This window comes from Girardinichthys multiradiatus, chromosome 22, assembly GCF_021462225.1.
Source record: "Girardinichthys multiradiatus isolate DD_20200921_A chromosome 22, DD_fGirMul_XY1, whole genome shotgun sequence".
NCBI classification, from domain to species: Eukaryota; Metazoa; Chordata; class Actinopteri; order Cyprinodontiformes; family Goodeidae; genus Girardinichthys; species Girardinichthys multiradiatus.
In genome coordinates, this window is record NC_061814.1 from 14,237,987 (window position 1) to 14,310,075 (window position 72,089).

General features: G+C 37.5%; 1 protein-coding gene across 1 annotated transcript; it reads left to right on the top strand.

The window, feature by feature from the left end:
* The first annotated feature begins 10,893 nt into the window (after window positions 1-10,893).
* On the top strand, window positions 10,894-51,692 carry LOC124859569 (bcl-2-like protein 11). The gene is made up of 4 exons (XM_047352451.1): window positions 10,894-11,206; window positions 13,293-13,702; window positions 23,250-23,365; window positions 47,576-51,692. Exons 1-4 carry the CDS (start codon window positions 11,193-11,195, stop codon window positions 47,738-47,740), a joined length of 705 nt encoding a protein of 234 aa, XP_047208407.1. The 5' UTR covers window positions 10,894-11,192; the 3' UTR covers window positions 47,741-51,692.
* Window positions 51,693-72,089: the final 20,397 nt, after the last annotated feature.

Consider the following 72,089-nt stretch of genomic DNA (forward strand, 5'->3'; position numbering starts at 1 on the left):
ACAAGGTAATGTGGCTTGAGCTGTACCACTAAGGGACAACACTCTGGCAGTGAGTTGCTGGCAGCCTCCTCCTAATATACTCCTTAGCAGGTAATCAAGGGAATGATGAACACCTGTCACCTCTCCTCCAGGTTCCACGCCATCTAAGGGCTAAGCACAGAAAAAACACCAAACAAACAGACAAGGCAAAGATCCTGACAGATATTAAGCAACAAAGAACTGGTAAGAGTCATCCTCTAGATTTGAAAGCTGGTGGAGAAACACATAAGAACATTTTCAGCTGTAATTCTAGTTAAATGTAGTTAAAAAAAAAAAAACACATGTTGAAAAACACGTGATTTTACTTACTACCAAGTTCATGCATGGTATGGAGTACTACTCACATCCAAAAACAGATTTATGTCTCTATCATGTTACATAAGAGCTATCTATAAAGCAAAAAATATATAATATTCATCTGAAAAATGTGAAACTGCCTTAACATTCACATCTGTCTGTCAAAGGTTGGTTAAGATTGAAATCACACCTAAAGTTATAATGTTAAATGTTCTATGGTCTTGAGAAATTCTCAAGTCTGTGCAGGAAGGTTATATTTTAATTTGTGATGAAGTGAAACCACAAACTGTCAAATAGTTTGTAAATCTGTGTAAAACTTTGAATAGTTGCACAAAAATGTTTGGATTGTTATAAAATAAAAAAAGATTTATTACGCTCTTTATGGGTTTTCACTTTTGATCATTATTAGACCATAAAAAGGTTATTTCATCTGTTGCAGGCATGTGATGCACATGCAGCTCAGAATTTACCAAGAAAACATGAGGCAGCATTTTTGGTGGTCTGTGTCAGTCTTAGTTGTTTGTTTTGTGTGCGAGAACCTGAAGGATAAACAACGTGCTGAATGGATTCAAACCCAACATAACAGAGCTTTAACAAAACCTTCAGTCGCCGAAACGAAAGATGTGTGTTCATGCTTGTGCACAGGTTTGTGCCTGTTGCTGCTGTTTGATCACAGTAAAGTGAGAACAACTGTAGTACCAGTCTGCTGAAGATGATGATCAACAAGCAAAGGACACACACACAAACAGAAGAACACAGTGCTGTTTCTGTCCGTTTCAGTCAAAGTTGTTCCAAACAGAGGTGAATAAGAACAGTTTATGGCAGAGTTCAAAGGGCCATCTTAAGATGAGAGAAAGTGAAAGGCAAAAATGAATATTATTCTGCCATTAAAGCTAGAGTGATTTACAATAAGCATAAACCATTAATCTAAATAAGACCTGCTGTGTCTGTTCAGTTCGCTTGCAAAAGTCTAAACAAAGCAGTGCAGTGTTAGAGGTTCGTTTCTGGTTTGTCTGACTTTCAGTCAGCAGTAGCTCTATTACTGCTTTTTAAGCTAGCAGTTTCAGTTTCTTAACATGGAATTTCAGCAGTTCATTTACATTGACAAGATTTGAAACACCTTAGCCCTTACATCCTACCAAAGCGCTACTTCCTTACTTGCAAGATCTCATTTTAAGCATTCTTTTCAATTAATCCTGAGCCACATGTGAACTTTAGTACCCTCCAAACATGTTCCTAACCTAAACGTCTTTACATTTTGTCATGTTACAACCATTTACTTCAACTTATTTATTAGGATTTTATGTGATAGACTAACACAAATCAGTGTATAATTGTGCAGTGGTAGGAAATGAGAAATGCTTCTCAAACGTTTTAACAAATACGTCTGAAAAGTATTATGTGCATTTACATTCAGGTCCTTTTATTTTGACACCCCTAAACGAAATGCAGTGCAGCCAATTGCATTTAGAAGTCACTTGATTTGTAAATAGAGTCCACAAGTGTGTCATTTCATCTCAGGTTAATACATTTGTTCTGTGAAGGCCTCAGAGGTTTGTGAAAAACAGCATCATGAAGACCCAGGAAACCCAGTCAGGGATAAAATTGTGGAGGAGTTTAAAGTTTTTAAGAAAACTAAAACCCAACGCTTAAACATCTCATGGAGCACTGGGAAAATTAGAAACCGAAAGAGAATGGCACATTGCACACCTACTAAGAAATGACCAACCCAAGCTAGGTTTGTAAGTGGAGTATTAAATAAAGAAGCGGCCAAGATCCCCATGGTAACTCTGGAGAAGCTCCAATATTTTGCACCTCAGGTGGGAGAATCTGTTGCTAGGTCAACTATTAGTCTGTCCCAACAAGATAGATTTAGTTTAATACACGACAATCCTGGAAGAAAATACACTTGAGGATGCAACAATTTTTAAGGCGGGGAGGAAGTTCGTTTTCCAACAAGACAAAAATTGTGAAATATATGTCCATAAGATATTTATTTTAAATAGAACAGGCAAAAATGTTTGCTTCTAGATGTGCAAATGTAGTGAAAACATACACAGACACCATACTTTTCAGACTTTATTTGCATGCATAATTTGGCTTCCACTTCACAGGTAAGCACTATTTTTTATTGGTTGATCACATGAAATCCTAATAAAAGTGATTTAGGTTTGTGAATGAAACAACAAAAAATGTTTAAGGGTTATGAATACTAGTGCAAGATACTGTTTGTGGATGAGACACCATTAAAACAATGAACAACAAGCCATTAGCCTCACAGTGTGGGTACAACATAAAATTCAAGTAAACTAATCAAATTCCAATGAAGAATGTGCTGTAATGACATTCTCAATTAGAACTAACTGATTTAAAACTGGGGTTGGGAGCAGTGGCATGAAGAACAAAAAGGTTGCCCTAACATTACTGTGGGTGTGGAGCCTTTTTGTCACTTAGCTGTGACCTTTCTCAGCATGGTGTTACGTCCTCAGAGTCACAGTGCTATTGTGTCCTGACCTCTCACATTACAGCCAGCCTACATTGTGGGCACATTCACACACAAATATACACAGTATTGGTGTGGACCAGGTGGTCAGTATTGTCTTACTAGGGGTGAGGGTGTCATGCTTCAATGCAAAAGAAATGCATAGTGCTTTCCATTAGTACCAAATGGCTAGCAGTCAATATCTGCTAGAAGCACACACACATACACACACAAACAAATACATATTTCTCTTTGCATCCCCATGAGGACTCTCTTTTGAGATGATGCATTCCTTAGACATTACCCTAACCTTTGTCGACCACCATTTAAAGCCACTGTTATACAGTTAAAGTAAAACTTTTGACATAGAAATCACTTTAAAAAAAGTGAAGATCACAACAGTTTTCTTGCATTTTCATTAAGCCCTCATTGGGTGGTATTCTTTAAAGTTTTTGTACCTAATTATGGCATTAAAAACAAAAACACACAAATCAGTATGTTGCATATTGTCCTTATGAAGAGCAAACAATATCCTGTCAAAACGCAACCAATGTTACCCCAAGACACATTCTAAACGGATCCAGCCTATAACGAAATATATAATCCACTATAGGGCCAATTTAATAGACCAACCTGCAATATTAATCGTTAGGGATTGTTAACAGCTGTGTTTAGAGGAAAATGCCTTTTGATGTCAGAAGAGATTGGGCAAACTAGTTAAGAATGATAGAAAGGCAGAAGTAGTAATAATCACTTGTAACAGTCAAGGTATGCAGAATACCATCTGTGAATGCAAAGCATATTAACCCTGAAGTAGAAGGGCAACAGCAACAGAAGACCACACTGGGTGCCACTCCTTTCAGCTAACAACAGAAAACTGAGGTTACATTTACACTGTTGAAAGACTCTGCCTGGTCCAATGAGTCTCTATTTCAGCTGCGACATTCAGATGGAAGGGTCAGAATTCGGTGTAAACAACATGAACGCATGCATCCATCCTGTCTGGAATCAACAGTTCAGGCTCCTGGTAATCCAACGACACAAACAGCACATTTCCGCTAGGGCTGCTTTTTCAACAGGCTTCATTGCCGTTTTTCTTTTACTAATGATCTGGATCTGACCTGTTTTCTTTATCTGTGGTGTGTTCTGTGCCACTCTTTAAAAATTATTTTTTTTGGTGTGGACAGTTTGCACAGGCAGCAAAGTCTGGGCTGCATGCCTAGGTCTGCAGAAAGTCCTAGTAGCCCACAGCAAGCAGGAAGTTTAGATGATGAAATTGATGTCTTGCAGGCTTGAGTGGAGAATAGAGTGGACTCTGAGGTATAGATTATGTCTTCGGCATCTAGACGTGGTGAAGACAACTTGCTGAAGTTCAAAATGAGCTTCAGAATTGGGCAGAAGATTTAAGTTCTTTGGAAAGGCTACAGGTGCCGATGTAATGTGAGGATTTTGGCACATTTGGGGCTCCTTGGTAACAATTCCGTATTATCTAAATGCAACAGCCTTTCTAAATATTGTTGCTGACCTTGTCCATGGCTTTATGACCACAGTGTACCCATCTTCTGGTTGCTAGGATAATGCACCATATCACAAAGCTCAAATAATTTCAGTAACTTTAAGATTTTTAAGTAAATTTGCATATTTAATGTATAAAATGTTCATTTTGATCAATGTACACACCAGTTGGAAAAAGGGCTACATAAATACAGACTGAGAGACTGATAAGTGAGACTGACAAGTTAACACGATACATGTCGTGATAATGCTCAGGCATAGTGTACGTTTGAAGGACAATCAGCCACATTCAAATTCCAGATAAAGTCCACAGAAAGGTACTTTTATTGTTTCTTATGGGGAAATTTATAGAGCACTTGTGATTCTTGCATGACTGGTATCCTGGGTGTCCCAGTCCTGCTGCCCCACACAGGACCAAAAAGATTTCCCCTCAGCTCATGAAACCCACTCTGAAAAAAAAGCTTTCAAAAATCTCAAACTGTGCTATAAAGTTTCTATCATTCAGTCCAGGTTAGACTAGTTGGTGTATTAGGTTTTTCATTCCCACACATCAATGTCAAGCACTGGAACTGCTTGAATAAAGGTTTCACAAATCTCAGACTGTGTTTTAAAGACTACTGTATATATTCAGCTCAGATTGATCAGTCACAACATTAAAATTCTGACCTATGAATAAATGCACAGAAACATGAAGTGTAAATAAAATACCAACTTCAGCATTGTTAGCCACCCATGTTGTACAGTGGTATTTTCCTAAAGTGCTAATACTGAGCTTCCTACAGGGGGAGCCCAATACTATTATTTGGACATGCTAATAGCCAATAGAAAATGCATTGTCTTCTTGCGACAAAGACATTGTCTTCTTGCAAATTACAAAAACAATGCATGGTTTCTTTTATTTTGTTTTTGTCTTGTGGTACACCCAATGGCAATGAGCTATATTGTCCATACTAAAATCTGCCAATGTCTGAGAGTGGAGGTTGTCCTTCCTGTTCTAAGTGTACGAAAAGGCTTCCATGGATGTGACTGAGGTTTGATAATATTGTTTTATACCCTGATATGTTTCAGAAGCTGTGGTGTTGTTTTGCAGATTGACAGTAACCTGACTTATCTGTTTTTAATATACAACTGACCTTTTCTACGCATTTATCTCTGGTTATTTTTCACTTGTTTTGCTTGCTTTCCAAAAAATGACCAGAAAGATCATGTACTTAATTAAAAATGTAATTCATTTACACTTGGGTCAAAAAGCTGGAATCCAGCCACTCCTGACGCCTTACATTTAGAGCTTTGAGGGTAATCGCAACACTAAAAACCTTTAATGTGTTTATTACCCACTACTGGGTGTGGCTGTTAACATGTATCTAAAAAGAGATCTAATATTTAGGTGTAACACCACAGTGTGTGTAAAAATGTTTACTGATCTGGGGAATATGTGTCACCTTTTGTCTGATTTATTGAAGCACAGCTGAACTTTGGCCATCAGTATCATCCAGCAGCAAACAAATCCTTATCTTGGCACAACAGTGAAATTTACAACTCTTTATGCTCTACTGTTTATAATGGCGTCTACTGTAGTGAGTAATCTGTAATTACCCTTAAACTCCCCCAGGAGTAGCTAAATCATGCCATAAAACTCTGCAGGGTATAGATTTTCAAGTGGCTCCAATAGTTGTTTGGCTGTTGAAGTAAATATGCTTAAGGGAGATTGGGCTACCACAGACATCAATATTATTAAATGATAAATGGATTGAACTTATATAGCACTTTTCCAGTCATGCAGACCACTCAAAGCACTTTACACTAAAGCCACATTCACCCAATCGCACTCACTAATGCTCAAACATTCATACACCGATACGCAGATCGGTAGGCAACTTGAGGTTAAGTGCATATGGCAGGAGGAAACTGGAATCAAACCCACAACCTTCTGATTGCAAGACAACTACTCTTTCTTATTTCCAATAAGGCTTCTGTAAAATGTATTTTGTTCTCAAACTACTAAATGCCTGTGTATTTGTGCTGGGAAATGTCTCATGAATGCAAAAAAAAAAAACAGCTTGTCATAAAAACATTGAAAAGAACAGTTTTAGCTCGTTTCCAGAGTGCTGCAACGCTCTGAAAAAAATCCTGATATTATGAGCAACAAAGTAATTCAAAAGGCCTGTTTACAAGACATAGGCACACAGGACAAATAACCACACACACACACACACTCATTCCAATAGGTAATTTTGATAGACCAATTAACTTAACAGTCATGGTTTTGGACTGTGGGAGAAAGCTGGAGTACCTGGGGAGAACCCATGCAGAAAGACCCCAGCCCAGAATTTCATCCCAGAACCTTCTTGTTGCAAGGCAGAAGTGCGAACAATTGCATCACCGTGCTTATTTATTTAGATTTTTTTTTTTTTACTTCTGCCAGTTACGAGTTTTTAGCAGAAGTATTAAATATATATTGTTTCACTAAGCATTTAACATTTTAACTGGACAGCAATGACAACTGGACAGTGCATGATTAGTTTTAGAGAAACTAGATTACTAAAACTAATCATGCACTGAAATAAACAGTGAAGACAGAAGCAGTATCTACTTTCAGAAACATTTTCTCACACTCTAAGACACTGACTGGTATTGATTGAATGCAAATGTTATTGATCACCTCACTCTCGTCCATCTGTATTGATCTGTATGTGTATGTGTGTGACTCCTGTCTTTGTCCTTAAACCTTCCAGCTATTGGAGTTCTGTGGATCTGATCCTCTTGTTGCTTTTAGAGAGATGATGAAAAGAAGCTCTGCATCAGCATTACTGAATCATTCCGTGCTGTGAAATGCAAAAAACGACACGCAGTAAGTAACAGCAACATTTCTTTCTACCCCTTTACTGATGTACTACATTGCATTGCCAAACCATTGCTGAGACTTCAAAAAAAAAAAAAAAATGTGTAAAGGTTAACTACTGACTTAGACTCTTTGATTCTTGAGAATTGCACACTTAGCTTTATACTACCTAATAGCACATACCTTTAGCTTTTTTATGGCATGACAAATTGGTTAAAATAAATATAAATGTCAGTCAGTCATTTTCTACCGCTTCTTCCATAGTGCGTCACGGGGGAGCTGGTGCCTATCTCCAGCAGTCTATGGGCAGGAGGCAAGGTACACCCTGGACAGGTCGCCAGTCCATCCCAGGGCAACACAGACACACACAGGACAAACAACAATGCTCACACTCATTCATACCTACGGGCAATGTTGAGAGACCAATTAACCTAACATTCAGGTTTTTGGACTGTAGGAGGAACTAGGAGGTACATGGAGAACACCTACACATGCACGGGGAGAACATGCAAACTCAATGCAGAAAGACCCCTGGCTTGGAGTCTTTGTTTAGTTTGATGTTTCTTTTTTAACCTCTTGAACTAATGTTAGTGGGTTATTTTAAGTTTTAATTAAGCACCTGTTTAGTGTGACCCTAATCTTGTTTAGAGTATACAGTTACGGCCAAAATTAGGCATACGCCAACCAGATTTAGATTTGAAATTATTTTCATTCAGTCAAGAAGTTTGTTTCTGATAGGAGCTGAGAGATTGTTCTGTTTTTATGTACATCTGAATAAAAAAAATGTTAGGTCAAACATTATTCATACCCATCTCAATAATGCATTATGGCATCAGCCAATTATGACCTGCATACTCATTGTAACTTTGGAAATAAAATTATTTGCAGAGTGTGAAACTGACAGGGTTGTGTTGTAGTGTACTCTAACATACTATTCTTTCATAAAAATCCTGGGATAAGCACAAACCTGGACCGTAATTTATTCATTCTGGATTTTTCAAGCTATTTGCAAAAAGGATTCATAAAAGTATCTGAAAAGTTTTGTGCATGTGAAAGAAATTAACATACCAGCGCATAACTATTTGGACAAAAGCTGGAGCCAGCACAGAGTAGACCTATAATAGAAACCAGAAGAAGAGGCCAGCCTATGTTGGTCAGTCCAGCTAACTCCCATCACCTTCAGTCAACTGGTGGACATGTAAGTAGGACAAAAGGCACTGTGGCATCTTGTAAGAGCTCATGCCCCAATCAAGGCTCCCATTCCAGAAAAAGCCCTTACCTAAGTCCCAGCCTCAGTTAGGGCCCTAGCACTAGGAAGACAGAGCATCAGCCCCAATCAGTAACCCATAGTTCCAGCCCCAGTCAAGACAAGTCACAGATTTTTTGGTCTCTGAAGCACCATTTACTTTGCCTGCTTCCTAGAAACACCTTCCTGTGACATCCAGAATCCTTAATGCAGAAAAAAACATCCCACCAGAAGAAGCACAGCCTGACTAGAAAAAAACGTTTCTGAAATGCTCTTTCTTCTAAACAAAAGTGGGCCGATGTCTGTCTTCATAAATGTGATTGTAGTTTCATCACTGCTCTTGAAATGATTCATTACTGTGAAAATATTGGATTTGTCTACTTTCATTTCAGCAGTGGTGCTTAAATGGTCAGTTTTTCTAAAAGACTTTACATCTCAATATCAATATTCAGCAGTCTTTGTGGTAAAGAAGTTACAAATGATTTTGATATTTCAGTTAGTAAACAATTAGTTAGTTTTGTGCCTGGTATTTTTGCTATGCCTATTCATAATGTAATTTTAAGGCATGGAGTGAGCTCTAAGATTAGGAATACCTTACAAAAGCCCTGTTGATCTAAATCTCTATATAGAAACTTATTTTTAAAGACAAGTAATCATTTTATTTTTTTATTTCAATAGTGATTTGGAAATCCATGGACTTTAAGTGCTGTAACTGATTCTACCACGGGATCTCCATCTCCACTGCACACCAGCAGGTTTGATGTAAAGACTGTAAAGTTTGACAAGTGCCTGAACGTGAGACTAAATGAAAAGCTTGGATTGGTGCACAAGCTGAGTGACTGTAACAAAAAGAGCTTTAGTCTGCTTTACTCACCAAGGAGGCTCCTTCATCTATTTGAACATTTTGCAGGTCTTTTATCAATTGGTGGTGGCAAGTATTGTGCTGGGGTGATGTCTGGTTGATGCTATGTGAGACACTTGTGCAGGCAACAACTTCGGACAACAAAGGAAGGTTTAAACGGTTATTTATAGAAATATATGTTGTTTTTTTTGTTGTTGTTTTATTGGGTGGGGTCTGGGACAGCACTGAGAAAGAGAAGAAAGTAATTATTGAAAGAAGTAATGTTTTAGAATCAATGAGATGGTGGTTTTTATGGTTTTTCAGAGATGGTGGAGTTCCAGGAATGAGGTGAATGTGCTCACAGTGGCTGAGGTTGGCAGGGTGACGTGAGAGATGTAAGTATGGTCCTTCGTTCTTTCTTCCATGGGAAGATGGGAATGACGGCGGAGCACTGGGTGGTGGACAGGCAGGCGAGTGGTGATGGAGGAATTCTGGAGGAGTCCAGACAGTCAATCCAGGACAGCAGACAGAGGAGCGGTGAGAAGATTAGTGGAGGAAATCTTGGAATGAGTTCTCCAAAGAGTTCTCCAGACTGGAGCATTGTTTGACAAAACTGTTCAATATCACTGAAAATGACTCCCAACTCTCCAAGAAATTGTGGATAAATCAAAAAGCAAATTGAGCAGCACGTTGTAAAGATCTCTAAAGCGGGATTGGATGACAAAAAATATCCCAAGCTCTGAACATCTCACAGAGCACTGTTAAAACTATCTTTCAAAAATGAAAATATATGACACAACTGCAAACCTCCCAAGACATAGATGTCCACCAAAACTGACAATAACATTGTGCACTCCATCCAATCTGACTGAGATTGAGCTATTTTAAAAAGAACGATGGGCAAAAATATATTTCACTCTCTAGATGTGCAAAGATGGTGGACACATACCACAAAATCCTAGTAGCTGTTACTGAAGCAACAGATGGTTCTGCAAAGAGCTGGCTCATGGAGGCTAACACTTCTCTGATCTTTATTTGTATACAAAACATGTACCGCTACCCTTCCACGTCACAAAGCACTACTTTCATGTTCATTAGGTGTATTAGACAAAATTCAGAAAAAAACATTGAGGTTTGGATTGTAAAAAAAGTGAAAATACTGTATTCCATAATCCCTGGCAGTTTTAGGATCTCCGTTCTCACAGAAGTAAATCGAAACAGATCTTTGCATATTCTTATCATACTGTTTGATTATGTGGCTGTTAGTTTTCATAGACTTTTACCATTTAATTTTAATACGTGGAGATTCTTTTTTCTTACTCATTTTAATTTTACTTTTTGCTTTGTGCTCTATTAAATGTTTGTGTGCGATCTGCTGATACATTTTTAGTTCCCTCGATTCTATTCTATTCTATTCTATTCTATTCTATTCTATTCTATTCTATTCTATTCTATTCTATTCTATTCTATTCTATTCTATTCTATGCACAGATGGTTCGTCTGATCGCCAGGTGGCGATGGTGTACAGCCTATGAGCCAGATTTAAACCTAGTGCGTCACTCAATGGGGCGGAGTATACTCAGATTAATACAGAGAACAGTGCAGTTACTTTCTTATAGCTACAAGGACAGCGGAAAGGAAACATCACAGCAACAAAGGGCAGGCTGAAGTTTGTTTACCTCCTCCGGTAGAGTTTCCACTCGGACTATTGAACCACTTTGGAGTAATTTTTCCTTACTAACTCTGGAATTTACTCGTTTTATTCACTTATTTCTCCTCCACGTATTTAGTTCTTTTTTTTTGGAATTTATTGTTGTCACTTTGGATTGGTGGACCATATTGGAAGTCCTACCTAATTTTCTTTTCTTTTTGGAGTTGGAGCCAAGTTGTCACCGCATTAACTGAAAGATTGCTGTGATGTGTCATTGACATGCACTCTTCAAGGTAGGTTTAGCAACATGAGCGAGCAGTGAGTGGTTGTTTGTCATGCTGTTTAATTGGAATAATGAGCCGCCGCGCTTCACACCGGCTTTTTGGTAAATGCGCTGCAATCTCGCGCACTTATCCGGGTCTACGGTTCGTCATTGTTTTATTTGATGCAGAAAATCAGTAATACATATATGCATTTATAGTTTAATATTTGCCTTACTGTGAGATGACACTGCAGTTTCGCCAAGTAGTTTAACATGCCAAATAACCCTATAATCCGTAGTGTATTACACATTAGTTACTAAAATATTTGAGTGAATAGTTAAAGAAAAGGGTTCCTTATTTAACATGACAGATGGGATGTATAACAGTGATCCTCTACGCCGACTGTTTCTGAACGATGCGCTTCAGCTCCACTTATTTATTGACCCCTCAGGCGCAGATCGGGTTGCATCCGGGGTAAAGGATTTTGTTTATAGGTCTAAATGATACCAATATTGGCCCCTATGAGTGTAAACTGTGCTTTATTTGCTGAACAGAGCAAGCGCTGTCTTCCTTTTTAGAGAAGTATTAGTCTGCGGTATGACGTAAAGGACTTTTGCGCAACAACTGCATGTTTTCCCTTCTGGAATAATAGACATTTCTACAGATTATTCCTAAATAAGCATTTCTTTGTGCCTTCGGTTTGCAGTGCTGTGACCGAGGTCAACGACTTCAGGCAATCTAGGAAGTGCCCAGGGATTAAAATAAAAAGATGTGCACTAGTCCTTGTTTGTGCAATTAGGTCTGGTGATAACGGGCAATCAGCGATCGTTTACAATTGCATTTGCGCATCAATCGCAATACCTGCACGTTCATACTTGCTCACTTGTCCTGTGGGAGGCGCACACACACTGAAGCAAAATCCAGAAGCTTTGCAACTTCCGTATGATCGCCCGGCTTCAGTATATTTCTCTTAATGTCGCAAGCTGTTTATGGTGCTATCTGAAATGTCGTTTTTTTACCCAGCTGATACAAAAATATGTATCAAACTCAATTTTACGGATACGGTGATGGCGTTATAGAGCAATCTCGACGGATTTCCTTCTACATTTCATCACACGTTCGCTTGGTTTGCTTCCCTTTCCTCTGTTTTTCCTCTCCCGATGGCTCTCTCTCTCTCTCTCTCTCTCTCTCTCTGTTGGCAACGGCTGCCCGAGCGATTGAGTTGCTATTTCACTTTCCAGTTCCGCCTCGTGTTCGGATTCACGCAAAACACCCCGTGGGATTTGTACATTTCTTATAATTTTTCCACCAGAAGAACAAGTGTCGCGTCCAGGCCAAATGCGGTAGCCGTTTCTGCATGCGTAAAAAGCAACAGTTTTTAAACTCGTATCTGCGCGGAATATGAGGAGTTGGTGCTAAAAAAAAAACCCACAATTGCTTTATATGTTAGAGATAATCTGAACCAGAGAAGGATCTATAAAGCTTTTAAATCATTTTTTAATTCGATTTTTCTGAGCGCAGTTGCATTTTGCTACACTTTTTGGTTTTTAATCAATTCATTCTGAGGTTACTGTCGCAGGATCCCATAAAAAGTTTCCAGAGTTGTCTCTTGAGGTAGGTTTGTCTCAGGCTGTGCAGGCAGTGACGCAGTTTAAGTCACCCCAGCCGCTTCCTACATGTCGGATTTGGGTTTACTCCCCAGCAAAAATTAAACAAAGACTTGCCATAATCAGCAATTTATGATAAACAATAGGCACCCGCTGGACGTCAGTTTGGACAGGAAACTGGGCTTTACCGCCTGTGCAGGAAAAATATTCTGTGGGAAACGGGTGCTGTGGACATTGACTAAAATAAGCCATACAGACCCACAGGTGGAACACTGACTTCTCCTATTAAGACACTAGAAATGTCAGTGTACTATTAAATAAATATGGTGTAAATTTGCTGTAATTCCGCATTTCTAAAAATAAGGAATCGCAGAACAAAGTCCAGTTGTGACACAGCAGTTGCGCTGCGCAGCTGCAGCTCCAGACGCAGCACAGACGCAGAGAGGCTGTTTTAGCGGAGCAGAGGGATGAAAGCCCACGCTCACGGTGACGCTCTGTTCATCCAACAGACCGCCAAATCTGCGCGATGGCTCGACCGAAGTAACGCCAGCGGAGGGGACCGGAGGAGATCCAGCATTCTCAGCGCGAACACCACGTTCCTCGAAGCACAGACAGCGGAGCGGAGCGCAGCAGCCGGGCGTCACGGCCGGAGGAGGAGAGGAGCCGGATTCGGATTCGCACCCCTGCTCCATAAATCCGGCCAGTTTAGAGGTATTTCGGAGAAGGTCGATTTTCCGCCCTCCCCGCCGCTCATCCAGCGGATACTTCTCCTTTGACTGCGACTCGCTGCCGAGCTCCCCGCTCTCCCCGCACCCTGTGACGGCTGACAAAGCCACGCAGACTGCCAGCCCCACCGGCCAGGTGATGAACCACGCCCTGCAGCGAATGGCTGTGGAGCACGGTGGACTCAGGCTGCACGGTGAGCAAACATAAGTGCACTGCAAAAAGGAATTTTGGGGATAATTAAATTTTAGGCATTGCATTTTCCATTATAATAAAGCATGTAAATGCAATGCGTACATTAGTACAAAATGGAAGTAGGAAAGGCTGAAATAGCAATATGTGGGTCAAAATTGGAGAAGTAAACTGACCCTAAATCTCACTTTTGAGGACCTTTTTTGCTCACCTGGTTTGCCCTCCCTTGTAAAAACAGAACAAAATAATAACTGTTTTGACAGAGAGGCAACAGATGTTAGTGTATTAGTAATGTACTTTTTAAATGGACTCTAACACGCTAATATTTAAACCTTCTAACTGACATTCACAGTTAAGATGTGCCATTCAATTGCATGGGCTACCTCATGGTTTAAAATCTGAGCTTGCTAAAGCAAGACTGACTTTAGCATTAGCACTTCCGCTAAACTAGCTAAAGCTGGACGCAAACTTTAATTCTTGCTCCAATACAGAAACTTTCTCAACCACAAGTCTTATAACACTTCTAAACTTTTACTGAGTTCATATATTCATTTACAGTGCAATCCATATGAAAATTAGCCTTTCCGATCTGCATATCAGACATAATGAATGATAACGTTTGAACGAACCAAATTCTTATCAAAATGTTTAAGAAGGATTTGTTGTGAAAATAAATATCAATGATATATTAGACCAACCAAAAAGTGTGAAATTCTCAGAACTGCCTTTCATTCATTTGGTAAGGCCTGAAACAGTTTTTTTTAAACCCTCTTTAAATTGTATTTATTTGGTTTAGAGATGGCAATTGTTGACAAAAAAAAACAAAACTGTTTTGCACGTGAAAGTTAAAGACCTGACTATGCAATACGGACTGCTGTCACTGGCTGCAGTTTCTGTGTGGGTGTGTGGCAAAATATGAAACCAAACAGAAGCCTAACACCTGCTTCTCTAGTGCTTCTTCATCAAAGGTTTTGAGGGGCTCATAGTGTTACTAAACAGATAAAAAATTCTCAGGAACAGTCCTGCTATTTTGTCTGTTGGAAACTTGCACCTGAGGGATGAATGGATCTCCACCAATGTATTTACTACTCTTTGAGATTAGTGAGTTACATTCATGATTTTACATATTTTTGTTTACTAACTAATACTTGGCTCATCTCACCCTGTTGGCTCATTAAGAAATATCCAATAAATGCAGACAGAAACATACTATATGCACTCCTGATTTTCTAATGCTGCCCAAACCAACTTTGGACATGATTAAAGTACATCACTTTTATACAAAATCTTTCAAGTCTCCTGTCAAAGGAAAGAGGGGGCTTTTTTCCACACAATACATTTGGTGAAGGTAACTCATCAGTCAGTCCAAAATGAGAAACAATCCTCCTCTTTTGTATAGTCTGCCCACAGTCCAACTGATGATTCAGCAATGATTTCTTGTAATTTCCCTCACTAAAGGAAGAGTAGCATCTGATTAGAATTTCTACAAGGATCCTTGTCTTTTTAAGTTTTCTTTTTAAAATCAATAACTGAGTCTAATGAGTGGCATAACAGCTGCTTGAAGAAAGGAGCAAAGGATCTATAAGCTGACATGTTTTAGAAAGTGTTGGTCATTAAGGCCAATCCTTACCCCTTTTTCTTTGTTTACCTAATTCTTTTATGTATAAAATTCTTCCCAACCTTAGTCAGATTGTGAGACAACTTGTGTATTAATTAGTCTGACAAGACATCCTGCTGACTTTAACCTGCTGGTTACAAGGTCAGGTACAGTGTAAGGACAGCGTGATGTCTGATTTCCTTGAGATTAGTTCATGATGTAATCATTCCGTGAGGCTGAAAAACTGGTAAGCATTGTCAACAGAACATCTCTTAGGACAAAACTGGTATTGTATCACCATTTGTGGTCAGATGTCACTTCCTACTCTGTAAATAAGCACCTACACCACACAGTCGGATGTTGGGCAACAGAATGGATCTGGGTGATTAGTTTTTTTTAATATTATATGACATATATTATGTTAAGATTTACACACTAAGACAGTCAAGATTCTAATAGCTATTTGAAAAAAAAAGTTTACCTTTCTTTGAAGGGTAACTGACCTCATGCTTTTGTATATTGTGATAAATCATTATTGTTCAAAAGTGTCATCAGTGCACGAGTATTTGGTCAGGGTTTTTTTCTGGACATTTTGTTAGTTAAAGCATTGCAAACATTATAGTTTTTATCATGTAAGAGATGTGGTAAGAGAATGATGCAAAACAAACATAATATGATAAAAAGTATTTATTCTCTAATTAAACTTAGAGTAACTGTCATGGACATTCAGGCCATATGAACAGAGGATTTTTACAGGATTTAGACTTATGTTGTTCAGGACAGATTGGCCATGGCTTTAACATGGAGCCTAAATTTTTTTAGGCTGGGTCCATTGTAATGTGGGTGCTGCCAGTCCGCTTAAAGACAGAGCAGAGCTGAAAAGTTAAACCTTTGGCTGTCCATTCACCTTTAAACCCTGATTTAAACTCATGATCGTTGTGATTGTCTTTAAAAAAAAAAGATCTTTTGAATCAATACAACCAAATAGAGCTTTCTTTGAAGGCTAGCTCATGCTTTTGGATATTGTGACAAATCATTACTGTTCAAAAGTGTCATCAGTACACGAGCATTTGGTCAGATTTTCTTTCTGGACATTTCATTTGTTAAAGTATTGCAGACATCCCTTACTATATTGCAGGCTTTACAGTAGACATTAGCCCATTTTAGATCATATTATTACCATACACAGGCAGCCTTAAACTCCCCCTTTACAGATCACGTTGTCATTCACATCATACAAGTGGATCTGTCGAGATCTCAAGGCTGTACTTCCAAGACATGCAGTTGGGATGGCAAAACCAAAGGGGTGCTATAACGCAGCATTCATTCAGCTTTGGGTTCATAGCAAATGTAGACCCCAGATAATGAGTAGTCTATCCAACCCCTGGGAAAAAAATATTATTTCCACTTCAACAACAAGCTTTCATTGAAAAACTTGCTTCTGCCCAACATCTGATGTTTAGGCAATGAAATGAGTTGCTGTAACATCTTGATAACTTGACCCCCTTACCGCCTCTTTACCTTCTAAACGATTTTTTTGCTGCATCAAACCAAAAAGGTCACCAGATATAGTTTATGCATAGAAAGTCTGAATCCATTGTACCTAAATTAGTCTAGATCACACATTGAAGGTATGACCTGAAAGAAACTATATTTGGAATGCCGCAATGCCTTCAATAAGAAAAGCTTTGAGGCTGTCTTCTCAGGCAGGATATGATGTAAAAAACCTATGGATTTTCTAGGTTAAATCTTTGTAGCCATCTAAATAATCACGACATATAAACAGCTGCAGATTCTTTTTAATGTTTTTTTAGCAGCCGCTAAAGCGCTTTCATGGGGTTCCAGGAGTTCTCATAGCTGTGATCCTGTTTGTGTATTTGCTGTTTTGTTCAACTGAAAAACAGAGCAAAGCACGCAAGGCTGTCACCTCCAGCAACAAAGATCTAAAATAGTGCTCCAGTGGGCTTGTTTACGTAAGCACCATCTACAAAAGAAGACCTTTTAACTATTGCGCTATCGGCTAAAGTTGCTGTCTTGTTGATTGGTAAGTTGGTTACGAAACAGAGCCTTGAGGATAGAATATGGTGAAAAACAGCGAATATTAGTAAAAAGCCATGGATTAAAGACCCTCAAAATGTTTATGGTTACATCCACTATGTTATCTCAGATTTCCTAAATGCTGCAGAAGCAAACATATTGCTGCATGTTGTGCATGAATGGTTACAGTTGAATTCAAATATTATAGCTTTGATCAGCTCAGACTGAATTACAGGAAAACACATCTCCTTGCTTTATTCTAGATACTGTTGTTTTAAAATTAAAACAGTGATCTCCTCAGGCTAACATAAAACTTCAGCCTGTTGCATTGTCTATATGAGAGTATAATAGAAGTGAGTAGCTTAACTGATAGTCTTGTGTCTCTTTTATTTTTCTTCTGCTGCAGCCAGGCAGATAGCCATCAAAAGAAACCAGCTCGCATGTGTGCGCAGGTCACTCATTAAGTATGCATGTTACGCAGTCAAAATAGGCCTGCAGCTCTTTTGTCAGACGCAGATGGAAACCTTTTGCACTTAAGGCAGTCTGCTTTGTCCATGACAAGATTTAACTGATAAACACACACATACACACACACGCACACACACACACAGTGGTACAACATGTCTTTATTGTTGTCAGCACAATAAAGGCCTCAGCTATCAAGAATGTTTCCTTGTTTGTGTGTTGGATGCCAAAAAGTAACGTAGGGAGGAACATTTTATCTTCTTGTTGTCTGCGTTCAGTCTCGCAGCACTTCCTCGTGCTGCAACAGGAAGCAAACAGAGTAGTCAGCTGTTTGGAGATTCAAAGTGAAGCCAGGTGGAGAGTTTTATTTTTTTACTTGACATTAATACATTTGTATTAAAACTAAAAAAGATACCAGCACAGATTGCATTGAGATACATTTTTCTGTGCACTGATAAATCAACCTTAAACACGCCACCAATGTGTTTAACTGCAAAAAGCTGACTGACCAACCACAGACGGAGTAATCTGTAATCTTTAAGGCTAGGCTTAAAACTTTCCTTTTTGATAAAAGCTTATAGTTAGAGTGGCTTAGGTTATCAGGGAGGGATCCTTCCTCCCTCCCTGTTGGTTGGAGTAAGGGGAGTCAGGTTTAGCCTAAACCAGCTCAGTTATGGTTGAGGTGCAAACACACGCTCCATTTCTGCTACCTGTATGACCCCTTCTCTTTTCCAATGGTTATAATCAGTCTGACAGAGGGAGGTATCCCAATCCTTGTGGTTTTTAGTATAACAATGACCATCAATGGGACCCTTTGTGGGGTTCCTTGAGACGACATTGTTGTAAATAAGCGCCGTTTAACTAAATAATCTGAACTGAAACTATCTGTGTAGTTATGCTGCTATAGGCTTAGGCTGCTGGAGGACATAACGACCACTTTCACCCTCTTCGCTACATTCTCACACTACTCTCCAATTTTGCATTATTTGCTGTTATTTCAGGTTTTAACCTTGTTCTCTCTTTTCTCTTCCTAGAAGCTACACCTGGCCTGACTCTGTGTCTACCTGTGACACCTTTCTGGAGAGGGGAATTGTCCGAGCTTCTGCTGGCAACAACTTAATGCTCACCCTCTACCGATGATCCACATAGCCCTGTCTTTTAGTGTTTAACCCTTTCTCTCTCCTAGACATGGCGATTGACTGAGTTTAACTGTAACTAATTATATGTGCTCTCTTTCAGACTCTAACCTTGAAAACTGGCTCAGAGTTTATCTGTTCTTTCTTTCTAGGTGAAACGACTAAAGGAGCTACATCCATTAACATTTACTTTTCCTTCCCATAGAAAGGACTCCCGGATCAGTGCTTCTTTGTTCTCTTTGTGTCTCTGCTCTGTTCTCTCAAACCCCCAGTCGGTCGTGGCAGATGGCTGCTCACACTGAGCCTGGTTCTGCTGGAGGTTTCTTCCTGTTAAAAGGGAGTTTTTCCTCTCCACTGTTGCTACATGCATGCTCAGTATGAGGGATTGCTGCAAAGTCAACACCAGTGACTGTCCACTGTCTCTACATGCTCATCCAGGAGGAGTGAATGCTGCAAGTCGCTGATTGGATGCAATCTGCTGGGTTTCCTTAGATAGAAAAACTTTTTATCCAATTTGAATAAATAACTGAATCTGACTGCATTGTTCAATGGTTAGGATTAATTGGAATGTATGAACCTGACTGTTGTGAAGTGCCTTGAGACAACATGTGTTGTGAATTGGCGCTATATAAATAAAACTGAATTGAATTGAATTAATCAGTTGTGATAATCAGTCTGGGTCACTCTTGAATTTAGACTTCCTTTACAACAGACTTCATTTACAACAAAGGTGTAAACAAACTTTTGGCCAGTTGGTTCCTTGGAGAAGAAAATGGCAAAATAATCCAATATTTTAACATTTTTTAAAATAGGAATATTTTTATGTACATTCCAAACATTCCTGGTGTTGGATATGGACAAAATGGTTCATTGAGTCCACGCTGGACAGGTTGCCAGTCCATCACAGGGCAACAAAGAAAAACACAGGACACACAACCAAGCACACACACACTTGTACCTAAGGGTAATCAATTGACCTAACTTTGTTTTGGACTGTGGGAGGAAGCCAGCAGACCTTGAGAAAACCCATGCATGAATATGCAAACTCCATGCAGAAAGACCCCAGGCCAGTATTCAAACCCTGCACCTTCGATACCTTAGATAAACATTGCAAGCACAATTTTTTTTATAAATCATCTATGAAATTATTTTTTATAAAGAACAAGACTAACATCAAACAGATTCATTGTTTAGTTCTCTTAAGTTTACTTAGTGTTTTTTTTTTGTGGTTGTAGGGGTGTGTTATGTGTGTGTGCAGGTTAGGGACCATAGGCAGCGTGGCGGGTGCTAAAGGAACATCTGGCCCAGGGTGGCATTTGTGCAAAAACCACCACTGACTCCAAATCCACACAACCAAGTCCATAATCGGTGGTTCTATCTCAGCAACACCTCTTGCCTGGTCCAGTGGGAAAAAAATGCTCCCTTGCTCATGCAGACAGCAACAAATAAGATTGTTGTGAGCACAGTGTTGAAAACTAACTGAAAATCACTTTTGTCTTTGATGTGCTTAATTCAAGACAAAAAGACAGTAAAACACCAAGTTTCAGCATTAATAAAATATAAATTTAGCATAGGAATAACAGGTTGAAGTTCATTTTAATATCATCTGTCCCCCAATTTAATTAGATCAATGCACTGTTTCCAACTCAGTTCCTAAACACTGCTGGTCATTTAATATTGCCAGGTAGAGTCATACACATCCTGCTGGAAAAGCTGTGTTTAATTCCTGTTTAGTTTGCAGTGATCTGAGATCAGCTGGTTGGGATTGTAATGCATTCACAAACACCTGATGTTCTTTAAATCAGCGTCAATAAATTAAAGCAGGGCATCTGTTAGTTGGTATATAGGGATAGTTAATATGTTTTGTGTAGTTAAACTGTCTCTTAGCTCTGGTCTCACATGGCCCAGTGTAGAACGTGTACACCATGAGATGAGACATTAGGTCTTTAAGGCAGCTGTCCTGGGTTCAACTCCCAGTGCAGGCCATTCACCGCATGTCTTCCCCTTCCTCCCCCACTTTCCTGTCTTTCTGCTGTCAAGTAAAGGTCACTAGTGCAATAAAACTGCCCATCTGTGTTGCAGTACATTACAAACATGAAAAATGCAAGAGACTTGTCAGAATATATTAAACATTATCTGGACGAGATGATTTTACTGATGTGATGACGTGGCTCCAAGCACGTTCTTATAGCAAAGATTTGAGATTGGTAAGGCTCCAGATACCTGACAGAACGAGTTGCTATTATCTTTTCAAGGTTTTGTAAGTTTTGTAAAACATCCCACTGAGAACTCATTATTCTATTTTTCCTCAAAATTATTGTAAACATCTTAGCAAATTGTTTTCCAGCTTTATTTAACAGCAACAGCACCAGAATATGGTTATGTACCCCAAAGTGGCTCGAATCATTCAGTGAGCTGAACTTATGACAACTTAGTCTTTTTTTTTACTAGGTGTTTAATATTGGTTCTCCCTAAATAATAAGAATCTCTGACTTAAGTAGCAAGCCATGTCAAAATCAACATGTCTTTCCAGAGTGTTACAGAGCTAATGATATTTCTGGGCTTATTTGCTTTCGTTTATTTAAAATGTTATTCTCATAGTTTGCTTGCTTACAATTAAGACCAGCGGTTATGAAAAATCTGTCTACTGCTGGGGCTACTGACCAATGACCCAAACAATGATCATGAACATCAATTAAAGGACCAAAGCCTCTTTTGGGTTCTTGTCAAAAACTGTCAAACAATTTTCATGTGGCATATGCACACTATGGATCAGTCCTCCTATGCATAGAAACATCTGATTAATTTATTGCAAGGCTGAACTCAATACTTTTTTTTGCTGATACTTCAGAAAGCCTTTCATCTATTGCGTTAAATATGTAATAGATACTTTTGCTTTGCTTAACTCTTCTGCTTTGTATGGTTCTGATTTGTATGTGTTCTCATGCTACAAATACTGACTTAAAGAATTAAAACTTTTCTCTGTATGTGATGCATATAGTTTTTTTATACCAAATTTAAAAAATGTTAGATTTCAGAAGAGAAACATTCTGAGCCTTGGCAAATTTCCTAAAAAGTTCCCAAAATCTCCCAATTAAAATAATTGTAGCCACGCTTCAGCAGTGCAGTCAGCAGCCCAATTGATTGATTGCTGAATCAGTTGCTTCAATATTGAAGGATGATAGTAATATTAAGTCAGGGTTTCATAACAGCGCAAATGAGTCATAAGCGGAGATCAGTAAGAGGTCAGGCCCTTTCACAGTCATACTGTAGTTCAGACTGAAAATATAACAGATAAACCACAAAAACACATGCATAGAGAGACACAAACATGCACTCACTTGGTCAGTCGGTAGTGTCAGTTCTATACATTATTTTGTAACTAAATCCTGTAAAATTATCTATTACCTGCAACCTACATTGCACATTTTTAAATTTTGACAGATTACATATACAGACTTCAATGTATTTTATTAAAAAGAGATTTGTATTCACCCCCCCCCTTTTTTTTTTGTTTTGTTAATACCCATAAATAAAATCTAGTGCCAACAATTGCCTTCAGAAGTCATGTATTTGGTAAAATCCCAATAACATACATTTATGGTTGTAACATGACAAAACAGGAATAAGCTTTAGGAGTATGAATACTTTTGCAAGGCAGTGCAAACTATAAATGTAAAAAATTAGCATTCTTCCTGTTTTTCTGTGTATCTAATTTCCCTAGTACTGTATGTTGATGGTAATAGGTGATCCAGTAGTGTGTTTTTCTGAACTGGACATGCAAGTCACTCAACAACAATAAAGAAAAAATTAACATACCATGGTGTCCCTCTAGCTCAGTTTAAAGACCTAAAATTAACAAATAAATCTCTGAGGTTCTTTGGACTGCTGATGTTGTTGATCCTGTGTGGTGAAAAATTGCCTATTTCACGGCGGCCCAGTGCTGACATAAATCATAAGTCAAATGAAAAAAATCGTTGAGCATCATACCAAGCTTTGTAAAATCATTCCTCTGAGCTTAGTTCCTCTGTGGTTTCCTTTAATGTTAGGAGTCATTTAAAATGTGTGAGTACTCAGGTTGACTGGGTTTCAAGTCTAAACCCCCAACCACAGATCTTGTGTGATAAAATGTTTTTTTTATGCTTTACTTAAATGAATCATAAATGAACAAATCTTAAATTTAACAAGGGAACTCTCATCTATCACCTAATCACTGCAGAAATTATGGCACTGAGTGTTCTGACTCACTACCTCCCTTATATACTACACGCCTTTCCGAATATATTGACAAAAGTACAATGTACTTTCTTTTGCAGGGCACTCTCTCAACCCCTATAGCGCGTGGCAGGGAAACGCAGCACGGGACATGCAGTCAGAAACCTTTGGTCGTCAGCTCCGGGCTATTGGAGATGACTACAACAACCACCTGATGGTAAGGGTCAGTGGTCACATATCAAACTGTTTTGAATGTAAAAGTTAGAGCAACATTACTGTAAATTTAGATAACTGTTTGAGTTCTGGCGAACTTAAACCTTCACTTCCTGAATTTATTCACTATTAGATAAAAAAATGAAATATTTGTTTTTACTTGGCAGCAAAAACTGCCAAGCAAAAACAAATTAAGTAAGGTTTGTTAATTTGAATATAGCTCATGCAATCAACAGGAAAATAAAGTTAGGCATGATTTAAACTAGACACATTAGGCATAATTGGGAAAAATGAATAACTAAGCAATTTTCCACATAGTTTTTTGTGTTTTTGCTGTCAATGAGATGAGAAGGTAATTAGAGATTGTTAATTTGAGCAGTGCACCTATAGTTAGTTATGATGCTAATTAGCAACATTATCTACATCAGGAAAAAAAATCCAGTCTCAACTATGTAGATTACTTTACTGATGCTGCTGTTAATCAGCAAGAGTTTTGAAGTTCAGCTACAATATATGTTTTTGAACAAGCAATACTTTTTCATTGTCACTGTGCTAGCTGCTGGAAAATCACATGGCTGCACAGTCCCAGGGACTTCTATCTGCTTTTTAGCAATGTAATTAGGTTATGATAGTATGAATTCATTTATTTCTCATTATTTATTTATTATTTATTCATCATATAAGTAATCATTTAAATATATATATAAAAAAAACTAAGGACTGCTCTCAGAATGAAAAACATGGCCTGACCAGAGATTACCCATTGAGCAATAGACCAGATTTTTCCTTGAGGCTACACGTAGATCTCATTTAGGCATGAATTACATGGATACACGGCCCTGGTTAAGTCTTATCTATATCTCCATAGACCCAGTAAAACTGCCTGCCTGAAGGGGGTCCAAAAAAATCTGAGTCATGCAAACTGAAAGGCAGGCATTTGATGCAGTATGAATGAATTTCAACCTTTTTTATTTGTGATATTGCTGTATTATTATGAATAGGTGAAAGAGACTCTAATTTGCTTGTTTCAGAGCTAAAAATAGTAAGAACAGCGGCAAAAATAAGGAGATATTTTCGCATTGACCACTAGATGTTGGCAGAGTGCTTCCAAAAAAAATCCCTGGTGGGTGTAGATTTTGCATCAACAGGCAACTTAAGTGGAAAAATAAAAACAAAAACTTCACACTAGACTTTTGGTCTGGAACTTGCATACAAGCTTTTTGAAAACAGGATCTATGCTAATGTGAAAATCAAACCAGTATGTAAGCGACAGACCCTCATCTTACTCAATATACTATACCTCCCTAATGTTGTAATTTATAGGGTACTTTGGAACATGTTTACTCGAACTGAGAAGAAACTCAAAAAGTCCTGTATAGTGAAGCATAGAGTCAATACGTACAACATGAACAGAGATTAGCAGATATTAAGTATGTCATTCAAAACACAGAAAAAAACCCATTATTTGTTTGATTCATTCAGAAATTCAAACCATGCTTTTTTCATTCTTTGAAAAATAATTCAAAGCAGCTCATAATAACTGTTTTCATGTTTTAATAAATGCTTAAAGATTAAAAGATAATTGTTAAATCCCCATGCGTTGAATTAGTCCTAAACACAAACCTACGGGATTTCAATTCCTATACAGGAGTGCAGTGATATAGGAAAACTAGATGGCATGCTTTATTTCAGTCAACTGCAACTTGACACTTAACTTGAACTTAAATAACTTATGAACCTATGGCATGAACATTTATGAAGACTGTGACCAGCTGGTAGTTTCCAGGTAGCTGAGGGTAAAGAAAACACAGACTTTTGATCAGAAAATACACCATGCATTAGACACGAAGGTGCATTAAATCCTAACTCAACAGAAATTACATTACACACACAAGTATGCTGAGATAAAAAGGGACAGGACGCTGTTTCTTCAAGTTTCCAACAGTTGGAAAGAAACAAGCTAAACATAGTGGTACAAATTGTGTGTTTTTGTTGTGAAACTGAGATAAGTTCATTGGCTGCTCACATTTTCAAATCCCAACTTATTTGCAGTCCAGCTTCTTATCTTCTGGCTGGCAGGGATGCACATGAAGCAAAGTGTTTACAGATGCTAAAAGCATCTTGACTTAAGTACCAGCTCTGCTATGTTGCATTGTTTGTCACCTTGTACCAGCAGTGTGCCTGACACACCTTTGCCTTATATTTAGCCCTATATGTTTTAAATCTGTTCTGCATTTAATCCAAAGATTGCTAAGTCATTTAGATCCTGCCTCTGATTATGACATGAAATTACAGGCGCATTAGCCTGACAGTTATTTCCCTACAGACATGATTACATTATCACAAGGAGCATATAACCACTGAATAGACCCTGTTGTAAATTTGAATAGCCGCAATAAGACTCGATTTCCTCTTGGCTTCTCATTCCTTGGCAACGCTTCTGCATGTTACATCATCACAGATTTACTTACTGTCAAAGGGCAGACTAGCAAGCTGGAGAATGCAGAGATGAAAGGGTAGAGAAGAGTGTGCTCATTTAAATTCACTTTAATCTCATCAGAGAAGTGAGTTGAAAAATGAAAGTTAAGAAAATGCATGGCAGGGGTTTTGTACCCCTGCAAAGAGCTTAAAAAGCTCCCTTAGTATCAAAAGCTTAACAGCTAGAAAGCGTCCAGTCTGTTTCTCAGCAGTTTGATTCAGCAGAAATGTGCTTGCACTTTGTTTAGTGCCTTTAGTTGTATTGAGCAGCAGGTGGAGAGTTAACCCTTTGGATTTTTTTCTTGGTCCCACATATACTTCTTATAAAATCCTAATAAAACCCCAAAAAATTTCTAATCCTCATGTTTATCTCCTTGAGTTTATAATAATAAAACAATGTATTATTAGAATTGATAAGAAATAAAATTTCAAGTATTTAATAATATTTTTTGGGATTATGATAAGGGGTTAGATTGTTTGTGTTGAGAATACTTTATTCCTTTTAAGTTGCATCTCTGTACCCTCTCATTACACCAGCAGAACTCATATTTCTATAGTCAAAATTTACAATGTTAGATAAATGATCTATTAGCTGTAAATTACATCTAGCCCTCCTGAGAGTGTTCAGTTATGCCAGAGAGACATTAAACTGCCCAAGAAACAGAAAAGTAAGCAGCTTTTTTCAAAAGGACCAAAGGATGCTCTTTTAGCTTTGTGTTTATAGCAATTTGTGTGCAAACAAATTTTGCATGTGATATATGTAACTTTTTTATTTAAGTGGGTTATTGTTTGGGTTGGTACTTTTGAGAAAATAAATAATTATAATTATTTTTGTTGAAGTCAAGTCTAATCAGTAGTGACGTCTGTACCTCACTTGATGTTCTTTCCAGTCGCATGTCAATCGTAAACATGAGAAATATTTTGTTTTTCACAAAAAATGTATTTGTTTATAAGAACTTGTCATTTTCAAGAACAAGAAAAAAATATGAAACTAGAGAAATTAAAACTAGAAAAAACAAAAGTCATTTTGATGGTTTCCTCCCACCTGGTGTGTTCTGTCCAGCTCCATGATGCTGTTTTGCTGGCTTAGGTCTAGCATACATCAGTTTTGACCTTCAAAGACCATCAAAGCCCTGCAATCTACTTTTGAAATAACTAAACCTTGAAATAAGCAAGACTTTAATCTTGAAAAGAATCTGTGAGCTTTACATTAAAAATCTGGATCCTGTGGGTTTGTATCTGGTACCTACTCTAATTTATTAAATATTGGTGCTTTTATTTGGAAGAGTACTTGTTTTTGTTTTTTAAATTATGATTGCTTGTTGATCGTTCATGTAGACTCATTAGAAATTTGAAACCTACTCTTTTATTAATTCAACATAAGCAAAACTGAGTGCCTTATTTTATCTTTGGGTTCATCCCTTGATTTTTTGTTGGTGTAGTCTAGAAGCGCATTCACACTGCTGGTCTGGCACAAGGATCGGTAAAAGTGAAAGAAATTCACACCTTAGCTTGGCTCATTTTGCTTTCATATAGATTGTTAGACCAGACCAAAGTCATGCAGTTGCAACTGATTGTTTAGGATGCAGTGTTTTGTTGATCAAGAAGAAAAAAAGCCTCAAGAAGAAAGTCTGCCTAATCAGAGTTTCTGTTGCTACTTTGGTTTTCAGACGTACTTGTGCGCAGTAGCTCTTCACTACTCCAAGTTGCCCAATGAGACATTTTCAAACTCTTCTGTCTTTATATTTGCTCTCTTACTTTGTTTTTCCTCTATTTCTTCTTCTTCTTAAATGCGCTGCTCTTATGCTACATCCTCTCTTCCTGCTTTTGGTACGTTGGCCTGGCATGCTTTCACACTGGTCCAGATAAACTGTGCTGAGACTGGCAGTTGTAACTGTGCCAGGGTACGGTTCTCTGGTCTGTGTAAGAGTCCGGGATGGGTTCAAACCGGCCTAATCCACTCCAGAGATCGGACTCTCGCACGGTATAAAGCGTTCTAAAGGTTTGGTGTGAAGCACTGTAGGAGGTGGGGTGTGATATGTGCCTCATTACACTGTATTGGAGACAGTGCATTACATGCTTTTGCCACAAATTCCTCTATTCTCCAGTCAGTTAAATGGCAGACACCAACATTTTGCCCCCATTAAATAAAAGCCACTTCATGTTTGCCTTTGACCAAGTTTTACAGCATAAAGCACAAATAGCGTTAGCTTAACATTTTAAATAATTACCACTTAGTACATTAACATCAGGAGGAGTGTAATGTGCTCCATATGTGAATGATTCACTGGACTGGGTTCAGTATGTGATAAGAGTCATGGAAGGCCAGGCTGCTTTTTAACATCATCGCAGTGATTCCAGTGGTCAACAAAAACCGGGGAAAGGTGGATGAATATGAGGATTGTGTGTCTTAAACCTGTGAGTCAACACATAGTCACAAGCATATTAAGCAAGATGGAAAACATCTGAAGTTTATTTGTGTGTGTGTGCATATGCGTGTGTGTCTTTGTAACAAAGCTAATTTGAACATGGTTGCAGCGTTATCTGGAGTGTGTGCTCCTTCTTGCTATAGAACAATGAAGAGGCATAGATAAGAGAGCGGAACAAGGACACTCGTTCCTTGTTTTCTGGTAGGTAGAGTTACATATCATGCTGAACCACCGCATGCCAAACATGTTGTAGCTTAATAACATTTAATCACAGACTGGGTAATACAGCTTTTCAAAACTATAAATTGACTAAAATCTTTCCCTGGAACCACATGATCTACCTCTTATTGGATCTACACTTTCAAAGCAGAATAGGATCTAAAGATATGAACCAAGCTCTGCTCATAAATGGAAACTACATTTTTCCCCATCTGGAGTCTAAAAACCAGTAACTTTGTTCCATGACCTTCTCCAGGTGCAGACCTCTTAAACGGCAAACCACAAAAATTAACTAATCACAGAGCAATCAACTTAGGCTATGAACCCATGACAACATGAGTCACTGTCATCTTAAACACAGTAAAATCTCTATGTTTTTTTTTTCAAATATCACTTGTCCCAAGGTGGGTCACAATTTCTAGTGTGAACGCCGTCACAAAAGAGGTCATACTTTTAGTAGCCTGGTCGTAAAAACTCTGAAAAGAAGCTGATCTGAAAAAATGTCAGCAATCACATGACCTTAATCATCATAAAACAGGCCCACCATGTTGACTGGTATCTGGCCTTTGTGCAAATGAGATAGGCCTGTGAATATGGGATGTTCTTCCACTTTTTTCAGCAGCAGTGTATCTCAATTATTCATCTTTTTCTTTGCAACAAAGCAATGCCTTTTTTCACATATTTCCTAAGTAGTGTTTCATTTGTCTTTATATGGTCTAATCATAGGTATCTAATTATATTATAGGATGAGGGAGCAAAGTTGGAGAGATAGTGAAGCTATGTAAATAATATCCCCATTCCCTCTACAAAAACACCCACCTGCATAATTTGATGCTGTTTTAAGGTTTCTGATATATTTTGTGTGATTTGCGGTCAGCAATAGAGACATTTCAGAATGAGTAATTTTTAGTGATGCAAAAAGAAATCAGCTTGCAATGTTCTACATGTTTGGCTGTAATAAGTGACCGGCCTGTTAGAAATTCAGAAATCCAATCTTTGCCTGGTCAGAGAAGGCACCATAACAGGTCCTGCTGAAATCAACAGTCTTTGGTATGGATGTTGTTATGAAGTGAAGAACACTCAAAATTAGCTATTTTCTGTGTCTGGTGTTTAAAAAAAAGACACAAAGGGATGTAGGAATCTATTTAAAAGAAAACTGTATTTTCTTCAACATTTCGAGACAGGTGTTGTTCATCACTGCAAGAGAGTGAGAGTTCAGCAGATAACAGTAAGGGTGAACAGATACTGCAAAGTTGGTCTGTTTGATCCTTTTGAGCTTTTAACATCTGTCTGTCAATGTATCCTGCAGGATTTAAAAATGCTGACAAAGTCTCAGAGTAAAGGTAAGGAACTTCATTCTCTAGGGAAATACAAAGAGACCCCTGTTTAGAGCTAGTAAGAATAACCATGCTAGTCGTGTTTTCCACAAGTATGAGATACTCATGAGAGTTTATTAGTTGAATTTCAAAAATATTTTAAATGCTGTTCCTGTATCTTTTTATATTATAGTTCTTGAAGAGAAATCAGAATAAACTAAAATTGGAAGTGTACCACTAAAGTCTAAAGAGTGCATCTTTAGTACTTTTATACTTCCTCTCCATGTCTGTATACAATCTGAACTGTTACAGTATCTTCCCTTATGTGGAAGACATCACGAGACTGTGGTCATACACACATTGGTTATGAAATAGAAGGTCAACACGAACATTTTGGGGCAATGGTAGCATTATCTGAACAGACACCAGATTTTCCTGTTTAAAAAAAACAAGTAACAAAAAAAAGCCTAAAAACTCAAAATAAGTGAGATTACAAAATAATTGTGGTAAAAAAAGAAGATGGATAATGGATAAAGATATGCTACATCAAATATTGAAACAGACCTGAGGATGTTTTATGGTTCGAATTCTTCACTTTCTTTACTCATTGTTACATTTTCTGAAAGGAGTTACCTGCCTCTGTGCCGGTACTGTTGACGAAAGAGCTTAGTTCAGGTTCATTGCCTAGAAATCAAGGGGTGCAAAGGCTGCGTATGGCTGTGGAGGATTTTGGCTCACATTATCTGTAAATATTCGAATTCAACAACACAATGTTGCTTCATCTCATTTTTATCCCAGAGAGATAAGTAGAACGCTAAAATACATGCTAAATATAATCTTGGTGACTTAGTTTTTTAACAGGAAAATATAATCAAGGGAGTATTTTTTTATGATTTTGTACTTTGAGAGTTGGTCTTGTTTCTTCGTCCTTGTTTCTTCTAGAATCTCTCCATATCTGTGTCTTGGTTAAACATTTACATAGGGTATGCACAATCATTTGTGTGTGTGTTTGTTTTGAGACATTTGTGAATGTGCTCAGTATGGTGTACGTGCCCATTTGTGTGTGGTGTGTCAGGCTAGTGTCCGTGACTGTAGTTTCATTACGCCTCAAACCTGTGGTTAAAGAACTCTCAGGGAGCAAAGCACAAGGTCTAATTATCCTGACCAGACACGCACACAAAGAGGCACACTCACACTAACTCCAAACACACGATCTGTCATCCTTCAGTAAGAGCTAAAACCCTTTGTCCTGAAGGCAGAAATAACCCTCAGAAATATTGTGGACCAGTTGGGTGTGATTTCTTGGCTGCTTATGTATTTGTGTGTGTTTAAGAGTGTGTTGAAAGAAAAAATAGTGGGTAGAAAGACAGGGTACATAACCCTTACTTTACCATCTTTATTAACGTGCAGTTCAGCTCCGATTTGGTATTGTTGTACCTGACTGTAACCTGCTGGCTGAAAGATTGTACAGTTGAATTACTGTGTTGGATTTAACCATTTAGGTAACTCAAGGATTGTTTACATTAAGAAGAGGAGATAAAAAACAAAAGAACAGGAATCCTTTGTGACTGAGATGGAACGGGAAGTCCCAACAGAGGTCATTCAGGTACATCAGGATTCTGCAAAGCAAATCTTGTGCATGCTCCCCTGAATTTCACAAAATTCAGCAAGCTCCCACTGCTAGTCTTTAAATCTGGAGTATAACAAGTGTTTTTAATAACAAATTAAAGGATATTGGTCTTGGCATAAATCCTTGTGACCTCCCAAATATTAAATCTAATAAAGATTTTGGATGCAGCCTTTAAATATGGAAAGAAATAAGGTTTCCTGCAGTACTACCTTCCTGGTAAAGATAGTGCAGGTTCACACAGATTTAAATACAAGGTAATAAATAAGATAATAAATTAAATAAGAGTTAAATGAAAAGAAAAGGAGTTAATAAGTGATAAATTATATAAATAATTAATGAATGATTAATGAATAAATAAGACATAATAAATGTGTATTCATTTTGCTGTTTAAAAATTATTTAAAAAAATTCTAACAGGTACAAAGAGTTAATCAAAGTGACATTTCTGGATTTTAGTTCCCTCTATGAAAAATTGACATCCTTTCTCTCCTTTTTTTAAATATTGTTAAAAGATAGCCATAAACCTTTGCTGAATCTGTTTGTATAGTCTGCTAATGGGTATTTCTTCCAGGGTGTAGATCTTTTTTATTTATTTTGAAACCTAGATACCAAACTCAAACAGTTAATAAAGATGTATTTAAACATTTTCACTGGAGTTGTCTCACTTAACCGACATCATGGTTGGGATTCTTAGTTTTATGGTTTGAACTATTTTTTTCTGCTGCTGGTTTAATGAGAGTGTCACAAAATATTAATGTATTTGAAAATATGATTTAATGCAACTAATGTGTTCTGTTTAGAGGTACGATTACTACTTAATATAAGTGGTGTAGTTATTAGCCTATTTATACTTGTTTAGTTTTATTTTTATACCAGTTTTTGTGTTTGTGAGCTTCTGTTCTATTGTTTTTGCAGTAAATGCCGCAAAATATCGGCGATCATGCTCCCTAGTTGTGATCATTGTCAACTTCTTTCTGCCAGTCAGTTGAACAATCTAATCAAGTATTGCTTTGGTGAAACAAAAGTGAAGGAATCACATACTTGACCTCTACAGCAGCAGCAGTGCAGGTTTCAACCATTGCAAGCTTTGGAAAGAAGGAGCTACATTATTATTTGGTATGTGTCCTAAGATTAGCTGTTTGCTATATAGTTTAAGTAGAGAACCATGTTCAAGGGATTTCAGAGGTTAATTGTTTTGGGGTTGATAGACAAGGTTAGGCATGACTTGGCAGCAAAGATGGAAATAGGGTCAATGACTTTTGTAAAGCAAGCTGCCCAAACAGAAAATGAAATAAAACTGTAAATATACTGTATTGCAAGAAAGACTGCAACACTATTTATAAATTTAACTTTTATTTGGATCAAGGTTTCTTGATCATTTCAATTGAGGGAAAATATTTTTAATCAAAATAATGGACTTCTCAAATTGAATTTGTTATATACAACCACATATTTCTGATCTGCTACAACTGGACAAATGGATGTTTAACATGAGGTGGTGTCTGAGACAAGCTTCAGAAAATTAAGGAACTGATCCTGGGAAAAAAAAGCGAAGTTTAGATGAATTCTTGCAGGAAAAACAAAGAGATGGCTGGTTTAAGAAAATAATGACAGTGCCACTTTTTGTTTTTAGGGCAGCTGCATTAGACATAGAACTGCAACTGCCCTAAAAACACAGGTAGAGCTGTGAGAGGACTTGTTTCAGTGCCGGTATGAATCAGTACTCCTTAGCCACCTAAAATACAGTTGAGATAGCCTACCTATTGATTGTTTTAAAGTGAAGACATGCAACCCATAAGACAACAACACCAGACATTTATGGCAATAAGGCAATCTGACAAGATGATTGTTCTTTGCATTTTACAACTGTTGCTTCACCGAGTTGTTGCATCTTTAATATTGTTTTGGTTCACTTACAATATTCATTTACAAATTTCTTGCAGCGTTAAATTGTAATATTTCTTTGATGGATCATGCAAATTCTAAATCAGTGCATGTTTGAGAGTGTCTGCATGTGTTTTGCTAGCTTGCATGTAAAAAGGTAATTGGCAGCCACAAGCCAAGGAGCGCATGTATGATAATCTAGGAGATTGCAAGTTTTATATTTACATTTTGTTTGGGGGTCTTGCAGTAAATATATCATAAAAAAAAAAAAAAAACGTTAGACATTTTGGCAGAAAGAAATTAGGAGTAAGGAAGGTAGAGAAGGAATATAACAAAGCCAGAGTCCCGTTATGTGGTGCATGTGTGTATGTGTATGTGGTATGTGTGTCTGTGCATGTGTGCTTGTAAGTGTAGCTTTGTTTTGAGAGCTATTTTTAAGAGGCAGCATAGTAAGTTGTGGTAACCAAATAAAATCACATGAGCTTTTTGGCTGACTCAATGTTTCCACTGTGAAAAGAGTGACAAAAGAAGAAGAGCAAGAAGGCAAAATGTGAAACTTAGACTTTACTGCAACAGAGATTTGTCCTCCTGCAGTGAAATCCAAAACTAAAAGCTTATAATTAGTCTTTTAGCAAATAAATAGGTAAGTGATTAAGAACTGAATACACTTAAGATTCTGTACAGCAAGAAACCCTGAAGCATGCATTAAATGCTAAATCTTTATAAATAACAAAACAAGGGGTTAGGCATGTTTTACATTTACATAGATGCAACCTCTCAGAAGTGCTTATATATAGTTTATGTCACCCACCCACTAAATTCCAAATGTGCAGCAGCCATATTGGATACTAAACTCTGGATTCCACAGTGAGCTCCTACTTTCTTAGCAGAACTTCAGTGAGCATTTTTGTTGCATTTCTGATTGGGAATTTAGAAAATCCTACTTCTGAGTACAAAGCAAACACACCATTAGGAACTAGAGTCATTTGGTAACTTGAATTTATTGGAAAGTTTGTTGAAGACTGCTGCCATGAGTGTGGCAAAGAAATGTGTTTCAAGATTGGTCTGACTTAATCAGTCCAGCACTGTTTAATTTACCCTGGTCACATGGATCAAGTATTTCTGTAGCTTATCACGTGAAACAGAAGACAATGAGACTAGTTTTTTTAAATATAAAATAACTTATAAGAAGTTAAATTAATTTTAATTACTCATTATTTTAAAAATACATGTATCATTAAGGTACTGGATCATTTTGTGTTTATAGGGATATGACTGTATTGATTATCAAGTATAGATACCCAAACCTAACAGGTACAAGTGGGTATAATTTGTATAGGAGTGAGTCAAGCAACCTTGCAAAGACCAATCCCAATAAAGTAGGATACATTGCACAAAAAAAGCGTCCCTGCACTGAGCCTTGTGGTGCACCACTGGAAAGGTAATGGGAAAAAGATATTTGTTCTTGCTTTGACACCTTGAAAGAATATGCAAGTTTAAACCAATGGTGAGACATGCTTAGAAAGCCCATCTTGCATACAGATTGTTAGATTTAATTGGTAACAGTGTCAAAGCAACAGCAAAGCACAAGGACCCTTTCCTCGTTGTGCACTGCCAGCTGCCTGTAAGGCCTCAGTCATTAAAAAGATTAAAACATGTAAGTTAGCCACTTGTGATATGAGGAAACTGGTAAATGATCAGCTGCTGGTGTCTTTATGTGCAACTGTCTTTATTGCTTTTCTTTAGTCTCTTGGGTTATTTGCTTGGAGAGACAATCATTTTCGTTGCATGTTTTGGCTTGAAATCCCACACTCACAGTTTGTCAGCTGAGGAGCACATCTGTTTCTAGTTGTGGTGAAAATCCAACCCCTCATTCTGACTGTGATGTATGACTATTCATCAAGATAACTCATAGGCCCTATTGTTCACTGTAATTTATGATTTGTATTCCCAGATCACTGTTTGTATTTGGAGTACAACAGAAGATATGAAATATAGATTTAATAATTCTGTATCTAATCTTTAACCTGAACCTTTCAGATACATGTGTGTTTATACCTTCATATCTAAGATAAAGGAGGAAATCCAATTAAACAATATGTTAAACCAAGTGTTAAATAGTTTGTTTATCTTCAAAAAGCTTAAAAACTGAGAATATGGACCTTCTGAGGTGAGGGTACAAAGAGGGTGCTCTCCTCCCATGCCAACGAGCCTGCTCTTACCTCAAGAAAATTACGACATGTAATACATTTTTAAACGTCTGTATGTGTTCACACTTTACCAATTTAACGCAATGGGAACTATGTTATTTTAAACCTATTGTGGAGGAACACGCCTTTTTGTAAGGCCACGCTGTGCAGATGCACACACGAGGGACAAGGAGTGGGAGATTACAGACAACCGTCTGTATTCCCCTTGCAATGTTAATGGATGGGCAACGCATCTGACAGTCAAGTAAATTATTTTTCAAATTTGTTTTCTAAATAACGCTGGAGGGAGCAAGAGCGCGGAGCGAGGAGGAAAGGAGAAATTAACAGTGGATATATGCCCTGAATGGAAGCTCATATGGGCCTAAACACTAATTTACCTGATGCTTCATGTGTGCAGTTCAAGTGTGCATTTCTGGCTCGCACTTCAAATAAAGCACATCAGTACCCCCCGAAGACCAAAATCCTAGAGGAAACACTGGGCAGTTGTCCAGGGTGGCATCAGATAGGGGGCCCGCAAGCACCCGATAAAAAAATATAACTTGTCAGTTGTACCTTGAACAAGTTTCTTATTGCTTTTATGTGTGGGTTGGCACCCCATTTTTGTCTCCGTAACAACTATTAGATGCTTTCTGCATGCTAGCAGATCATATAGTAGGCATGCCAGGACAGATTTGTTTCTGTCTAACCATCACAAATGTAACAGGTGGAGTTTGATAAATGCAGTTGGGACTAACTGTAACTGTGTACCTTGGTCCGGTAAAGCTATGATTATGGGTGATAGTGGAAAAAGCGCCTTATCCCCACTGTTAGGTATAGTCAGGGGTGAAAGTGAGCCGGTACGGTCCGGTACTGCATACCACTAAAAGATTTTGCGCCGGTACACAGTACTGGGAAGAGTGAGGAACGGCTGTCTTCCTATGAAGCCGTCATCCAGAACCAGTTACGGCACCAAAAATTCCCGAGCACAAAAAGAAGATCAGATCCGCTACCAATAGGCAGTCTAAAACACGACTTAATCTGTTTATAAATATAGCTATTTTCCCCTCATTCCAAATAGTTTCTGAACTGTTCTGCTATGCTGAAGCCTCAATGCTCTTGCTTTGCTTCTCTCCCCTTGGAGCTCCAGGCTTTGTGAACGGCCAGCCTTTAAAACGAGCACCGCTACGTTTAATGTCTGTCTGCTCGCTGCTAAATACCCCAGTTAAAAGCAAAGGGAGAGTAACTAGTTGTGTTTCATGTTAATTTGCTGAATTACAACAACACAGTACAGCTCGAAAACACCGCTATGACCAGAGATTTCACATACACTACACGAGAGCGCATCAGCTCTTACCCCCAAAACAGAGCAGTTGCCATGGAGATTGGTGCGTTCAATTTAATGGAATGGGAGATTTTACACAGGTGGTGCACAGACATAAAAAAACGCCGTTTGCATTAGGACAGGACGAACATTAAATCATTTACCATCTACAGACTTTTAAATAAAAACCACGAAAACAACCAAACTTTCAAATTTTTTATTTAAATGAAATCAAAACTTGACCACAATGCAGAGAACAATAACTTTTTTGTTCAAAATGAAAAGTGATGAAAAGTTATGCATCAAAAAATGGTTTATCATTGTTTCATACATTCTTTAACAATTGAAATATTAATAATATATACAGTACAGACCAAAGGTTTGGACACACTTTCTTATTCAAAGAGTTGTCTTTATTTTCATGACTATGAATATTGTAGCTTCACACTGAAGGCATCAAAACTATGAATTCACACATGTGGAATTATATACTGAACAACAAAGTGTGAAACAACTGAAAATATGTCTTATATTCTAGGTTCTTCAAAGTAGCTACCTTTTGCTTTGATTACTGCTCCGCACACTCTTGGCATTCTGTTGATGAGCTTCAAGAGGTAGTCACCTGAAATGGTTTTCACTTCACAGGTGTGCCCTGTCAGGTTTAATAAGTGGGATTTCAAGCCTTATAAATGGGGTTGGGACCATCAGTTGTGTTGTGCAGGAAGTGGATACAATACACAGCTGATAGTCCTACTGAATAGACTGTTAGAATTTGTATTATGGCAAGAAAAAAGCAGCTAAGAAAAGAAAAACGAGTGGCCATCATTACTTTAAGAAATGAAGGTCAGTCAGTCCGAACAATTGGGAAAACTTTGAAAGTGTCCCCAAGTGCAGTCGCAAAAACCGTCAAGTGCTACAAAGAAACTGGCTCACATGCGGACCGCCCCCGGAAAGGAAGACCAAGAGTCACCTCTGCTGCGGACGATAAGTTCATCCGAGTCACCAGCCTCAGAAATCGCAGGTCAACAGCAGCTCAGATTAGAGAACAGGTCAATGCCACACAGAGTTCTAGCAGCAGACACATCTCTAGAACAACTGTTAAGAGGAGACTGTGTGAATCAGGCCTTCATGGTAAAATAGCTGCTAGGAAACCACTGCTGAGGACAGGCAACAAGCAGAAGAGACTTGTTTGGGCTAAAGAACACAAGGAATGGACATTAGGCCAGTGGAAATCTGTGCTTTGGTCTGATGAGTCCAAGTTTGAGATCTTTGGTTCCAACCACCGCAGAAGAGGTGAACGGATGAACTCTACATGGCTGGTTCCCACCGTGAAGCATGGAGGAGGAGGTGTGATGGTGTGGGGTGCTTTGCAGGTGACACTGTTGGGGATTTACTCAAAATTGAAGGCATACTGAACCAGCATGGCTACCACAGCATCTTGCAGCGGCATGCTATTCCATCCGGTTTGCGTTTAGTGGGACCATCATTTATTTTTCAACAGGACAATAACCCCAAACAAATCTCCAGGCTGTGTAAGGGCTATTTGACCAAGAAGGAGAGTGATGGGGTGCTGCGCCAGATGACCTGGCCTCCACAGTCACCAAACCTGAACCCAATCAAGATGGTTTGGGGTGAGCTGGACCGCAGAGTGAAGGCAAAAGGGCCAACAAGTGCTAAGCATCTCTGGGAACTCCTTCAAGACTGTTGGAAAACCATTTCAGGTGACTACCTCTTGAAGGTCATCAACTGAATGCCAAGAGTGTGCGGAGCAGTAATCAAAGCAAAAGATGGCTACTTTGAAGAACCTAGAATATAAGACATATTTTCAGTTGTTTCACACTTTTTTGTTCCACATGTGTTAATTTATAGTTTTGATGCCTTCAGTGTGAAGCTACAATATTCATAGTCATGAAAATAAAGAAAACTCTTTGAATGAGAAGGTGTGTCCAAACATTTGGTCTGTACTATATATATATATATATATATATATATATTTCTGCCTTATACAGACAGCCCACAGTAAAGTAAAATATTGATACGTTTTAATTAGTTTGAGTTTGGACTTTGCTGAGAGAGAGAGATCTTGAGTAACAACACACACACACACATTATATATATATATATATATATATATATATATATATATATATATATATATATATATATATGCATGCATATATACCCCCAGTGCCTCCCCAGCCCCCCCTCTAGCTCCACCCCTAAGTACCAACAAGAATTTAAAACTATATTCACCCCTGGGTATAGTGGCATACTTATGATGCTGTGGGCCTGTTTGTCTTCCAAAGACCCCAGGTAAACAAGACTTGAAGAGCATTTAAAAAAAGGCATGTTTGGAAAATTACTCAGCACCAATAAGACAATCACTAGTATTGCTGACCAACTATGCAGCCTTTGAAATTTCAAGTTAATAAAAGCAGTTGCTTGAATGCAAAATTAGTCTTTATCCTGCCCACAAACAAGTGATTGAAATCTTAAATTATTTTCTAAGAAATTGCCTGTTATACAAAATAAAATGATAAAAAGATTATCAACCAAATTTACTTTTGATTTTGATTTTTTAGCTAAATATGTCTTCAGCACATATAGTTTAAGATATAAAAACATCCCGTCCCACCTAAATAGATTTAGGATAACACATCAGACCAGTCTTGAAACAAGCTTTCAGTATTCTGCCATCACAACCATATTTAATGTCAAATCATTGCTGTGCTCGGTGAGGTGAGGAAGAGTGCTGAATTAAACTCTGTCAAATTAAAACCCCAAAACCTTGTTCATGTTTTCCGCTGTGGCTTTTAAGAGAGATAAATCATTATTTTGCAAAGATTAACACTGCTGCTTGCAAATTAAGTGTAATAACAATATTCTTAGTTTCACCTCACAGTTAGACATTATTAATGAACTACATGACCAATTCTTCCATGCTGTAAAACTGAAACTTTGGATTTTAAAACAAAAGAGATATCCCTGTGCCAAAAGCTAATGTGTGTTTTTTCAGATAAATTCTGATTTATAAAGGTGGCTGACATTAAGGTTGCAGAGATGAAACCAAAATGCCAAAAATCAACATGTCAAATGTTTGCTTTTCCTTTTTCTGCCAAACACAACAAGTCCAGCTGCAGCTGTGGAGAATTCAGCATTAACAATACTGAGTCTCTCCATGGTTGGATATTTGTTTCTATGGTATCCCCTCAAATGTTGACTTGAAAGTTTTGAAGGTTCCTACGGCGATGATATGAAGGAAAGTATACCCTGAAGGAAGGAAAAGTATCACATGTCCTGTCAACATAAAGTACTTCTCCAGATGTGTTTCCATTCTTCATCTATGCTGGGAATCCGACCAAGTAAAATTGAGTTTAGGGCAACATTTAGACATAATATTTTACTGAACTCAAAATAAGAAAGTTGTACATGTGGATTACTTTAATTCCAGTCAAACTAAAGGAGCAGAAGAATTGATATTTTTTATATATTTTGTTTTCTTTACTATATTATTCAAAGTGTTTTTAGGGGAAAATATCTAACATGGCAACTCTGGTAAAAATAGTACAATAAAATAATATTTTATTGCAATAGCATAATCTTACAGTGAAATGTACATAATATTCTAACCTTCAACACTTATTTTCAAAATAAATCTAACTGAAGTGTTTCAGTTGGATTTTTTCTACAGTATCTTGGAATTTTATTCAGTAATCAGTGACCTTCCGTTTCCCCAGCCCATTTCATTTTTATCCACTATTCAAAATGGGTAAAATAAGAGAACATGCCATTCAAGTAAGGTTTATGTGGTTTGATCTTCATGAGTCAGGACATGACTGCAAGAAAATTACCTAAACGTACCCATATCTTTATAAACAACTCTTTTCACTGTTTTCCCTTATCTATATCTAACTTATTTAGTTAACCAATGACCATCAAACAACGTTCAGTCTTGTAAAGCCAGGGGAAGTTTTTTTTCCCTCTGACAACTAAGCTGGGTCAAAACCAGTTCTGTGGTAACTAGACTTTTGCTGCTTGTTAGGGGCACAGTGTGGAGTGTGAATCTTTGTATTTGGACCTGGGGCAGGAGAGCCACTCTGGCTGCTCCATGCAAGAGAGTTGCCATCTTCACACCGCAAATTTATGTTCGCAAAATAGATATTTCGAGAGAATTCTGAAGTGAAGAATGTCCCTTTGACTTAATATCGCTTTAGGTGCACAGCATTCACTGCTATATTATGTTTTGAAGCATTCTGACTGTGTGTGGTTCCAGAGGGGGTACTTAAACAGGCTCTTTTAATGAGTTGCTGTGTGTTTGAGGTGGTGTAGTCAGCTGATGAGGTTGCTAACAGCTGAGCTGATGGCCGAAGAAAACTCACTGGCGATGATGGACGTTCAGGAGAAACTGTGCTGGCGTCAGTTACAAGCATGGATATGACTAATTTAGCCGAATCCAGGTCAGACTTTGCTTACTTCAGACGTCGGACCCAATCTAGGCATTTAGGTAAAGGCTATCTAGCTTGGAGTGCCTACTTTTAAGCTTGCTGTGCTGCTCTCAGCATGTAAATCCTCTTCAATCTGCTGACAGAGGCAGTCAAGCTGACACGGCTTAATGTTCTCCTCCAGTGTTGCAGTTTGAGCAGAGGAGAGATGGAGTGTCTTCCAGATCGTGAGGAAGAACTAGAAATGTTGCTGTGGCTCCTGTGTTTGCTCTTTGCATTTCAAGAAGGTGTGTCAGAATTAACTGGGAGAGTGTTGTAACCAACTACATAGTCCTCTAGGTGAGAGGGAAGACAGCTTGTTCTGTGAGGTTTGTCCTTTGGCTCTTATTCACCCGTCACTGCAGCATTCATGTTGCTTTGATGTTACTTCAATCCGTCTCGATGGACCAAGGTTAATGTGGCAGATCACTCCTAGAACGGTAGAAAAACACTAGCTATAGGGCAACATGGAAGGATTATTCAGGCTAGAGAATCCGAAGACTGGAGGTCGTGAACACCAAATTTATTCCAGCTGTTAAAACTGAAAATTAGTTGCAAAACTACTTGCAAGACATGTTTGTGTGTGTGTGTGCGTGTGGTCTGAAACAGATGAAATAAGCACAATTATAAGAAAATAATTGTGACATTAAGAAGTGCATTTACTGAACAATTTAACTAATAAGCAGCAGAAATATTAACACCAATCAGAAGATTCAGAATCACAGCAACACATTGCACAAACACTGCTGCATCAATTATAGTATAAAAAATGATGTGGCTGTATCTACAGCAACATCAGGCAGCAGCATGTCTACCGACTAGGCATTAGCATCCTATGCTAGCAATTCCAATGCACCAGCTAACAACATGAATGTGGTGCAAATTTCTGATTCACCATTAAATAATATCAACACAAAATACACCAAAGTAATGTCCAATGATACTTAATCATTAGACACATTAACGTCAACCATGATGTGATAAATCTCGGCATGTTTCACGGCAATAGCTGACCGAGTGGAAACAGTCTTTCTAACAGATTTCTTCTGTGATTTGTCACTCATTTTTATTATGCTAAATTATAATACAAACTGGTTCTTTTCAAAACAATCAGGTATGCATTTTTTATTTTAGTGTTTTGTGTATTTTATTTGATTATGTGTAAGCAGTTTGTTTGACTTGGGTCCAAGTGAGAAGTGAAATTGTAACCAGACTGTTTCAAATGCAGGGTTAAATAGTCTTCCCTTCACCTGTTTCCTCTGCTGGCCTTACACTTCTCTGTGGTTTCTGGCTCACCACACCAGCTTTGATATGCCTCTCTTATTTTCATCCCAAAAGATCCTGTTTTTCAGAGAAAAGCCCTTGGCAAGAGATTTATAGTGATTGACTGGGTAGTATTGTACAGTTCATCAGGCCAGGCTGCATTTTATTGGATGATTGCCAATTTAGGTTGTAGATCTTGCAATGATGATAGAAAAAATCAGTCCAGCTCTTAAAAATGTTTTACAGTGTTCTTGTAAAAAGTCTAGTTGTAGCATAAAGGTTTTTCCTAAAGTATTTATCTATTTGATTGACAAAGACAGTGTGGGTTTTTAGTCACAGGTACAGTATAGTCTTAACCTTGTACTGTCATTTCTTCTAAGTAGCTTTATGATTTAGCTAAAAGTCTATAACCCTACAGAAACAGCTCAGAAATGGAAAAAATAGTGATTAAATACATATATAAGCAATAGCATGTATAATGTTTATTGCGGATTTTATTGTGCTAAAACAATGCATGAATGTGTAGTTTCCTTTCATTTCAGTTTCCAAAATAGAGGAGCAGTCTACAATAGGGCTGACAAATATGCCTTTGGAAGCAATCCAAGTGGTTAACTAGTTAGAACAACGAAACACGCCTTGTGCCTCTGAGCAATATGTTTTAGTTGTACTTTTTAATCTATATCATTTATCCGCTCAGTGTTCCACTGTTGTGATAGCAAGAAATCTGTTTGTATGGAAAGCAAAACAAACTACATTTTATCTGAACTAATGAGCCATTACATTTGTTCTTTTTTCCTGCCACTCTTATACATAACACATTATTCTCAGCTACACAACTATCTTGGATTAGAATAAAGTGTCATTTTAATATGTCCCATAATGTGTATTATGAACTCAGACCTTATTGTTTTTCAGTGATAAATCTCAAAGCTCAACTCATTATATTGTGGCAGGTAACGGGTTAAAGTGGCTTCTTTGGCATTATTTCCAGATTAAACTGTAACTCCAATCCAGTCACTTTGCATACCAATAAAAAGAATATTAAAGCGAATCCATGAAGAAATTGTTTACTTGGCAATAAACATTTTAACACCAGTATTGTTACGGACACTGTATATAAAGGATATCTGAAAAAAGATCATAAGCCTTTATACAAACTTGACCTATAAAAGGTGGAAAATAAAAAGAAACACGTGTGCATTAAAACACACGCTGGCACCTGAAGGCTGTGAGAGTAAATGGCAGAGGGTTGCGGCAGGATGTTTGACATCTATAATTACCTGCTTCCTGTGGATGTAAACATGCAGCATGTATGTCCCTTTGATTTCTTAAGCATCAGTCAATTCTGATGTTTTTACAGTTTTAGAACTGCACACTCAGAACATCTGATGACTGATGCAATTTCTTCATGTGAGCCTGAAGATTTTTTTATAGGTAGAACAGAATATCCTTTGAAATTACACTGCCTTGCGAAAGTATTCGGCCCCCTTGAACTTTTCAACCTCTTGCCACATTTCAGGCTTCAAACATAAAGATATAAAATTCTAATTTTTTGTGAAGAATCAACAACAAGTGGGACGCAATCATGAAGTGGAATAAAATTTAATGGATGTGTCAAACTTGTTTAACAAATAAAAAACTGAAAAGTGCGGTGTGCAATATTATTCGGCCCCCTTGCGTTAATATTTTGTAGCGCCACCCTTTGCTGCAATTACAGCTGCAAGTCGCTTGGGGTATGTCTCTATCAGTTTTGCACATCGAGAGACTGAAATTCTTGCCCATTCTTCCTTGCAAAACAGCTGGAGCTCAGTGAGGTTGGATGGAGAGCGTTCGTGAACAGCAGTCTTCAGCTCTCTCCACAGATTCTCGATTGGATTCAGGTCTGGACTTTGACTTGGCCATTCCAACACCTGGATACGTTTATTTGTGAACCATTCCATTGTAGATTTGGCTTTATGTTTTGGATCATTGTCTTGTTGGAAGATAAATCTCCGTCCCAGTCTCGGGTCTCTTGCAGACTCCAACAGGTTTTCTTCCAGAATTGTCCTGTATTTGGCCCCATCCATCTTCCCATCAATTGTGGCCATCTTCCTTGTCCCTGCTGACGAAAAGCAGGCCCAAACCATGATGCTGCCACCACCATGTTTGACAGTGGGGATGGTGTGTTCAGGGTGCTGAGCTGTGTTGCTTTTATGCCAAACATATCGTTTTGCATTGTGGCCAAACAGTTCGATTTTGGTTTAATCTGACCAGAACACCTTCTTCCACATGTTTGGTGTGTCTCCCAGGTGGCTTGTGGCAAACTTTAAACGAGACATTTTATGGATATCTTTGAGAAATGGCTTTCTTCTTGCCACTCTTCCATAAAGGACAGATTTGTGCAGCGTACGACTGATTGTTGTCCTATGGACAGACTCTCCCACCTCAGCTGTAGATCTCTGCAGTTCATCCAGAGTGATCATGGGCCTCTTGGCTGCATCTCTGATCAGTCTTCTCCTTGTTCAAGATGAAAGTTTAGAGGGACGGCCGGGTCGTGGTAGATTTGCAGTGGTCTCATACTCCTTCCATTTCAATATGATTGCTTGCACAGTGCTCATTGGGATGTTTAAAGCTTGGGAAATCTTTTTGTATCCAAATCTGGCTTTAAACGTCTCCACAACAGTATCTCAGACCTGCCTGTTGTGTTCCTTGGTCTTCATGATGCTCTCTGCACTTTGAACAGAACCCTGAGACTATCACAGAGCAGGTGCATTTATACGGAGACTTGATTACACACAGGTGGATTCATTTGGGACAACATTGGATCATTCAGAGATCCTCACTGAACTTCTTGAGTGAGTTTGCTGCACTGAAAGTAAAGGGGCCGAATAATATTGCATGCCCCACTTTTCAATTTTTTATTTGTTAAAAAGGTTTTACACATCCAATAACTTTCATTCCACTTCACCAATGTGTCCCACTTGTTGTTGAGTCTTCACAAAAAATTGGAATTTTATATCTTTATGTTTGAATCCTGAAATGTAGCAAAAGGTTGAAAAGTTCAAGGGGGCCGAATACTTTCGCAAGGCACTGTATATGGCCAGGTCATGTGTGAATAGAAGGAAATAAACAACATGCCATATAAAAAGATAGTCTCCGGACCTTTGGGCTTCATTAGCTCTCTTTGTCTAATAAATCTGAGCTGGTAAACAGCCAATTAGGATATTGACGTAATATTTATTTTGGCAGTGGCACAAATAATGTGCTTAGGATACTCTGCGGTTTCTTTTTGTGGTGATAAATCCCATTGTTTATATCATATCTTGTAATTCATTGTAAAACATATAATTTAATTAAAAAGTAAACTTCATTTCATAAATCATAAATCTTTACTGCATTTATGCCCTGATAAAAATCATCAACTAGCTTAATGGGTAGGAACCAGGTTAAGGCTTTTACGTCACACCTGAAGGTTTTATATGATTAAATCGTGATACCATGATAACCTTAGTAAAGAAAAACATTTTTCAAATATTCATATATTCATCTTCTATACCGCTTACTCCATAGTGGGTGACGGGGGAGCTGGTGCCTATCTCCAGCAGTCTACAGGCGAGAGGCAGGGTACACCCTGGACAGGTCGCCAATCCATCACAGGGAAACACAGAGACACATAGCACAAACAACCCTGCACACACCCATTCATACCTTAGGGCAATTTTAGAGAGACCAATTATCCTATCAGTCATGTTTTTGGACTGTGGGAGGAAGCCGGAGTACCCGGAGAGAATCCACACATGTACGAGGAGAACATGAAAACTCCATGCAGAAAGACGTGGCCGGGAGTCAAACCCACAACCTTCTTGCTGCAAGGCAACAGTGCTACCAACTGCAGCCCATTTTTCAGCCATTATATTTTAAATAATGATGTCTTTTATAAAGGTAAAGAATGTCTATAACTGCACTAGTCGCACCCAGGCCTGATTACTGCATGACCTGTAGAATCAAGAAAAAAGAAAGACATTAGTCCCTGATCGAAAGAAGAACAGATGAGAAACAAAGGGTTAAAAGCTATTATCTACTGATGTAGAAAAGTTGATCAAATAATTTTTGGTGTAACTAAGAATACGCTATACAAATACACTCAAATAGACAAGAAGATTTGTAATTAATCCAATGTTTTGTATCTTGTGTTTTTTCTTACTGTTATTTAAGAATGTAGGGTACACCTAGGTAAATTTGTAAATATGATAAATATGATAGTCATGAGATACATGTTTAGGAGAGATTATAGTTATTCTTACTTTTATGTAATATATCATTTATTGAATTTTTTCTTGTAAAGAAATATAACATGCATATGAATGCAATAACAGGCTTAACTATACATTACTGATAAATACTGAGTTATAAATAAGTTTTCACTTCTTCCTACTTCACTTTTAAACTGATAAACAGTGGCAGTTGTCGGCAGTATACAGGCTTGATTTTGGATAGCTTTTTTCCCAGCTTTCTGTACTCAATTTGAGTATCTTTGTTAATAAAATTTCTTTGAACATCTGAAACATTTAATTGTGACACAAAAAGGCAAAACAAGAAACCTGGAAGGAGAAAAGAACTGTTTCACAGTACCATATATATTGGGAAAAAACAGCTCCATGGCAGTGAAAACAGTTGTGTACCCTTTCTGCTTCTATATGATTTGAGAGGGAACGTAGGATCAGGTGCTGCTTATCAAATGCATTTGTTTTACTGATTTTTTGTTTCACAGAGGTATGACTACCTCTGTGAAAGCAGGAGGTTTGCAGTTTGCTTGTCTGGAGCATGCTGGCATTAAATTGTAAACCACCAAAATAACTTTAGGTAAATCTTTAGAGGTTTTTTTTTTTTTTTTCATTATATGAATTCTTAACAGCGTATAGCTTGGTAAAGCTAAGTATAAAGTAATTTGAGCCTGTAAGTTTGAACAAACTCTTTGTTCTCTCATTAATGTAACACATAGTTTTTGTGTGCTTTCTTTTGCAGAGAATGGCGAGAAGACACCAGCAAAATATGGTCCCTCTAAACCTGATGCCACACATCCAGCAAGAGCCTGTTGCCATGCTCTGTGTCGGCCTTCTGCTCCTCCTGATTGGACGAATAATGTACTTGCAAGGCAGTACAAACAGCCATGACCACTCTCAGGCTTAGCCTTGGGAAAACCCAGCAGACGTAGCATTTTTCTTGATTATGTTTTGAACATATATCAGATCTGGACTCATTTATATATATATACATATATATATACACACATGGGATGTAATTTGCTTGTTCCTTCCCCTTTGGAACTTTTTTTTTCTTTTAGGAAGGAACTCTAAAACGTTCATATGTTTGATTTTCCTTAATGGCCTTCCAGCCTCCATCATTCGACCAAAGAGGCGAGATTTGCACTCCGTTTCTTGAGCAGAGGCAGTCATTTCAGCTGAAAAATTATGCCTGTGGAAATTCAAACGTGCCTTGTACAGGTGGTTGTTTACTTTATTTAGATTGATTTAAGTTTCTTTTTTACTATTGTACAGAGATTATGTGCTTCCTGGGCAATCACACGCTGTGACCCGGAGTTGTCAAAGTACATGGGTGTGAAATCTTTTTCTTCTCTTTCCACCTTTGATGCATTTAAAATAGAACTCCAGTTACATTGTTAAAATCCAGCTGATTTATGAACTTTATGGGAACAGGTGTCACACTATCTTCCCAAACTACTGTCATTTTATATTTTATTTCCACAAAATATATCCTTCTGTGCCAACCTTGCAAACTGATAAAAATCAATAACACACCATCATTTTTAGCCAGGTGTTCAGCTGTAGTTCTTCTTTGAGCTGTCATACGATTCAAATAATTCGTGAAATTGGATTAAAAGATGCAGCAATGATTCATTGACTATTTGAAAAAAAAAAGATTCTCTACTAGTTTTCATAAATTTTTTAATTCAGTTTTTTTTTACATTGCAAATGATATCTTTTATTCATGTATGTCATAACAGAAGTATTTTAAACAGCAGTTAAAATTAGTTTTAGCACCAATTTTAGATGCATTACTTCATGCAAAAAATGGCAATAAACAGCAATTTTATACTTAGCATTTTAACAGAGATTTTGCACCTTTGTTAACTAAAATCCACCGCTCAGTCATCCACTGGTTAATGCAATAACTGTTACCACACTGCCCAAAAAGCAGAGTGATGTCGATGAGCAAAGTAACAATGAAAATCAAGTCAGTCATTAAAACTAGTAAGTAGTGTCATTTCTTGCTTTGCTGTTTATTCATCCATAAACTTTTCGTGATCAAATTTTATGGTCTTCCAGCATCTGGTTTTCTCGTTACCAGCCAGGGTGAAATTAACCAGCGGGTTTTGGTTTGTTGACAATTTTCCATTTATTAGCACAGTGATTTGGACCGGGCCAAGTCTGCTCATGCCTGCCAGGTCATTAAACAGTTGGAGAGGTTTCTGGATATCACTCAGGCATGGCTGATACAGGAAAAGGATGTTTTTATGTCGTTGGAATGGATTGTAATTAGTAACTTATCTAACAAAGACAATACAATGGTTAGAGTAAAAAAAAAAACTATTTAGCTGTGCACATTAAAACTTCTACTGTCATGAAAAAATACTTTTAGTTTTGATTATTTTTGTACAATTTTCTTTTGGTGGAAAAATAGTCTTTTCCATTTAGATTTTTTGTGCCCTGCTTCAAGATGTACTGCTAGGATTTGTTCCTGAAAGTTTCTAAAGTATCAATTTTGGATTTGACAAGGTAAAATAATTTAAATCAACGAACAGCTTAGATTGGTGCTCAAAGTATACCAAAGTTTTAAAAAGTCACAGTTTCAAAGCTGGTCAGGTGGTTGAATAAAAGGCTACTATCAGGGTTTTTAAACAGTCTAGATATATGTGGAATCTGATTAAAATATTTTCTAGCTCTGCATAAGTATAGAGAATGATGGTATGGAAAATATTTGCATATCCAGACTTTTCCTCCTATTATTGTCTAAGTGTTTCTTTCCAGCCTCTCTCCTTCTCGTCCTTCCTTCTTTCCTTCCTTTCTTTTTTCTTTTGTTCTTCCATTCTTCCTTTCCTCCTCAATCCTCCCCAAGCTTCCTTCCTTTCTGTCCTTTTTTCTTTCCTACCTTCCTAATTTCCTTATTTCTTCCTTCATATCTTTCTGCCCATTCTTTCCTTTGTTGTTTACTTCCTACCTTTCTTACCATGTCTCCTTTCCATCTTTTCTACCATGAATTCTTTGTTACATTTCTCTCATTTTTGTTCTTAGTAGAAACATAACTGCAGTAAATTAATGGTAAACGTTTATACTTTTAAAAATGGGTCATAAATTGACTTAAATCTATTCTAGATTCTGGATGGACCATTTTGGAGTTTATACATGAAAAATGTAGGATTTGCACTTTTATGATAAGTACAAATTGGGCTACAATATTTTGGGTCATGCAAAATTAATCAGTCATGCTGTGAAAACTATTACTCTTACACTGTTTTAAAATATTTGTGTAAAATAATATGATACTGTGAATCTGTGGTATTTTCACTCAAAGGTATCATACTATGTGACTCTCAAACCAGCCCAAGCCTAGTTGATAATCATCAGTGAAATCTCACTCTCTTTAGCTTCATCAGCTTCACATCCAGATAATGAAACAGTAGCAGGTACCTGCTGCTGAGTTGGTACGTGATTGTAATGAAGAGCTAGTATAGGCACACATTTGTAAAAATGAACTCATTCTTTTTAAAAGCCCATTGATGCAGTGTTAACTCAGACTTTAGATGCTTTAGATGATAATTTAGTTCTATTTTCTTTGACTGCAGTGTCAGAACCTGCAAGCAGTTTGGCTAAGATGTATAAAGGTTAGGTCATAAATAAAAACTGTTTCCCAGTCAAAAATCTTTCTTTTCAAACGTTCTCTTAATGTAATTTGCATGATGTTTCAGCCAATGTAAGTTAAAAGGCAAAGATCTGTAGAATTACCAGTGGCGGGTAAGATTACATATGTTTTTCTAAAGTCTTTATTAAGTACCTGCCTTTAACAAATTTGAAAGGACAATAAAATCACAGCTTACACATGTAAGACAGCATCAGTGCGTTAGCTAAATTCCCCTAGCACAGTCTGACTGTGATACTATTTTCTTTTTATTAAATAGGCTTCTAAATGTATACTGCAATAGTAACGTCTATTAGCATTGTTTGAAATTAGTTTAAAAATTTGTAAATTCTTGTCTGATTTCATCTAAATAGTTTTTGACATTCATGAATCACACTAAGTTTTTTTGTATGTTGGAGAGATGTATTCCTTGCCGTGTAAATATTCTGATTAGTTCAAGCGTTTTTTTTTTCCATTACAAATGCAGCATGCTTGTCTTCCTTCCTTTTTCAGTGTTTAGCTTTGCTTCTCCTTCACTGTGACACCGAGAGCGCTGTGACTGCATGTTGATTTCTGATATTGTGCCATATGAAACCTACAACCTCATTTTGAAATACTGTGTTACAGCCGGCGTGTGAGAGAGGAGCATTTCAGGGAGGAAACCGAAAGACGATTTACTGCTTTCTGAAACTGATATGGAAACCTTGTAATGAGCATATTGTTCGTATGTCTTCGGAAGGTGTTTGAGCACAGAAACACTTTTCTGAGTGTGTGTGTGTGTGTGTGTGTTACATTCAGGGTTTTATTGACTTGCATCAAGCGCTGCTGGAATGACTGTGTCAAATTGTGTTGACCATTTCGGTTTGTTTTGGCTTCAGGATATTTTAAAATCCACAGCCTTTTGCAGGTAAATACTTGTTAACAAGCAGGAACACAACAGATTATTTCATTGAAAAACAAATTAACAGATAAAACACAGGAAGCTTGTGTGACCCAGAGACACTGCAGTGTGCTTTGCTTTTGCTGAAAATGCTGTAAATGCTTCTATTGAACCTTAAATGTACAGGAGTCAAAACAGAAAAGAATGACTCCAGATGACCCAGTTCAAGTGTAGCAACCAGTACTTTTTGTTTATATTGCAAACTGTAATACAATTTCAATTTCTTACAATTTCTGTCCTGGAAACAATGCTTTTACAACTTTGTACATTAAAAGAAATAAATCATGTTGTTTGATGTGATCTTTTTTTCAACAAATAAAATTATTCCATTTTCTGTTACAAAAATAATGTACAAGAAATCCATACACGACACAAAAGGAAATAGGAATTGGTGCATGAGTTAATTTGGCCACACTTATCAGACTAAATGTCAAACTATTTCACTGTAAAGATACTGAGAAGTCGAACAATTAACTTTAATGTTTTGGACTCAGACTCAGTTAATGCAAATATGCAGTCCTAAAGGGTAGGTTTGTATTTTTAGCAAGCATAATTATATTGTCAATTTCATTCAATTCAAAAACGCTTCATTAATACCAAATACAAATTCTATTTAAAATTAGTCCTAATCAGTCTTTTCAGGAACTACGTTTATAATCTTGTTTAGAAAATAAAGGATCTTCAAAAAAACACTGACTTCTCAGTTCGGTTTAGGTCATTTTGTTAGAAAAGCTTGTTCAGGTGAAATGAGGACAGTTTTTCCCCTTTATTTGAGTAACTCTGGCATTGTTCCTCTTTTTTTCATCCTTCTCTTGTCAATTTCTGTGTGTGTGTCTGTGTATGTGTTCCTCTGAAAAGTACGGTGCCTTCCAAAACTTGGCACAAACACATGCTCAGATAATTATATGTCATCCACACAAAGGCATGCACGTATAACTTATTAACATACATAACTCACACACTGGCAGCTCCTGCAGAGCTGCACAATCACACTTGTGTCAGAATGGCAAGTCAGCAAGGTGGATTCCTCCACCTGAAGTGAAGGGAAGAGCTTTTTAATCCTTTGTGGTTTTAATTTGAAAGCCAAATAATTTTACTAAAGAAATAAATCAGCAAAATGGTTTCAATCTGGTCATAACCTTTCCTTGACTGTTAAGGAGGGGGACTGTTTGTATCACAGTCTTTGATACAGATATTATATGAATATCGTAATAATTTTGATAGTGTTAAAATCATATAAACCCTCTCAAATGGCTTGTAAAGAAAATTATAGGCAGGATACGATCTTCGGATAGCTACGAACCACAATATTCCCAATATTTATCATGAAAGTGCTCATGACAAAACGTCTTCTTAAGGCTATTTTTAAAAAAGGAAATTCACTCCAATGACAGGAATATTTTATTTTGTTATTTTGTTTTAAATTGATCCTAGTTATTAAACAATGCACTCAAGTTTAGTGTATTATTCAAACTGGTTAAAAAGTTATCTATCTATGAAACCCATCAGATTGTATCGAATCACTGACTTGCAGCAGTCTCTCCTCCTGGGTGAGCATGTAGCGACAGTGGTCAGTCGCTTGCATTGACTTTGCAGCAATTCCTCATTCCGAGCATGCTTTCTATGTTAAAGAAAAGTAAAAATGTTTGTCATTAGTAGCTCTTTTATCTTCATCTAGGAAAGAAAAACAGCTAAGCAGATGAACTCTGACCCAGTTTTTTGGTCTAGAGTATGAAAGTGAGCAATATGGTTAGTCATAGCAAAAGCTCAGCCAATAGCTGTGTCTAGGAGAGAGACACAGTTAAACACTGAAAGACAGGGCCAAGTGTTGCATCCATAGAAGAAGAAAACAAAGCCACTGGTAGCAGCAGCCCAAATGTTGCCCACCTCCAGAAATATGTTGCAGTGACACAGACCAGACCAGACCAGGTGGAGCTTCTATAAAGAGAAGAATTCGGTGACAATAAAAAAGTTAAATGCTGAAATAACAGCAAATAACGCAAATCTGAGAGTAGTATAAAAATGCAGAAGAGTAAAGAAAAGTGGGCATTTTCTCCTCCAGCAGCCTATAGCAGCATAACTATAGAGATAGCTCAGGATAACCTAAGGCACTCTAACTACAAGCTTTATCATAAAGGAAAGTTTTTAGCCTAGCTTAAAAGTAGACAGGGTGTCTGCCTTACGGACTAAAACCGGGAGCTGGTTCCACAGGAGAGGAGTCTGATAACTAAAGGATCTGCCTCCCATTCTACTTCTAGAGATTCTAGGAACCACCAGTAAATCTGCAGTCTGAGAATAAAGTGCTCTGTTAGGAATATATGGAACAATCAGATCTCTGATGAATGACAAAGCTTAATAATTGAGAGCTTTATATGTGAAAAAGAACATTTTAAATTATGTTTTGGATTTAACAGAGATCAAATGAAGGGAGGCTATAATAGGAAAAATATGATCGCTCTTTGTAATTTTCATAATACTTGTTCCTGCAGCCTTTTTAGATCAGCTGAAGGCTTTTAACTGCATTTTGTGGTCTACCTGATAGTAAAGAATTACAATAGTCCAGCCTTGAAGTAACAAATGCATGGATTCGTTTTTCAGCGTCACTTCTGGATAGAATATTTCAATTTTGAAAATATCCCAGAGGTAAAAGAAGGAAATCCTAGAAACCTGTTTAATATGGGATTTAAATGACATGTTCTGGTCCAAAATAACAACAAGGCTTTTTACTTTATTACTTAATGCCAATCACATTAATTGATTGACTAAGCAGTTTCCTTTTCAAAGACTCTGGTCCAAAGACTTGAACTTCTGTCTTCTCTGAATTTAGAAGCTGAAAATTTAAAGTTATCCAAGTTTTCATGTCTTCAAGACATGCTTGTAGTCTATCTAACTGGTTGGGCTCATTAGGATTTATAAATAAATACATCATCAGCATAAAAGTGGAACTTTATCCAATGTTGTCTGATAATTTTAGCAATTGGAAGAATATATATAGTGAAGAGAATTGGCCCAAACACTGAACCCTGTGGTACTCAAGTTACCCTGGAGTTTGAAGATTTATCATTTACATGAAAAAACTGGAATCTGTCAGACAAATAAGATTAAAACCAGCCTAGTTCTGTTCCCCTGATCATTACAGCATCTTAATACTGTGATTGACTGTATCAAATTCAGCTCTGAGATCAATCAGAAAAAATACAGACACAAGTCCACTATCATAGACCATGAGAATATCATTCGTGACTTTGACCAGTGCCGTTCCAGTGCGATGATGGGCTCTGAAACCTGGCTGAAACAAGTCAAACAGATCGTTGCTATATAAAATGCTCACACACCTGATCGGTAACTATTTTCTGATGTTTTGATTTTTCATAGAATCCATTTTATTTCATAAAGAATTCCACAAAGTCTTTACTGCTGAGAGCTAAGGGAATGGATGGCTTAACAGAGCTATGAATCTGTGTAAGTTTGGTGACTGTACTAAAAAGAAACCTAGGAGTAGTAGTACAAATTATGAAAAATACAATGTTCTAGCTTGGCAAATTGTCTATTTATAAAACAATAGACTATTTTTCTTGATAAGGTAGAACTCTAGATGTGTAGAGCACCATTTCTCTCTATTTTTACAGAGTTGCTCATTAAAGTACGCAGCTTTGAATTAAACCAGGGAGCCAGCCTCCTATGAACAATGACCTTCTTTTTCAAGGGGGCTACATTGTCTAATGCAACACACAATAAGGAAGTAACACTCTGAACAAGAACATCAATTTGTGAAAGGTTAGAAATTAAATTGTTGCCCTTCGCTGTGTTTTTCTGTAATATAGAAGAAAAACAAATGGAACAGATTCTTTATAGGTTTTATAGCATTGTCTGATAAAGATCTACGATAATGAAATTATCTTCCAGGGGCAGAGTACTTGGTTAGATTAAAACTCAAAGGGTACAAGACACAGCATGAACCAGGTGTTCAAATAATTTCTTCACTGCTACTTTTTTCACTCTTAACCTCTCCCTGTCTCTCCGTGTCACACACAGCAACTGAAACAGCTCCCACTGCTGTGGCTTTGCTGTTTTAGGGCCAAGAGGAGACTTATTCAGGATGCTGTGGTCAGAGACCTTCAGTCTATTGCCTTCCTCTATTCTGTACTGTGCTTGCGAAGTGTAAGCCAAAGAAAAAAGGAAATATTTGTAGTTTTTGGGTGTGTTAAAAAGCCACAGCATAAAAGAGAATGAGTCCTTGTCAAATGTTTTGTATTAGCCAGCTAAAAGTGAAATTATGTGCGGTTACTTTTTCAATCACTGGAATGGCAGTAAGGTATGGTAACTGAAATAATTGGTAAATGGACGGAATTCATTTAGTGCTTTTCCAGTCATACCAACCACTCAAAACACTTTACACTAGAGTCACATTCACCCAATCGGACATACATTTATACACTGATATGCAGATCAGCAGGCAACTTGAGGTTAAGTGCCTTGCCCAGGGGCACATTGACAGAACGTGGCAGAAGGAAGCCACATTTGCCCCAAGTAGCAAAATGGCTTGATGGCTTTGACAACCAAGACAGCAAGCCCCTATGGTAGCAGTAATTCAAAATTAAGATTCATACAGAGATCTGACAGGTAGTGATAAGGACAATTTAACAAAAGTTTACTTGTACACAGACCATTGGTACAGCTTTAGATCTTTGAGCAACAGATACACAAATGGTTCCTACCTGCTGAGCTGCTGATGGATATGGTGGAACCACTTCGGATGGGCAGCCGCGACTGGTATGTTGCATATAATTTGTTGGCTCTTGTTAAAGTTAATTTAAATTTTCAGTATAAAGTGATCCAAAAATAGTTAGCAAATAAGGAAATCTGTCATTTCTACTCAAGAAAAGGTCTTAATGTTTCATTTCATAAATTTATTTTGCTATACGCGCTAAAACCCAGGTCTGTGTGTGTTTAATAAATTCTAGAATCAACCTTTGATGGTGTACAGAAGATTATGTATATCTTATTATCATGAATAAGACATATGCAGAGATGCACATAAAGCAGTGTGCTTGGAAATGGCAGTGGGGCAGCAAGTCTGCACAACTACACAGCTGTTGTCCTTTTCCTGCTTCTGTTAGTTCCCATAAACAGCTAAAAGCACAGTTGGTGGTAAGACAAAGCTGTGCTTTTTTTCTTGACTCGTCTCATTCCATTCAAAAGACTGTTGAAGCCACGTAAAATAGCCCAACATTGCACTCTTGAACAGTCCAACAGTCTCTCTCAATGAGTTTCCAATATTTCATCACTTCAATATACAGTGGCAGTGAATATCTTTGAGATCCCAGATGAGGAATGCTGTACAGTGTCAACGCTGTTAATTATCGCTTGAACAAAGGGTTTTTTTTTAACTCTTTTTCTATTTGCAAACAGAAGCCTATCTTCCAATCTAAGCAACAGAGCAAATGGATGATTAACACTGCTGCATTGGAATGCTGAACATGCCTACTTGTTGCGTTGTTCATATTGCATCTATACTGTAATTAGATGACGGTTATCTTGTGCCTTTAGCAGGTGAGTGAAACCTGCAACAAAAGTGAAACCAGATTATTTCTGTGGATTATTTTCCAATTGATTATCAACAGATAAGTAATCAAGAAGAATGTGATTGGAAGAGATCACTGAAAACCCTCCGTGTTTGCTCTCTTCATTCTGTTTACAAAAAAACCCCACAGAGGAATAACACCAAATACATGTCGTAGCTGGGCTAAAACCACCAAGCAGGATGAAATATCAGCTTTCAAGAGAGAAATAACAGTGCTGCTTAGAGCAGATACGTTATGATTTAAGAAATAAATTACATAGTTATGATTTATGATATATAATAATTTATTGATGCATGATATCCATGTCCTTCCTCCATTCCTGCAACAGAAAATTACTACTTACAAATAGTGAAATTACCAAGCATTGAAAACACCAAATCTACTTTGTCAGTAGAAATGTAGTTGCCAATTTGGGTAAATGATCAATTTCTTGAGGTTATCGTCCCAATCTTTAAAAGATGAAGTTGTAGCTTTGATTGTAGTAATCCAGTTATAGTCCAAAAGTTGGTATTCCCACATATTTCAATCAGCTTTTTTCTGCAGAAGACTGATTGTTTACATGTACTGTAAGAATGCTGGTCACAAAATCACACACACAACTCATGCAATGTATCATGGGTCATGGAAATAAAGTAGACATTTTGTTAATAATCCAGTGTTATCTGGATGGATTTTGTCTTCAGAAAGCTTTAGCTTTTGGATGATAAACACAACTAAATACAACAGATACTACCTCTGTCACATGTTTTGGTAAGAATAAATAACCAGAGTTAGTCAACTGGATTAACAGCTTTGGTTGCCTTACACATTCAGACTCTGCTTACTACGAAGATGAATGCAACCAGTACAATTTAATTTCTCATGACGTGCTTTCCTTGCTGATCAATTCGCATATGTCAGTATATGCTGAGGTTTACTTAGCACTGAGCTCTAAACATGGATTAAAATAATGAGCACAACATATTGCAATAAGTGATAAATTAATATTGCCTTCGAGAAAGATAAAACTCAATTTAGCTAAAAAGATCTCAAATTGATTATGACTGCAGACCAGATCAAAGTCTCTCTTGGTAGGTCAGTTGGGTCAAGACCAGGTTATAGCGTTAGCGGTAACATAATGCTATTGAGTTTTTGATTAGTTTAAGTAAATATTCCTGCAAATATATATGCTTCCAGTTAGATGTTTCTCACCTAACACAATGTATGCCGTTCTGACACGGCAATCCATGTGATTTAGAGTCAAATTTGTGGCAAACAGCTCAACCATGAAAGATGCTATCAGTCACAAAGAAAACATCTTCCAGTGAATTTGTTGCACTTTTACATGAACCACAGTTAACACTCCACTCACTTCCTAGCAATATCATGATGTCAGAGTACACCTGTATCCAAATGTTCGTAGCAGATGTTACAGAAGGTTATAGGAAATGCAAAATAGGTGTTTGGTTTTGTTCCCCATGCAAAGTAGAATTTCACTAAAATCTAGCTATCTGAAAATGATGTAACTGTTTGGCAGAGGTGCTGAATAATAATGTGAAGTAATCTTGATAGTGTTCAAATATACAAATTTAAAATCTCAAATAAAAAAAAAAACTGTTGTTTTTCTCTGTTTATACCCATCTGTCAGATTTAATGACTATTAAATTTGAAATTTCACAATAAGAGTTATCTAGATATTTTCATAGAGGGGCAACAATATAATGTGTATCTGCAGTGGTCTACAGGCGAGAGGCGTGGTACGCCCTGGACAGGTCGCCAGTCCATCACAGGACAACACGGGACAAACAACCATGCACACACCCATTAACACCTAAGGTCAATTCAGAGAGACCAATGAACCTAACAGTCATGTTTTTGGACTGTAGGAGGAAGCTGGAGTACCTGGAGAGAACATGCAAACTCCATGCAGAAAGAAAATGGATTCTGATAATTTCTCCCCTTAGCCATTTTGTACATTTGTAATTTTTGCCACCATACTTGCATATTCAGATACAAAATGGTGACTTCCATGTGTCGGTGTGTACCACCAGGAAGTTGTTTTTTGCCTTATTTGACAGATAACGATTTACAGTATGCTTTCCATGTTCTACTCATAATCCTTTGTAAGAAAATGTAGTCATCCCCCATTGCCTCCTAGCCTCTATTTTGCATCCACAAAGAATCCAGTTTCTTACCCATCTACGTTACCATTGTGTATAATTTCTATAGGTAATTAGGTACTTTGCTGATTTATAGTGAACACTATCAAATTCCTCAAATCTTATTATATACAATTTTCTGAAGATTTTATATGAAAGCTTATTTCCATTAAGTTTGCTTGTTAGGGCAAACCAAAATAAATCAACTGGACATCATTACTGGTAGATGTTGTTAATTGGAGTCAAATAATCATAATATTTTGCACAAGACAATGAATAAATTAGGCTAAATTGCTTTAAATTGTGAGTTGTCAAAGTAGGTATAAAATGGTCCCACTGTGGTACAAAATAATGCATCATCAATGCAAAACCTCCCATAGTAGGTGTTTTTTTTTCCATACAAAAAGATGGATACAAAACTATTAATTCACAAAATGGAAATGGCCAGGACTTAGCTGGAATACATGGTATCTCAACTTTAAATCTGGCCCTGAGCATCAGTCATTTCTATACTGCTTCTTCCATATTGGGTCACAGCTGGTGCTTATTTCCAGCAATCTTATGGGTGAAAGGCAGGGTACACCCTGGATAGGTCACCAGTTCATCACAGGGTAACACACAAACAACCATGCACACACTCATTCACAGACCTAAGGGCAATTTAGAGAGACCAATTAACCTAACAGGCATGACTTTGGAAGGAAGCTGGAGTACCCAGTGAGAACCCACACATGCAAACTCCATGCAGAAAGACCTCTGGCGAGGAGTTGAACACAAGACCTTCTTGGTGCAAGGCAACGGTGCTACCAACTGTGCCACTGTGCAAGACCTGAGTATTTACATGAATCCAGGTTTTAAAAATTCATAATAAATGTGGTCATATCAAGGAATTGTATAACAAAACATGGCTAGACTTCCTCTGGGAAAATAAATAAGATGGAAAATGATATCTGAGTTCAACTTAGAGAAAGCAAGTTATTGTCAGGAATGTACTACAGAAATACTACATAGCAACAAACAATCAAGGTTGAAACGCATCCTTAAAGATATAGTTACAGTTGTGTGCAGGGCAGCTGCCATTACATTCCTTGCAATATTTATGTGTGACTGACAGAGGTTTGCATCATGTGATCCTGTTTTTGTTTTTTTATTTTAATTATTAGAGTTCTCTTTAAATGTTCTTTGAAAAGAACAGTCATACATAATGTTCTTTTAATGACTAGAGTGAAAACATTTATTTAAAAGGATCAATATTTCTGACGAAGTTTATGTGTTTATGAGTGTGTGTGTCTGTGTATGTTTTGATCATTGCACATGATTCTGTTTTGTGTGTTGTATCAAAGCACTACTGTTCGTGAAGCTGCACCACAGAGCTCAGTGCACTGTTGCAGCTGTTTGGCTCAGTGTTGCATCACCTTTTTTACAGACAGATATGCAGCTCCAGAGCAGAACAAAAAACATTTACACCTCATACTCATAATGATATATTCATTTAACTGTTGAAGTTTTAGACTAACAGTAGGCTCAGTCAAACCACCTAGGTCCTCCATGGCTGCACATGTAACCTGATCCGAGGGACGTTACATCAAGACTGGGGTGTTTGCAGATGAATGAGCAAACATTAAAACACAGCACTTGAGTCTAGTTTACTCTAGTTGGAAAATTAACTCCCATGCTCATTTTATGAACTTTGTTGAGTGTTTAATGTATGTAACAGTGAATGCATATGTTATCTGTATGAGTGCCATGCTGGGATGTGACATATTTGAGGAAATACCTGTGGAATATGGCGAACATGCTTGTACATCTATTAAATGTAGGGAGTGGTGGCCTAGTGGTCAGAGAGCAGGGAATTTGCATCCTGGAGAGGCCACCCTGGTTCATATCCTACAGCCTGCTACTTTGGGTCCCTGAGCAAGACCCTGAATGCTCCCTGAGTGCTGCACAATGGCAGCCCACTGCTCCCTAAGGGATGGGTTAAATGCAGAGGACAATTTCTCCACTATGAGATCAATAAAGTCAATATAATAAATAAAAAAACTTTTCACAAGAACAAACATAGACCTGTACCAGTTTATGTTTGGAAGACAATCATTTTACTTTTCACTGCCAGTTTCATTCACTTTAGCATCAACCAACAAGTCAACTTGAAATGTGGTTCTTCGGGTCAGAAATCGTTGTTTACAATTATTTTTGCCATCTATTGTTTTACCTTAAGACCCCGTGTCAAATTGGATAACCTGGATGTTAAAAATGTATTAGAATGTATTAGAAATAAATATTGTTTGTATCCTACTGTTTTCTAATAATAATTGTACAGCTGTAAAAAAGAAATGCACATCTGGCCATTTATTTTAAACTGCAGAAGTTCATTATTAAAAACTCTAAACTAACATTTGTTAAAACTAATCATCCAATGGAAGAAACCCTAGCCCTACATATATAGATCATTTCAGGTATTTACCTAATTTACTAGGTAAATACCTAACTGCTTAAATTCAACTCAACTATATTAAATACTGATGAGTCATGTATTTAACAAGTATTTTCACACATTTTTTCACTTAAGTTACTTAAGTTCAATGATCCAGGTGTTCTTTCATTACTTTGCCTCACCAAAAAACTGGTTTCATTTTGTATGTATGTCTTTCCTAGAGTTACCTCTGCTGAAAAAGAGCTGTGGTATTTTTTTGATCAAATACTAAAAATACATTTATTTTCATCCAGTGGTCCCATTTTCTTAGCCCATGATCATGAGAGTAATAGAGCATATCCTTCAGTCAACAGGCCAGAGACAGTTTATACCCTAGATGAGTCATCCATCACCAAAGGTCCTTTTATGCACATACTTACTTTTAAGGGCTTGTTGCGCTCACCTGCACCATCACCATGCTCACCACGACAACATCCTCTGCAACGGTTTTGGTCTTGATCAAATACTTGGGGAACTCTCAAGCACTATCATGAATTGGAAGTCAGCAGCATTTTTAAAACGCTCCAGAAGAGATGACCATGACCCTACACTGACCATCCACATTCTAACAGAGCTTTGATGTTGTACAGGAATCTTGTTTCTGTGGGAAGCACCCTAAAGTCACTTTCTAGATGTTTGTGAGGCATGGTTTAGATCTATACTAAGAAGGGGGAATACCCATTGAAAACCCACACATGCATGGAGAAACTAAGGAAACTCAGGAGAGAATGGCCTGTGAAGCTGATTTTTAAACCAAAGGTCTTCTTGCTATATCTGCAACAAATCAATGCAACTACAGGTGGGTCTTGCATGAATAGTGCAGGACTCACCTTTACTCTTTTTACAAATAAAGTAAAGATTTCACAAATCCCAAACTGCATTTTTTTAAGGATTTGCAATCAATGTAGAATAATTCAGTCTATATTTAATTCATTTATATATTACAATGTTCATGCTTGGCTCAATTGAAAGTGCTTCCATGTCCAGAAAAAAGCACTGAACATGCTCTTTTGTGTGTTTTCACAATCTTACAATTTGACCTATCGACATATGTTTGATTATAAAGTAAAGATAATCAAATGCAGTCCAAATTCCTTAAAGAAATAATGAAATTGGCCTTTAAACCTAGTGCCAAATAGGGGAACTTTAATCTAGATGCCAATTTCAGCGTGAATAGCTGCCTGCAGTGCGCAGCCATATTTTCTTATTATGTGCATGACACTGGGGGTTGCCAACTCTGCACTGACTAGACATGTTTGTAAGCAACATAAAACTCATTTGAGCCATAACTGGCATAACATTATTTATTTATTTTTTTATGTTCGTGCCACCCCTGACTGGAATGATGCCCTGGGTGCTGAGCCATATTGCCTATATCAAAAACGATAAGTTTTAAAATACTCTGGTTTGAAATAATTTGAAAATATATAATGAACTTATGTTGTTAGTGAATCTATTGTTTAAGAAAGCAATGATTTATCCAAATTTAAAAAGTAACGCTTTATTCATGGCTTTTCTTAAGTAGACTTTGCTGTGCAATGGAAAATACATAAAATCACAGGTCACATCCACCATACTATAAACTGACTGGGATGTTAATATTTTAACATTTTTGTGCAATTTTAAAAATAGGTCAAAGTATTGTTTTGGTGATATTTATGTTAAATATGAAAGCATATGTGCCTTAGATGTATTTTAAGAGACATAAGTCACATGTAAACAAAAGTGTAGGCTGTTCTACCTTTAAGTGTGTGATAATTTGTTTCTTTAAACCTTTAACTTACCATAAAAGGTAGCAATCTGACATGAGTTATTGGAAATGATAGACTGTCTGTGTGATACACTTCCTGTGCTGGCTGTCGTGCTCAACTCAACTTCCTGTTTACAGTTGTAACATCCCACTAAAGTCTGCTCTTCTAATATTGGAAATGCTACACATAAGCATTTAAGTTTATCAGAATCAGCTTTATTGCCAAGTTTGTACATACAAACAAGGAATTTGACTCCGGTACACTTTGCTCTTTGGTTTTGTTTTTGCATTACAGAATATACATATTTACAATGTACAATAAACACATATATAAATGAAAAGGTGCATTTGCAACATCTGTATGCTGTTGTTTTGTACTTTATTGAATGTTCAGCAGAGAAACAGGCTGGGGGAAGAAACTTTCTCTGTGGCGGCTGGTTTTAGTAAACAGTACTCTGTAGCGGCGGCCTCCTCTGTAGCGGCGGCATCTAAAGCCTCCTAGTCAGCTGAGTGTGAGTGAATGACTTAAAACTCCTCCAATCATCTCAAATGTATGGATGTGACACCTTTTGAAATTCATGGTTATGCTGTTTACCAAGAACTTTTCTGTTAGTCAGCTTATATCAGCTTTAAGAGAACTTCTACACATCAGCTTTAAGAGCAGAACATTTTGAAGAAATTGTACTATAAAAGAAATTTCCATTATAAAATCCATTGGAGTTTTTCTTTAATAGTTCAAGATGTAAATCAAATTCTCTATTGGTTTTTTACTCTGCCTTAGAATGTCAACATCACAGTTATTTAATAAATACAAAGTGTCTTTTATGTTACACAGACCTAATATCAGACAAACTGGGGCTAATGCTTTATTTGTATGTGACGAGAGCACTGAAGAAAATGTTACTCATTCTGATTTTCACTGTCTAAGATAAAATCATCCACATTTTGTCAATGTAATTTACTTTGTTATACTTCCGTCCATTAGTTAATTCTGCAATGTGCTCCTACAACTTCTATCTCTCCTTGTGCCGTTACAGACACAAAAGTTCGCCATATCATGCAGCACTACAGGGCGGTTGGACATTAAACATTTATTTCTGCAAATGTGAAATAAATTAGTGCCTCTTTCGGTATCACTTATTTTACAGTTCCAAGATGGTGCAGCGGATGGTTGCCTCGGTACTTTGCTCACAGTGACAGTGGTGATGATGGTGGACTTCTGGAGACACCCCCTACGTTGCCTCCCCTCACCATCCTCAACAACACTGTGTCTACTGTGGATCACTGCCATTTCCTAGGAACCACCCTTTCTCAAGACTTGAGGTAGTCCACACACATAGACACTGTTCAGAAAAAGGCCCAGCAGATACTCTGCTTCCTATGGCAAAAGAAGAACAACCTTCCACAGGAACTGCTGGTCATCTTCTACACTGCTATTATTCAGTCTGTTTTGTGCTTATCTATCGCTGTATGGTTTGGCTCATCTACAAAGCAGGACAGGTCCAAACTGCAACGAACAATTGGGTCAGCAGAGAAGATCATCGGGACTGACCTTTCCTCCTTCCATGACTTGTATAAGTCTAGGGTTAGAAAAAGGGCAGCTAAAATCTCTGCAGAACTCACACACCCTGCATACAATCTGTTTAGGCTTTTACCTTCAGGGTGGTGCTACAGAGCACTGTCTGTTAAAACCAGCTGCCACAGACACAGTTTCTTCACCCAGGCTGTTTCTGTGATGAACACAATGAACAGCCTACAGCCAGAGTAAGCAGCTACTCTGCTGGAAACAAATAGGCATATTTGCACTGCCACAACCTGCTGTCCGTCTTTTATGTACATAAAAATAACACACGCACACTTTTACATACTGTTCCTTGTCTTTATTTATTTGTTTTTACACATTTTGAATGTTGTTTGAACTGATGTTGATATACAATGTGAGTGATGGAAACCAAAGTCAAATTCCTTGTTTGTGCACACAAACTTGGCAAATAAAGTTGATTCTGATTGTAAAATATGAAGCTTCCAGCTGAGTTGACAGTTGGGGTGGCAAGGCATTGGTGGAAAAAGTATTTCCTAGTTTGAAACAAGCAAAATGTGTGTCATTATTTAGAAGTTTACTTGCTATAATACCAAAAAATATTTACCTGTTAATCATTTTGAGGTTTATAAATGCAATTTTACAGAGCAATTTCTTTTAGTACGGATACTAATTCTATATTGTTTTATCTTTTGAGAATGCCTGTCTCTTTTCCTGTCAGAAACAAAATTCTTGGTTGAATGAAAATAATTTAGCATTAGAATCTGCTGGTCGTATAATTAATTTCAAGCTTAACAGTTTACATAAAGGAGTTCTCATAGCACAGGCTATTCAGTGGTATTCTTGTTCAGGTTTAAAGGAGCTCTTATTAGTCAGTGGTTGCTCATTGGTTTCATTTTCTACAATCGTATTTCAGAAAAGGGTTCAGGAGTGCACAGCATGACTGGCATATCTTGCTTGCAGGCTGGGATTTTCTATAATAGCTTAATTCAGTCTTTTTTAATGATAGGTTTAAACAGCTCCCTCATTTTCATGGTTGGTTCCCCACAGTCATGCATTCTGCCCTATTTGTGCAACAAATTCTAGGTAACTTATTCTCAGGAAATGTGACTAAAGTCATGTGAGTTTTATCATGTGCGAAGGTGCATGTTGTCTATTTTCTGAGGGAATCTTGAAACTTCTATTTCTAATATTTGCCGGCTTTCCATTTGTAAACTATTGGCTGTTTTGACTTAGTGGTTGGCAAATTTGTAGATCGGTCCATACCGCTCTCGTGCCCTGATTATTGATGACAGGTTTATTTCTCACAGCATATAATTGCTGGCAGTTAGAAGAGTAAACATGTCATTCAGTGGCGCACAGCTAGATTATATCTTTTTGCCCTCACCTAAGAGAAAAAAAGCTGTAATATCCCTATATATAACTTTGAGAGAAACTAAGTGGAGTTTAGACGAAAATTCAGAATGAAAAACTCACCTTCACCACCTCCACCTTCCAATGACTCTTCTGTGCGTCTCCCGGCCTTCCAATCAGCATCTTGTCCGCCTGATTCTCCATCCAATCACCTTCCGATGCCTTGCTTTAAAAGGACCTTCAGCTGTGTTCATTCTCGCTTGTCAGCTGAGCTCCTCCCTCCTCCACCCCACCTCCTCCATCTCCTTCACATCTCCTTCCGGCTTCCTCGCTCCCTGGCCGCCAATCCACCACCAGTGTCGGATCGGGGGGAAGACATCTCTAAATCTAAACCTTACAAATGTTCATATTAACTCATATCATTCTCAGCATTCTTCCTCCCAGGTCCGAGCGCCAAACAAATAACCATGTAATTTCACATCATTAAAACCTTTCTAATTGCCATCCCTTTTCTTTTCAGATTGAAATGATTCTTTTAGACACTATAATACTCTTTGAAAGTATCATTTCAAACAGTCCAGCTTTACACCTTTAACTTTTAAGAAATGCCTGAAAATAATGGCAGTTTTTTTCCACCCTTTTGTTCCATGTGTTTCATCACGTCACCTTTAAGTCGGATCAACAATTTTACTGTAAAACAAGATGCCAGAAAAACACGTCTAATCTCTGTGACGCTGCTGGAAGACCTTTTAAATCCCACTAAGGAGGGGAACAAAGTATTGTTGCAGAATATATGAAGAATGTAGTGGTCTCTGTTCTTAATGAAGTATTTGACTGCAACCCAAATGTCAGAAACAAAATAAAATCTAGATTGGGATATCCATAGTGCTGATAAGTCATGCTTGTAACCCCTAGAAGTTGCTTTGCAAGACAGCCTTCGATGACTTTGAGAAATATTTTGACATTTTAATTTTACAAAATCTTTTTACAACTAAATAAATATTATCCTTAAATTCTGCACAAAAATATTGTAAATGTTTACTCTTAATGTTTTCTTTTGTGTATTTGCTTGTTTGTTTCTGTTTGCTTTGCTAAACATGATTTATTCTGATACAGTGAGGAGGAAAAAGGAGTAGGTTGTGTCAACTATGCTTCCTTTTTTTTTTTTTTTTTTACCAAATTAGCACCCACATTTGGGAATGAAGTCATATCCATTAAACTCTGGTCCAGATTACGTTGCCAAACCATTAAACTTTACCAGTTGTTGTGTTGAGCAATGACGCAAAGTACATTTGACAATATAAACTGATACATTTATCAGTGTTATGTGCATCCAAACACGATTACAATACTTTCGCTTCAGCACAGACAAAGACTGCAAAGTGCTGAGCCATGTTTGAGATGCAAACATGGCTTACATGCTTACTAATGCATCTCTCACTCTGTTGCATGTACACAACACCAGGTTGACAAGATCTGAGTTCTGATTTCAGGTGTCGCAATTACATTTTCCAACTTGGAGTTTAGAAATGGAAGTATAAACCAGATGGTTCAGCATTACTTGTCAGTGTTTTTTACATTGCATTTTTACATTGCATTGTTTGATAAAAGTCAAAATCATATACAGTTGATATATATATCACAAACATCTTGAGTGTTTGAGCTTTAAGTTACAGAAAAATACTGAATAGTAATAGTTATTATTGCTTATTTATATCGCTTTTGTGGCTCTGATGTACATTGAAAAACATTTGGCAGTGTAGCTTTCAGAACGGCCTGTGGTAAATTAGAAACACAAGGTTTGCAAAAACACACTTAAGAACAAGTATATTTTAATAATGTCAATAAAATAAGTCCTGTTCCATTTCATTTATAATTTTTTTTTATTCAGTGAGTTTCATGATTGCTGTGCTGTTTAAACTGTTTTCTGTTTTGTAGCTTCTATAGTTTCTCTTATTTCTGAAATGAGTGTGCTAAAATGTTTTTGTTTCCTGTTTTAAATTAGCATTTTGTACTCCAGGGCCACTGTAGGCACCAAGCCACATAGTAGTTGTGTGAGTTGGTAAAACCACTAACTTAAAGAACTTGACAGAGTTCTTCACACCTTAGCATGTGAAGTGATTTCTCAAACTTACCAGAAATAAAATGAAGAAGGTTTAAAAAGAAAATCACAAGAAACAAACTGGGAAGATTACTAAAGTGATAAAAACATGTTTCTGATGCATCACTGTACATTCAGAGATACCTTGATTTCCCAGAAATGGAACACAAATGAGGAAGTGATTATCCTTTTTTACCACTGAATTGTTCTAATTTCACAACAGAATTCAATTCATGACTTATGTTATGCCACAAACTGAGGCAACTGGGCTGCTTGTGTAAATAGTTCTGAGAAAACAAAAGTAAAAGCAGTAGAATAACAGCACAGTTCTTGGCAGTTTCAACCATTTTGGGAAGTTAATGTCTTCACACAAACACCTGCTATTAGCCACTGTGTAAACATGCAGTAATGCAAAAGCTGAGAGTGAAGTGTTTGGGTCAAGTTCTGCTTGAAAATGATATGGATTCTAATACTGCATCTCATACCCATTATGATAATTATGAATCAACCTCAAGTGGCTGTGACTGTCAAAGAAACAGTCTCTTTATCATAAATCCTCAAATAAAACACAACATTGCAATTTTACAATATAGTGAAAAGTAAATGTGTAAAGTATATATTTTAATAGACACCCTAATTTAAATATAGTAATCACCATGGCAGTGACCCTCTTAGGCTGCAGTCAGAAATGCAGTGCAGCCCTGCTGTATGAGAGCCAGTGTACCATACCATTCACCTTAGAGATTAGCTGGCAAGCTGTACAGAGAGATGTTTAAAAGAGGAGTATGTATGCTCTGTTTGGGGGAACCAGGGCAGCATGACTAGTAAACAACTCATTACCTCTTTTGTGGTAAATGTTGTATTGTGACAGCCTGTCATTCACTGGAACTGAAATGTTACTGGATCTGACTTTCCTTCTGCTACCTGGCAGCCAGTGAAGGCCTATGCGTAGGGCCAGCTAGAGCCAAATTTGGAGACCCATCCAAAAAACGTTTTTGGGTTAATATCAATAAATATGGACACGTCAATTTGAAAGTCTTAAGTCACATAGAGCATTGTATTAGAAATAACCAGGGCTCCATGATACCAGAAAAGCATATAAATACATGACTATTGCTCATTATTATAATGACAATATTATGATAAATCGACATTTTCCAGACTTTTGACATTTCTTTCCACTATTCTAAAAAAAAAAAAAACCAAGATACTTATTTTACAAACTGATACAAATAGTTTTTGTGCAAATATTTCCTCATGCTGAATTTGAAGCTTGCAACACATTCCAAAAAGCTGCGTCTTTTGTTAGCTTCAAACGCTAACAGCTAAGAACACGTGCTTGCCTGCTAAAGATCATTTGCCCAAAAAGGTTGTTAGTTTTCAATCTAGTAAAATAATATTTCCCTCAATATTATTTTACTAAACTTGATAACTAAGTAACACAATTAAGTCAATTTCTCAAAGACTTGGTTCTCATTCAAAATAATATTTCTTTAAATATTATTTTAATAAATAAAGGCAGCTAATTAAACACCATTGAGAATTGGTCATCCAGAAGGTTGCTTTTATTCAGCAAATCCTTCTTTAAAATATTATTTTATTAAAATAATATTTTATCTGATCTTGCATTGTGAATGGTTGTCTAAAGGTATATTATTGCCTAAGTTAGTTCCAAGACTAACTTAACTTCACTTCCAGATTCTTCAAGATAATCCTTGGTTCTCAAACATAAACATTGTATGGTAATGTTGCATCACTCTTTCGGTCATGGTTTTCAACCATCTTCGATCAACTTGTTTATATTGTACATAGCCCATCCCATTAGTCTTTCTTATTCTTTAATTCTGCTTGGTAGTTTAGTTGGATTGTTTTAACATAGTTAAGAGTTTGTTGATTGGAAAATGTTTGACTCTGAGTTGACTTATTTTTGTTAATAAATTCTTGTATTTTAAGAAATTGTGTGAATTCATTCCATGTGTGTGCAGAGTTTTGCTGTTCAGTAATGTCAGAGCTTGGCTCATCCCTTTCAATTTTGTCCTAATACCACTGTCTTATTGGGCTGGGTATTCACAGGACAACCCTTAACAGACCAAAATATTATTTCATAAAATATTAAAATTAAATATTAAATAATATATTCATATATTCATAATCATAATCACATCAAAGTACAGTCTCTGCTGAGCCTTTTTCAGCAGCTGAAAGGTATTCATGCTCTAGGTCAGGTCGTCCTCAATGTGGACTCATAGGAAGCAGAAGTCTGCCACCCTCTCCACACAGTCCTCCCTGATGGTGGTGAAATCTCTGCCCTCTTTTTTCCTATTGTCACTTTCATCTCCTTGGCCTTAGACATGTTTAGCAGCAAGTTGTTCTCTGTGCACGATGATGTCAGCCACTCCACCTTGTCCTTATGGGCGAACTTATCCCCCCCAGAGATGAACCCCACTACTATGGTGTCATCTGCGAACATGACAATGGTGTACATCTGGTGTAGAGCAGGGGGTTCAACGCACAACCCTGTGGAGAGCCAGCGCTAAGGTTGAGGTCCAAAGATGTATGTCGAGCCAGTGGGACCCTCTGGCTGTGACCCAACAAAAAGCTGTGGATCCACGTACAGGTGGAAGGTGACCACCCAATGTCCCTCAGATTGTCCACCAGTCTGCTAGCACGTTGGCTCTACAGCCTCGCTTCTGCTTCAGCCCAAAGCGCCTTTGTCTCTTTCCACCCGGATGATAATCCACAGAGTTCCAGGACTCCTAGCTATGTCTGCCAGGATCATGTGTGTGTTAACAAACTCAGCTTTAACGTACCATTCAAAATAAACTCCTATTTTAAGTAGATCTTGCCGACTGTGGATATTTGTTGTCTTAAATAATCGTGCAAGAAGCAACGCGCATACAAACAAAATAACCGACCGGAAAAGCCTAGAGCTTCTGTAACAGTGTGTGCCGTCATACTACTCGCCATCCAAAAATGGCAAGGAAAGAAAAGTTCATTCGTGGCTTCATCTCAGAGAGAAACAGCTAGGCAGATAATCTCTGGGCCTGTTTTCAAGTCTATAGGATTAAAGAGAGCACATACAGTTAATCATAGTTAGATCTCAGCCAATGTCTAGGAGAGTGACAGGGTTAAACACTAAGAGATAGGACAAAGTGTGTTTATACAGTAGAAGGAAACTGAAATTGTTGGCAGAGGTAGCCCAGCTGATGCCTCCCTCCAGGTCTCAGCCAAAGAGAGCGCCAGGTCAGATGTAGTCTTTATGAAGAGAAAAAAACAGCGTATACCATAAAGTTAAAAGCTGAAATAACACTGAATACTGCAAAATTTGAAAGTAGGAGAATGTAGCAGTGAGAGAAAGTGGTGATTGTGTCCTCTAGCAGCCTAAGCCCGTAGCAGCAACACTACAGAGAGAGTCTAGAATAATCTAAGCCACTCTAGCTATAAGCATTATCAAAAAGGAAAGTTTTAAGCCTAGTCTTAAAAATAGACAGGGTGTCTGTCTCACGGACTAAAACTGGGAGCTGGTTCCACAAGAGAGGAGCCTGATCACTAAAGGATCTGCCACACATTCTACTTCTAGAGACTCTAGGAACCACCAGTAAACCTGCAGTCTGACAACGAAATGCTCTGTGAGGAATATATGGAACATTCAGATCTCTGATGTATGACAAAGCTTAATAATTGAGAGCTTTAAATGTGAAAAAGAGAATTAAAAATTATGTTCTGGATTTAACAGAGATCT

Excerpts from the sequence above, each read along its gene's own strand:
- LOC124859569 (XM_047352451.1), top strand. Across the intron at positions 13,703-23,249 it reads CGGTGGACTCAGGCTGCACG|GGCACTCTCTCAACCCCTAT; the intron begins GTGAGCAAACAT and ends TTTCTTTTGCAG. Across the intron at positions 23,366-47,575 it reads ACTACAACAACCACCTGATG|AGAATGGCGAGAAGACACCA; the intron begins GTAAGGGTCAGT and ends TTTCTTTTGCAG.